The 72,089-nt window shown below is 42.9% G+C and overlaps 1 long non-coding RNA gene across 4 annotated transcripts; it reads left to right on the top strand.

Moving 5' to 3' along the window:
- The first annotated feature begins 47,087 nt into the window (after positions 1–47,087).
- LOC128790760 (uncharacterized) lies at positions 47,088–54,451 on the top strand. 4 transcript variants are annotated; one of them, XR_008431853.1, is made up of 5 exons: positions 47,088–47,554; positions 49,403–49,470; positions 53,078–53,297; positions 53,390–53,473; positions 54,378–54,451. It is a non-coding gene; the product is annotated as an uncharacterized LOC128790760 (long non-coding RNA). The 4 variants fall into 4 exon arrangements; XR_008431851.1 differs by lacking the exon at positions 54,378–54,451 and adding an exon at positions 49,875–50,000 and having other exon boundaries at positions 53,390–53,729; XR_008431852.1 differs by lacking the exon at positions 54,378–54,451 and adding an exon at positions 48,190–48,623 and having other exon boundaries at positions 53,390–53,729.
- Positions 54,452–72,089: the final 17,638 nt, after the last annotated feature.

Raw genomic sequence — 72,089 nt, 5'->3', positions numbered from 1 at the left:
ATGACCTTCCAGTTTCTTATGGCTCCTTGTATTGCCATCCATTGCTCCCTCACTATCACTGAGGAAGCACTTGAGCAGAACTTTACCAGAACTGCCAACCAGAAAAGATACTTAAGGGTTCCTATATGACACTCAAGGTTCAAAGGTTTCCTTCAGCCTAGGTTTGGTCCCAGTCAAATGGGAGGTTTTTTTTGGTTGATTTCTTTGGAGTTTTTTTCAGGGTCCAAAGACCAAGACTTCTTCACCCCCCATCAAATAAAAAAGCACAATAACAGTCTGGCCCACCTCTTTTATGGGATCCTGGGGTAATTACCTACTCACTTCAGCTGCTACAGCCCTGCACCTGGAGACCCCAGAATACACCAGTGGTTTCACTGCTGCTCAGGATTAACTCCTTGTTTCCCAACTCCCTTCACTGCCAGCTGGTTTGTACATGGTGTATATATGAATATTGGGGGAGTTTCTAGTCCTACTTTAATACTGAACACAAGTTGTCCTGTAGAATGCAAAGAAATTCTCCCCTGAGCACTCTGTTTCCTCTGTCTTGATTCAAAGTTGAAACTAGATTGAACAAAAATTAAAAGAAACCAAGCACCAACTACTTACTGGCCAAATAATGGACAAAGAACTCAGGCATCCTGAGAACCAATAGAGGTGGAAGAGAAGGCTGATAGACACAAACTGTCTGACATAATGGTCTAAAGAAATATTATAGATCAACAGGGAAGAGAACATTTTTCTTCTATGAATCAGCATGGAAACTTTTCTGTAGATGTTAATGCAACATGTGCTTTGCCTAAATACCCCACAGACTTCTTTAATTTCTAATTTCTGTGATCCAGAGGTGTAAACTGGGTTGTTCTTCTCTGTTTGATCTGAGATATCCAGCCCTTCCCTGCAATATCTGATTGTCTGATTCTGTCTCTAGTTTAAATGGCTACAATAATCCTAAACAGAGTTCTCTACATTTCAGCAGACACAGATCATGCAGTTGTGACATTTTTGACAATGGTTCGTAGTTTGTTATGCTAAGAATCAGGGGATGTCAAGGGATTTCCCACCTGAGATTTACCCACCTTCACCAAAATTATTTTGCATGGAAAGGAGCAGCAACATCCAATATAATATAAAGCACATTTTTGGCTAACATCTGAAATGCCTTCAGATATCATCTAAAGTTACACACACATGTCCCCAGTGAAGCCTGAAACAAAGCTCTCAGAGAAGACAGGATTGATTCGAGGTCAGAAGGGCTTTGCTTTCTGTCATAACATTGCCATGATGTAGTACCAAACTCATTACTTACCATGACATAAAGCTAAGAGACTAAGGAATGGTTTAGAGTGTGTTAGCTTATACTCCCCTTCCACTGCAATATCTTCTCTTGAGGATGGCAGCAAACAATCTAAACAAGAACTTGTGTGTATGGAACAACTTAGTCCCCATGCAAACAATATGGGGACATCAGGGATTTCTGTGTGATGTTATGTTTTTGTTGTATCCAAATTGCCTACAGATTTTTCTGTGTCAGTCTCATCTTAGAGGGGGCTGTGTTCTTTAATTAAACTAAGTCGATTAGACAGTTGCAAAGACGGGAAGCTAGTTCACAATATGTCATCTGACCTTTTCTGTCATTTTCCTCAGCTCTGATCAAATCTGAACTTTTCAAAACAATTTGTTCTTCAATTTGGAATAATGACAGTAAATAGTTCTTTAAATAGCCTCATTTGTCAGCTGTCCACTGGGATTAGTTAACATTAAAGACCTGATCTCCTTTAACTGGATACTTTAGCTGTCTACTGCTGACCTTCCATATGATCCCAGGTAGGTGTTGTTCTTTGAGAGTCTTTGGTTCGCCAGTTATACAGTTGGAAGGGACAACTCTAATCATTTGGTTCTGAAACACTGAGAGCTGAGAATTTCCCTGAATTCAACACCTCATATTCAGCAAAATACCCCCTGTGCTGGAGGTTGTACCATCAACTAAAATTTGGTTGCTTCAAGGATAAGTCATACTTTTGCCTGAACATTTGCCCCTTCTTTTGGGCCTGGCTGTATGTTTCTTCAACCTCTGCAAACAAGCTTTTGTTATCTATGAATTCTCTGGCTACTTTTTCCTGTCTATATAAATAAAAGTTTAGAATCAAAGTTATGCTTGTGAACTGTGTCTGAACAAGCACACTCTGCTGACAATAGCAGATTAAAAAAAAAAAAGACTACCAGATTCCAGTTATTTTGAGTATAATGCTCATGCATAATATCTCCCCAGAAACTGCTGGACTTCTGTTATTGTCACCCTCACAGAATTTACCCTGAACTTCTTACACACTGTCTGATTAATCTAAGCATACACTGCAGATGCTTCTGATATTTATGGAGCTACATCAGCATGTGTGGAGCAATGGGGATCCAAAAAAAGATATCAAAATCCACCTATAGTGGAAGTCCAGATGAGAAAAGGGAATGTAGCTAGGAAAAAACCCTATTATAGCAACTGTATAGCAGCTATCTTGTATAGCACTTATCTTCTGCCCATGTCATGGGCCCTCTACAAAGCTGGATGTCTTGAACAATGCCTCAGTATACTAGATACAAGCTCTGCTCTCTCCCTGCTTCAGCTATCCTTGATTGCACACTTCCAGGTGCTGCTTTCCAGATTAAGAGAGTCTTTATTTCAGACTTTTCACACGCTGTCAACATGGTGTTTGATTACATCAATAGAGGCAAAATATTGGTGCTTAGTGGAAATAAAGAGATTTTTTAAGCAGGGAGATCTATTTTTGTCACTTCCTCCTGCGGGGCAGGTTATCAAGATGACCTGCAAACAGCATTGTGGCAAAGAACAGCTCACTGTTTCGGGAGGTGAGGGGAGACGGTATTTATGGTATGTCATAAACAGTGAAGGACTCTTTGGACAATATCCTAATAAATACTCTAAAAAGAAACTGCCAGACTCTCATAACTCAACATACAGACTGACATCCTTTCCATCCTGCTCTGTGATCTAGTTAAGATTTGCCTTTTAGCATTGCCACAATGAACTCAGCTATAAGGACGAATTTTGGAGTCACTACCATGGGACTGATAGGAGATCCTGAAGGACTGTTTACGGGCAGGATCCATGCAGAAATCAACATAAGGAGTGTGCTTGTCTTCAGTCTGGGATGCCTTACAAGGCCTGCACTTGGCCCTCAGAGGTATTTTTCCAATTCTCCAAGATCATGAACCCAGCAGGTCCCGTGGGCCCTACCTTAGCCTGGTACAGTGTGAAAAAGCAGAATATGACCATAATTGTAGGACTGATGACCTCCCACAGAGAGAGGTGGACTCTAGTTGTGCCATGCTTGGCTCCAGGTTCAGAGTTCTCTCAGGCTTTTACCTCTGTGTGATGGATGCAGAAGTAAGACTATTTGGAGGACATTCCCCAGGAGAAAGCCCCCAGTCATCTCTCAGCAGATCTGTAAGGGAGGGAGGGAGATGAAAGGCAGTTAGTGCCAACATCTGGAAGACAACCCATGTGTTGTCCTGAAGAAATGGTTCCTTTCTTCAGTACTGGGGGCTCATACTCTCCTCTTCAATTCCGGTTGAAGCTTGCTGGTCCTGCTTCTGGATTAACAAAATCCGCTCTTTGTTATCCCCTAAGTCCCTCAGAGGGAAAGAGTATCATAACTTTCTTGACACAGTGGTCACCTTCCTCCCAGACCCAATTAGCTCCAGGAATGGAGCCTTGAGACTGCCTTCCTACTTGGACTTTCTCCAGGGAGACCACTAGGCCAGACAGCCACTGCTGCCATGAGCAGGGTGTTTCTACTGGGAGTGCTGACAGCCTGTTTTCATCAGCTCCGAATGGAAAAATTGTTTGGAAAAAGGCCTGAAATGTTTATCAAAGAACCACAGCATTTAGTGTAAATGATGAAATGACAGCAAATTAATCTAAAACCCACCATCGCCACTATCAGGAATCATGGGCTGGAATAGCTGTGGTATGGTCAGTGGGAGTTTCACCCCCAGGCCTGTGTGTAGTGATTCCATAGGCAACTCTTGTCTTTCAGCTGAAATGCAGCTGCTTCTGGGGTGGATCACAAGCTCTGCAGGGTGTTCAAAGGTGACCATTGCATTGATCATGGCTACTTTGTGCTGCTGCATCTGCCCATGGCTTTTGGAAGCCTTTTGCCTTACACTGTCAAGTTTCTCATGACAGAGACCAGCCTGTTGTTTTATGCTGTGATGAGGATTAATAATCCTCATCATGGTTGATGATGTAAATATGAGACTGTTGGAGTTGTAAGGGCTAAAGGCCACAAGGAGAATGGCTCTTTGAATGTCTTGTGGTAACCCCAGGGAAATCTTTCCTTTCCTTAGCAGTCAGGAGTTCAGGCTGTTCCTCTAACAAAAACTACCCCTCAGGTCTTTCTGACTCATTTGCAGAGTAATAATTAGGAAAGAAGTGTTTCTTCCACTCACTTGGCATCACCATTGCTTGCGAAGCCCTTCTGGTAATGAGTGTTACTTCTGTGCATGGAAAAAAGGTTTTAATCTTGCATGGGCTATAGCAATCCCATGTAAAACATACAAAAACACCATTTTTTAAAGTTACGCTTCTAGCTCTTATGGGCCAAGACCTATCTTCTAAACTGGGAACTGAGTGTAATGTTGTGGTGGGATATTTCTCTTCAGAGTGCAGGCAGCCTGCAGCTGTCAGTCACAGGGCTACACTTTGCACTCACCTTTGAATGTTAGTGTGGCGGCAGGTCTACACACCCTGGAGACACCACTGACCATTTTCAAGGGCAGAGTTGATGGAAATAAAAAAATCATGCAGCAGACAAAGGAAGAAGAAAGGAAGATTCACCAAGCCTTTCTTGTATCTGTGATCAGTGTAACCTCAACAGATGCCTAATAGGAATGTGACATCCAAATTCATGTGCTGGGGCTGAGCAGGGAGTCCAGTCTTTTTTTCCTCAATGGTTAAAGCAGAGAGATCTCAATATTTTGCTTGGAGATTTCCCCAATGCCTAGAGCTGACCAACACTGTCTCACCATGCCTAGAGAGGAGTGATGTGCAAGTGGAGAATATGGCATAGAGGCACCTCACCTCCCCTGCTCAGCCTGTTGCTCTTCACCTCTTAATAAATCACTCCAGACCTATTAAGCCCAGAGTTCATTAGGATTCACTTCTGCTTTGGCCTTGCTGTTAAGCACTTGCCCAGAGCTGAAGATCCTGAGAGGTCCTGGGTATGAGATCAGAGCGAGGGCTGGAGGGAAAGCTATTGTTGCTCTTATCACACTGTGAGGTTTGTTGCATTCCAAGGAAATAATCTGGCACTTGGCTTTCCCCACTTCCCTGGCCACCATGAGGTTTTAGGACAATCCCTAATCTGTTCCCTTGTGAACACTGAGGGCCTTTCTTGTGGGAAACAAGTTTGCAAGTTCAGTTGTTTCTATCAAAGATGAGAGAACATCCAAGCAGCGCCAGACAGTACAAGCTTCCCCCACAGGCACTCTGGCTCTGGCATCCCACACTGATCTATCACCACCAAGACCCACAGCACAAGCCAGCATCTCTGTCCCGAGCAGCCACCTCCTCCGCCTCCGCTCATAGCCTGCGTTCCTGCTGCCTACCTCGCCTCCTCTCTGGCAGAGTTGCCAGAGAAAGGAGACACAGTGCAAAGCCTGGGAAAGGCTGACACTGACTTTTCTCTCCCTTGCAACTGTCTGTGCGCAAAAGAGCACCTGCAGGCACACAAACCCTTGTGCTTGAACATGTGGCTGGGACCCATGTCCCACTTGATGGGATGGCTGCAATGTCTGAAATCTGCGGGGTTCTGGCTGTCAATGGGAGTGGAGCAGGGATGTGTCTTGTTGGGGTAGGGCAAGAAAGGTGGCAGTGAGGATTGGGGTCCCAATTCTCTCCCCACTGTCTTCCCCCCTCTTCTCCTTCTGCTCCTCACCAAACCTGCCCTTCATCTCCTTATCACACAGTGCTTTTCACTCCCTCCTTGCTACAGGGAAACAGCCACCCAAGAAGCAAGGAAGAGTGTCTCACGCTTGATGCTGTCAAAATCATTACTGTATTGCTTCTGAAGACTTGGCTTTGGGTATTAAAGAGCCCAATTGACCAGCCCTGCCTCCCCACAGACCACTTCTGCCCCCACCCAAGCCTTCATCACTCTTGCAAGAGATGCTGGTGACAAAATTAAAATCCAAATATTTGGGACACCTCCCATGCCTTGCCTATCTTTTCTTCACAGCTTGGTCATGACTTTGCATCTCAGGCCCCTGTCAGAGGTCAAGGGAGAAATTTGCTTCCACCCACCTTCAGGATAAGTCTTACTCTTTCCTCGTCCCTTTCCACCTGCTGAGCAAACCTAGCCCACTCACTCCACTTGTGTCAGGGGAATCAAAGGATCCCCCTGAGTTCTCTCCTCCAAGTCCTGCTGCAACAACAGATGCACATGTAGTTGTGGTTTCCCTTGGGAAGGCTCCAGATAGTGCCTGTGTTACCAGCCCACTTACTTCAGCCAGCTGCCTCTCTGCCTGTGCCTACTCCCTGCCTCCCTGCCCACCCCTGGCCACTGGTGCTCCTTTCCTCTGCCACCTTCACACACCACAGTCTCCTGGCCAGAGAGGGACAGAGGAGGGATGAAATATTGTGGGATCAGGAGGTAATGAGAAAACTTGTTTTTTCCTCTTGTCTCCCATCTAAGGCTTTCATTGGAAGAGCTGAGGACATGGGACAGAGCTCCAAACTGAATCACCCCTTGAAGATGTCCACCACACCAAGGGATAGAGGGGTCTGGCTGGAAGGGAAAGCTCCTTTTACATCCCCTGATTCTCCTCAGTCTGGATCTGAGCAGGCTTTGCCATGAAGACATCAGCAAACCTTCATGAAGTTGTACAGGGGAAAAAAAATGCATGAGAAGTCCCTAAAGTGGTGCCAGTTGCCAGTGGTGGAAATGGAAAATAAAGCAAACCATCAGGAGTGCTTGTCAAAAACACAAGGCTTGGGAGACTGGGTAGGAGTTGCTTATTTGCTGGGAAATTGTAATGGGCTTCATGGAGAAGCACCTAGGGCAGCCTCGAAATCCACCCATTAGCTCAGTGGGATTTAATGTCTTCCAGTGAGTAAATACCATCTCATTTTGTTAGCACAAAGTGGTCCTCATCAAAGTATTGGCAAGATTACAACATTTTTTCGTAAATCCAGCAAATTGCAGTCTGCCTACAGTCATCCACTGGAGTCTTTCTTGTCTTACTTTAATTGAATTTTGTGTGGGGGAGGGAAAGGGGATTACATTTTTTATTGCTGGGTGTGTTTTATGGGAGATCTGTCAGCTGGAAGTGACAGTGCCAGTTAGGGTTGCATGTTCTTGTGTGAGTTACAGAGTCTAGAAAGCAGAAGAAAAAAGGGGGTGAAGGCAAGCCACGCTATTTACAGTGATAGATCTGGGGAAGAGCAAGATGGGAGATACCTTGGTTGCTACCTGCAGCTGTGAGACTTGCCCTCCTGCCAGAACACACACACACATTCCCCAAGCTGTGCCTAGGGAAGATCGGAGGTTTATTTACCACTGCCCTAATCACACCTTTCCCCAGCCACCCAAGTAAGGCTAGTGTCTGCACACAGGTTATTTAGTGGTCTTCTCCTACCTGTTTCCATAGGTGTAAAGCAAACACCTTCTGAAGGGAACTCCTTAGGTCTCCCTTGGGTCACTCTCTGTGATGCAGGTAATCTCAAAACAGTGTTTTGGGAAGGAAAGGCACAAAAGTCTGAAACACTCCAGGCTCTGTGATGTCTTAAAATAAAGTGGTTCTAATTCATCTAGCAAAGGACAGTGAGTACAATAAGTGCTTGATTTGCAAGTGTCTCCTCACAGTAGTGAAGGGACAAGGGAAGGAGAAGGAAGGGGAGATACTGTATTTCCAGGTAATCTTAACCCTTTAATTTACTCTCTTGAGCTAAGTATCTTAATGCAAATGCAGCAGCAACCTTGTAAATTCAGAGCCAAAGCTTCACTTTCCAATCCCTGAGCATCCTGGGTGCTCACTGAGAATGCTGACAATCTCTCCCTTCTTTGCTGTGTCTCTACAGCCAGCAGCTCTGCTTCTGCACAAAAAGACCCTCCGTGCATGAGGCCTATCAGCCAGCTTCATGGGCTAAATGGCAAATTCAGCAATCTGGGCAGAGGGGCAGGTGGTGTGGAGGGTCACAATATGCTTTGAAATCCAGGCTGCTCCCCTTTGTGGAAGGGATGGGTGCTCAGGATTTATGCTGCTGTACATGAAAAATAAACATTTGGTCTCCACATGCTTTGCTAGTCAGTGTGTGCTACCCAGCTGATTCAAACACCCATCCATCAACCCTCCCTTGACTCATCACCACAACACTGAAGTACACGGGGGAGTGAGCACTCCCACATGTGGATGAGAGAAGGCTCTGTTTGCCATGAGATGTTGAAATACCCCTCCGAGCCAGCTCCTAATAGAGGCAGTTGGATACAGCATTGCCTAGCTGCTGTAAACCATCACTTCCAACTCGGACTAAAAGTCCATTTTTTATCTTTCCCTGTGACACAGCGTATCTCCTTTGGTAGGCTCAGGGCCCTGTGGGCCAGTGCAGGAGTTTGCCCTTGTGGGCCAGATGAGATGTTCTCTGTGGCTGGATTTCAGAGCTGATGGCCATCATGGGTGGCAGAGGAGAAGTCCCTTTTGGCAAAGTGGGGATGATGCTGTCTCACCCATCACCCTTCCCTTGGCTGCTTCTCTGGGTTTCCACTGGAGCTCTCTATTAATATCCTTGTTTCCAAACAACAATGTCACTAATCATAATTTATTGGAACTTTAAGGACACATTAGACAATGACACTGACTGCTGGTGTTTGAGCACCAAACAGGAATTTTAATGAGAGAAGGAGTAAAATGAATAATGCATTAAAAGGGAGATGGGTTTTACCAAGCTTGTGTTTAAACAAGATGATGAAGTGTGTGACGAAAGTTTATCTGCATGGTAAGATAGATGAACGAGTTGATTCTGGTGAAGGCCAGGTGGCCCAAAGTATTAATTCTTTTTTTCCTGGGACTGGACAGCTCTGAACCTGTGCCTTTGGGAAAGCAGTGAAATATGAAACACAGACAGTGGGACTGAGCACAGACTCAACAGGTTTTCTGATGACACCAAGCTGTTTTGGGGGGTTGACACACTGGAGGGAGGGAATGCTATCCATATGGACCTTGACAGGCTTCTGAACCTTATGGAGTTCAGCAAGGCCAAGTGCAAAGTCCTGCACCTGGCTCTGGGCAATCCTGAGTAGAAACACAGTCTGAGCAGAGAACGGATTGAGAGCAGTCCTGAGGAGAAGGAGTTGGTATTGTTCAACAAGCTCAACATGACCTGTCAATGTGCACTCACAACCCAGAAAGCCAGCTGTAATGTGGGCTGTGTGACCAGCAGGCCGAGGGAGGAGATTCTGCTTCTCTACTCCACTGTAGTGAGACCCCACCTGAAGCCCACCACTCATACGGCTCTGGAGCCCCAACCGTAGAAGGACGTGGACCTGTTGGAGCGAGTCCAGAGTAGGCCATGGAGATGCTCCGAGGGCTGGAGCAACTCTCATATGAACACAGGCTTGGAGAACTGGGATTGCTCAGCCTGGAGAAGGCTCCGTGGAGACCTTACAGCACCTTTCAGTATCTAGGGGAGGCCTGTGAGAGGGCTGGAGAGGGATGTTTTACAAGGGCATGTAGTGACAGGACAAGGGGAAATGGCTTTGAACTGAAAGGAGATACATTTAGATTGGTTGCTAAGAAGAAATTTTCTACTGTGAAGTTGGTAGGGCACTGGAACATGCTGCCCAGAGAAGCTATGGCTGCCCCATCCCTGAAAGTGTTCAAAGTTGGGCTCGTTGGGGCTCTGAGCAACCTGGTCTAGTGAAAGATGTCCCTGCCTGTGGCAGGCGGGTTGGAACAAGATGAGCTTTAAGGTCCTTTCCAAACCAGCCTTTCTGTGATTCTGTTGTATGACATGGGAAGGTGGTCTCCAACAAATTGCTCCTGTCTTTGGATGTGTGTTACTTCCCTGACACAGTGGCAACATTCGTGCATGGGTGCACAGCCCTGCCCTGGTCCTGTCTCCTCAAAGCTGCTCTGTGTGAACAGTTTTATGGGGACCCAACCTGACACACGACTTGGAATTAAGTGGATTCACAGACATCTCCAGTGGCACTCCTTGAAGCTGGTGGGGAGTAGGTGCTCCCAGTATTTTCTAGATGCAGGTGATGGTTGGCAAGTTGAATAACACTAGAAAGACCAGGGAATGACCAGAACATTGTGCTAGGAGCACCCTTCTTTTCCATGAAGCTGTGTCTAGTGGTGACAACACAGCACACACATGTGTGGGACTAGGCTGCCTAAATAAAAGCAGCAGTGTTATTTTGGGAGCAGTGAAATGGCCACCTAGCCCCTACTGGATATGTAGAATGAGGAGAGTGGGGTATAGGTCTTGCCCTGTATCTGGCAGGCCCATGAGGATGCTGAGACACCTAGAGGGTCTAAAATGGCTCAGGCAATTTGCTCCTGCCTAAGTTTCAAGTCAGTGTCTCCCTACTGACTATCTTGTTTCAGGTCCTGCTGGATAACAGAGAGAGGGCAAAAGCCAGAGAAGATATCTCTGTCCAGAAACTTAAAATACTCTGTGACAGAAGTATTAGAGTTCAGACAAGAACTTGCCAAGTTTCATATCAACCAGTATCTTGTCTCCAGTGATAATGGATGATTCAGGAAAGTGTGACCCTTCCTTTGCCCCTAATCATCTATTGGCACTATTTCCAGAACTTTTTTTCATTCCACAAAGCCTGTTCTGTATAAATACATTGAAGCAGATTCCCCAGAAACAGAGCTTAGAATTTCTCTACCCTCTATAACTATTCCCATCCAAATAAACATACTCGAAAAAAATTAAATGGTTACCCTGATTTAGCAAATAAATCAATCCAAACACATGACTCCAGAAGTGATCTTACAGCAACTTCTTTGCTGTTTTGTGGTGCAGTTTAAGAAATGCATTTCTTCTCCCCTCAGAATGCCAACACATAGATCCCCTAAGAAGCATAGAGCATCACCTCCTAAACGGCCTCTGGTAACATTTTTCTGGAAACATTCCAGGGGCAAAGTGCTTGCCATGTGTTTCATGTCCCATGCAACATGCAAGATGGAATTATTTGTTTGTTGCTGCTTTGTCTTTGTTTGTGCAAACTGACGCCGCAGGGACTTTTTTTGAGGGCATTTTTCAGCCAAGAAGATTATTCTATATAAATACAGTTAAATAAATAGATTTATCATCAGAATAGCTTCAGCCTGTTCCTTCCATCCATCTGTCTGTCTATCTATCTATCTATCTATCTATCTATCTATCTATCTATCTAATACTTGTCTGCCTTTGTAGATAAAATAATTAAATTCCTATCACAGCGTAAAAGAGACATGTTGGGTTTATCTTGTTTTGTGTCTACACTGAAACTGTGAGCAAGAACTGAACTAATTAAATAAGGCAGATTTATCAGCCTCAGGTACTCCTTGGAGTTACGACCCACAGTGGATCATTCTGTTCCTTTGCCAAAGGACATTGCTTTTTTAGCTGAGGGACAGAGAGTTGTCTGGGACCTGTAAGCCTTTCAGTAGCTAACCTTGATCTGAAGAGGAAAGTGGGTGAGAATCTGAGCTGCTAGCCCAGAGAGGAAACTCCCATCAGCTCTGAGGCACTCTTGGCTACTGTCACCTTTCCCAAGGATTTTGCAACACTGAATTCCCTTTATTTGTATGTTTTTTTCACCAGTTATCACAAATTATTTTGGAAGTGTGACATAGTTTTTGAGCTGTTGGGAAGCCAGCATAAAAGTCATCAGAGAAATGAAATGCTCTCAGTCCTGCTGTTGCTATAACGTCCATCAGAATCTGATGTAGATAAGGGTCCTGCTGGTGTGTGACCCTGAATAAGCCACTTAGAACAATGTCTGAAAACTCATCCATTAAAAGACAGTCCCAAAAGGACTGAGAATTAAACTACAAATAAATACCCTTCTCCCAGGCTTGCATGTACAGTCCCCTGCAAGCCAATAGGAGAAAAGGAGAAAGCCAAAATAGGAGAAAAAAAAAAAAAAAAAAAAGGCTGAACAAGAAGTTTTGCCTGACTTATAATGAGCTGTGATGAAAAGCAAAGTACTAAAACTACACAAGCAGACATATAAATTAGTTTTTTTCCTCCTGAATGATTACATGCCCCTCCCATTAAAAAGGTTTTTAAACTTTCATATGTCCTTAGGGAATGGAGTCATTGCCTGTCAGTTGATGCACCCGAAGGTGTTTGACCTGCTCTTCACCATGAGGTGAAAAGGGTTACCTTAAACCTCAGAGGAAGAGGGAGTAACTTGCTAAGCTGCCATAATTATGTATGGGTATCTGTGGGCTCCCAGTGTACTTGACAGCTTTGCTTTCATGGAAATCATTGGGATTTTTCCACTTGAGTAAATGTCAGGTACCTAATAAAGATCTGGACTTGGGGAGAGCCTTAATCTGTCTGACTGCTAGCAAACAAGTGTTTTCCCAGCCATACTGGGAAAATAAATAGAGGGAGAACTGTGAGACACTCAGAAAATTTGGCAATAAGTCTATATGAGTATCTCAGATGAAAGACAGTCCCTAGTTCTGTTTGGAAACAAGAACTATAGGAAGTTTCATGAGCATTTTGGGACCAATCAAGATTGAGGCTGTCATCTCCTAGCTTGAGAGCTAGGAAATATGGGACAACCCAAGCCTCTGGCTCCAAAACAATGAAATAATTTTCATGCCCTTTTCTTTGCTGTAAGAAGTGCAAGTGTAGAAAGAATTAGAAGAATGAGTGGCTGAATTACAGCTCATAAGAGGTGAAAAGGTGAAAAGGAGAGAAAGGATAGTGGCTGGTACAGGTCTCCTGGTTTTCCCCACTACGCCATGCATGCATATGGAGCTGTGTTTTAAGTCAGATGAATCACAGAAAATTGGAAAGTCTCAATTTTTGTTTGTACAAGTGCATGAATAAAATGAAAGATTAGGTTATTACAGACATCAGTCATGCTTTAAAAACCCACGAAATTGGCTGAAAATGAGACAGAGGCAATATGAATAGATACAGTGTTACTATAGTCTATTTCCCATCACTGTTGTTGCACTTATCAGACAAAGTCAAAACTGTTCCTTTGCCTTTCTTAGACAAATACATGACTGTGAAAAACTCTTTTCTTAAGGACTTTGTTTTGGAGATTTTTTTCATTTTTCCTCGATTGAATTGTCAAAATTAGTATGGAATAATTTCTTTAGATGGGAAAAAACCAAACAAAAATCCTCATCAATAAAATAGGTTTTTGAAAAGCTTTATTTACATTTTAACCTTTAAATGAAATTGATCTACAATTTACAGTTCAATATGAAAGTGCATCTTAAATGAAAAGAAAAAAACTTAGAGCATATACTTTTGGTAACTATGACTTTCAAAGCAAAATTTGGTAGCATTAACTTTATCAACAGGCTAATTTGAGATGCATTTTCCTATTGAAAAATGTAATACAACCCACTAAGCTATATTCTTATTTTACAATATCTTCAGTGATCTGTAGTCCAACCCCTGTGAAAATTATGATGTGAGGGGTAAGGAGACCCAGAAGATCCTTACTTCCTTGAGCTGACTATCAGGTGTGTTGTTTAGGCCAACTCCTCAGAGGGTACCTTAATCCTGTTTTTCTTAGATAGGACTGTGTCCTGCCCCTACTCCCTTCCATGAGTTTCAGGAGAAGGTATCTGGACACAAAGAGAAGACAGGTCTTGTAATATCCACCCCCATGGATCCCCTGCAGGTAGAACTGGGTTGGTGATCCCAGAGGAGATTAACTATTGCTGATGATGTTGAACTACAGGAGATGCACATGGCTTATCTTGGTCATTCAGTTTGTGTCTGAGATGAGGCACCAGATAAGGATGCAGAATTTGTGCAGACAAAGCTGAGCAACTGAATCATTAATAACTGGAGAGGAGGAGCTGACATTTATTTGCTCAAATATCCATAAACAAAGACTTTCAGAAAATGGTTGTTTTCAAATGAGTCATTGAACGGGCATGGTGGTTGGGTCTGCAGCAAATCCACTGTGAGACACCCGAGTTCTCAGTTAAGAACCTCTTTTTCAAGGGAGAAAGAGAAGTTTCAGATTCAACACAGTACTCCCCCATGTTGGCAAGGATTTTATTTCTCCCTGCTGTGATCAGTGACGCACTGTGGGTCAGGGCTAGAACTGTCTCCCTGTTCCTAAGATTCATGGTCTCTGTAATCTTTTTTGATTTAAAAATGGAAGTGTTTAAAAATTGAAATGTTGGGCAGTGCTATCTCCTGACACATTTCCTGTGGTGTTTACATGGCTGCATCAGTGGGCATTTGTCATTTAGACTATTCCAGGATTCCATGTAGACTTTGTCATCCTACTTGCAAGATAGACACAATCTGGTCTTTAAACCAATTCCTCTCCATTTGTTCTTGATTTAATTTCTTTCCAGCTGAACAGCAGCCCACAGGGAGAAACAACAGGTAGCTCTGTTAGAAAGGACTCTCTCTTGCTTTCTGTGTGATCCTTCCTCACATTCCCATTGCATTTGTAGTTCAACCTTCAAAACCAGTCAAACCATGAATAATGCACATGCAACCCTATGGCTTTTCATGGCTGTCCAGAGAGCACAGAAACAGATACTCAGAGACCTGGCCAAAAAAAAAAAAAAAAAAAAAAAGGCTTTGATTTACTCCTACTCTCTTTGTTCCAAGTTTCCCCTCTGAAAACAAAGAGAGGTATATATGGTCGCTTGGCTTTGTGCAAAATATAAAAGCATTTTCATTTCTGCAAAGCCTCTGTTGTAGAACTAAAGAAAGGATGCTTTGTGAGCAATTGGTTAGTGCATGTTCTTTAAAAAAACCTCAGCAAAAACTTGGCTTCCGTGAAATATAGGAGGACCAAGAGAGCTGATCTGTTCAGCACAGGTGAGAGGGAGTGATCTAATCAGGAGGGCTTTTTTATTCCTTTTGAGACATCAGTCTGGCTCTTAAATGTCCTCTGGCTGGCAAGCTTCAGCAGGATATGAAGTGCCTGGGTTTTTGAGAAGAAGGCCAGCTCAGAGGCCAGCTGTGATGCCTCAAGGGTTGTGCTGGCAACTCTGATGAAGACAATCTACCCTTTGTGGAACAGAGTAGATTGAACACCATCAAAATCTGTGGTTCTGCAGGGTCTGCTGGGTGGTAGAGCAAATACCTAGCCATATTTGGCAGCTGGTGACTATAACATGCAGTGCTGGTTATCTTGCTGGTTTATTAGATTGATCCTTCTCCTTTAGGTCCTTTCTCTGCTGCAGCTCCAGCTGTCTTAGGAGGTTAGGTCAGTTTATTAAAATCCCTTGGGAGTGAAGTCCATACTACTGACAGAGGTGTGACTCAGCTTGTGTAAATACACCTGCCTGGGGTTTGTACAACCTTGTTCAAGGCTTGTGGCATTATCTGGAGAAACAAACTCAGGAGTGGCTGTAGAGCTAAAAGGATTTAGGAAGAAACCTCAGGCAGTAAAATATATGGAATATCTTGCTTGAATTTTTATAATCTCCACAGTGCCAGGTGAGCTACTGTGAGATTTGCTGGGTCTGCCCAAGGAATTCATTGCCTCTCATTTGCCTGCCCTGTAACCCAGCATAAGCTTGTGTTTATAAAACACAGAGGACTTGAGTAAGTCAAGTCACAGTTAGAGGGTGAGCTGCTTTTGTAGACATGAAATGAACAACGGTTTTTTCTTCTTCTTCTTTTTTGAGAACTTGTCTTTAGATTTTAGGAGACTGGTGCTCAGATGATACCCAAACAGACAGCATCATGAATAAAAGTGTTTTGGAAACTTCCCAAGGAAATATATTTTCTCTCATAAAATAGAAATATATGGAAAGAGATAAACTCCAGAAACACACGTGGATTTTGCTCAATATCTATTTCAAGATAAGTTTTTGGTAAAGCTAACATTTTCGGGTTAGAAAATAATTTTTAGATGTCCAGTTTTTTTAAAATATAGCTTTTATTTTTATAATAAACATTACAAGATGAATAGTGAAAGTACAGAAAATAAGACCCATTTTTTCCCTAGAAATGGAATATTGTAACTGCCCTGAAAAGATACTTGAGACCCTTGCCTCAGAATTTGATGGTTAGGAAATCATCTTTTTTTTCTGATGCTGTCCTGATCCAAAACAAGGAAAAAAAAATATGGTGTTACAAGAATTCTTCTAGAGAAGAAACTTTCTGATGCCACTTCTTCCTTTAAAACACCAAAGATAAAAATGCCCTTTCTCAGTAGCCATGGAAACACCATTATTCAGTACTTAAATAACAAGCACTGATTCTCCCCTTACAGTAGAAGGAAGACATGTTCACTGGTCTAGGAGCTTATGGCTCTGTGGAACTCAAACTGGTTTATGAAATATGTGACTCCCGTCATTTAATAAACACACCAAATGTAGGAAGAGGTGTTTGTGATGCCAACCAAAGTGTCTCTGTACAGATCAGCTGTTTACAGAGGATGCAGAGTTTCTTTAAGAAAATTCAGAGTGTGAGGCAATGGATGCAAACTCTGCAAGAGAGGAAAGAGTTACTCGATGACACAGAATTGGACTGGGTCCAAGAGGATTATCAGCAAGAAAAAGGGGCTTTGGTATAGTTCTGCTATCTTTGTTCCAACTTTTGCTCTGTAAAAAAAAAAAAGGAAAATATACAGGCTCACGTCTATATGCAACGTATAAAAAAGCATTTTCACGTCTGCAAAGTCCTCACTGCAGAATTAAATAATGAAGGCTTTGTGAGCAGTTGATTGATACTTGTTCTTAAAAATATCTGCATCACAGACAAATCAGCTTTTGTTCAAAAACTGGGCAGGCCACGTGACCAGTTCAGCCAGGACAGGTGATGACAAGGACTGTGGCTCATTATTGTGTTGTGAAACTTCGTGTAATATTGCCACGCTCTGCACCAGGACCTCAGCAAGTTTCCAGCTAAGGAGAACCAGGTTTAGTCCGGTGTACTGGATATTTTTATTCCCAGGACAGGAAGAGAAAGACCAAATCACTGCTGGATTTGGGACTCATCCTTCCACAAAAAGCAGGTTCAAGGAATAAAGAGGTCTTCACTCCTTTCACATCAGCATTGTACCTTCCCTCTTGTTTATACCACAATATATTTTAACAACCTTATTGTCTTTTTTATAAGACATAGCAAAATGTATCTTATATGCCCTGTTTTGCCCATGTAGTTAATACATTAACAGTCATCTTAAATTCTACAAGACTACAATTTAGCTCAGAGAGGAAGGGAGAGTGTTAATTCGTGCTCATAGGAAGCAGGATTTAGGAGGCTCCTCTTCCCATTTTAACACTACACAGGTGCGCTGGAGATTCATGAGCATCTGTCTTGTGACCACATGAATCTGTTCACTGTTTGGTGGGTGAGGTGTTTTCTGGCATCTGTCCTCATAGTTACTGAGCAGAAAAGATGATGCTTAGACAAATACCTGTTTTCCAGAAGTGTCCAGGGGTAGTTCAATAAGAATGAGCACAATCAGCAGGGTCTACATGGGGTGTCTCCCTTTCAGTTCCTTCTGTTGAACTTGTAGCTACTGCTCTCACTTGATTCTTGGTGTTTGGCAGCAGTGAAGTCCGTGGCCACTAACCAGCCTGCTGCACAAACCAGGATTTATGTTTCTGCCTGATGTTTCTTCCTCCTTGGACACATGATTTATTTTGAGGAACTAACTGAATCCTGACTGATTGTGCAGTAATTCAAGGCTGAGATTTTGATTCTTAGTCAGAGACTCCTTTTTCCATGTTACACCTTTTATCCAGGCTCTAACAGTGGTTGGATTAGTAGCACGGATGGGTATAGGTGTATCCAAAAGAGTACATTAAGATTAGTGGCTGTGTAGACTATCAAGACCACAAGAAGAAAGTTAAGAATGACTGACCTAACACTTTTGTTGGATTTTGCCTGAGAGTGTGTTAGCAATTTAAAAATTTAATTCAGTAGAATTTAATTAATTAAAAATAGGAAATTCACCTTGTGCCTGACAGCTTCATTATTCTAGTGGAACATGACCCGGAAGCCGTTCCTAGATGAAGCATGAAGGTAGAGTATGAGAAATGTGCTTTCATTGATCTCTAAGTGCTGGCTGAGACTCTTCATTGTTTTGTCTTGGGTGATGGGCTCTGTGAGAGGGCCAGGCAGTTTCATCAGTCCTGGATCCTGGATCCAACTCTTGAGAAACTCCACAAGATGACACACCAGTCTTCACCTCCTCTGTGTATCAGACTCTGCAGGGTGGCAGGTCAGCCTGCCTGCAGAGCTCCTCTCTGACAGCTGGGCCTTTGCTCTGGGTGCCCACTCAGCTTTACAGGAGGATGAATGAGAACATTTGCAAATTTTTGTCTTGTACAATGTACAATCTCGTACAACCCGGCTTCCTTCCAGTCCTGATTTTGAAACTGGCATGTGACTGGCTCAGTTGAGTCTTCCCATGTCTTTCTAACATTCCTTTTCAATTTGGGCATATTGTTCTGCTTGGTGATAGTGGCCCTGATAATTGAATGAGTCAGCCATTTTGCGCAGTTTGGCAATATACTGGTCTATTGTTTTTTCAGCTCTTTGGACAATGTTCCTGTTTCTGTGGGTTGAAAAGCACTTCTAGGATTTTACAGTGTCTTTTCTGCTCTGGTCTTGTCCCCACCAAACACTGCAGATGCATATGGTGGGCCTTATCTCAGAGAACTGAAAACATGCCTGCTTGCACTTAATTTTTCTTCTGCTTTCACTATCAGCTGTTATAGTTCTATCTTGAAGGCAAAAGGGCACCCAGCTACTGACCACAGACTCTTTCACATTTCTGTCAGATATGAGACAGTGCTGTGCCCTTGACCTTGTCCTTTTCCCTTCTCTTTCTTTCTATGACAATGTTAGTTTCTTGTGCTTGCAAGTCCTTTTTCCTCTCTCCACCACCCTCCATGATGCAGCAGAAAAGGCGGCTCCCAACAGAGAGGTGAAAGTGTTGCTCATGAATGTCGGTGTCCTTAATTATCACAGAAGTGCTCCCTTGAACTGAGTGCTTCAGGGTTATTAATTCATGCTACTAAACTAGCTGTGAAGAAAGGATGGCTCACTGTTATTTTGCATTTGTTTGATTGGCACCTTGTTTGAAAGTAGGTTTTATCAAGTTTTATCTTGAGCTGACTGACACAGCTAATTATACTTGTTTTCAAAAGCACCAAGCTCCAGTCTGAAGTAGAGGGAGCATATAAACCACCAGTGTCATAATTCTTACAGATAATGTTTGGTTTTGCAAAATGTTTGGGCACACGGGTATGAAATGTGACTTCTGCTAGTAAAAATCACATCACATGAAGACTCTGTGAGCAGTCAACAAATTTTTGGTGCTTTTTGCCTTTTATAATCCAGGGAAGAAGTGTAAGAGGCAGATCCTCTGGGACATGTCCCAGCACAGAGGGAAGAGCTGAGCGATCATGGAATATTTTGCAGGAGATGCCATGTTCTTTTTCTTACTCCATGGAGCCTGGAGGACCTATGAGTCCAAGGTTATGTTGGCTGTTGGAAGTGAGATCTAAGGGGTCCAGATCAAACATATCCACAGAAGCTAAAATAATAATATAGATGACTCTATGCGGGAAGTTAAATTCTTCTTATACAGCCTGGTCAGGGGTCACCAAACAATCTGGGCTGGGAACTGTTTCTCTAGAAAATGACCCAGGTAAATATGCCTGCTCCATTAGACCACATCTACTACTAAAAGAATACATAAATCGACAGAAATAGCTTAACATCATAAAGAGCTACAATTTTTCTATGCCTCCATACCAGGTCATCTGGTGGCAGGTGCTAACCAGTAAGAAAGATAATTTTCAGTCAATGCATGGATGACTCATCAGCACAGCAGGTCAGAGAGCTAAGGGCTGTAGATGGGCTTCAAGAAGAGCTGAGATAATTTTATGACATGTGAAAGCATTTGCCTAGCTGTTCCTGTATAATCAGCAAGAGAAGGGTAATCAAAGCTCATTCCTTGGGGCACCAGATAATGATACTAATTAGCACATAGACAAGGTTTTGCTGAAAGCATTGCAGCCAGGCATGTGATAATTAATTAGCTGATTGTTTGGGGAAAGGTGTTGCCCCTTGCCTTTTCCTTCTCCTCCAAGATTGTGCAATGGGAAGAAAGGAGGATTTTATGCTTGCTCATAAAACAGATGCCACATCTAAAATAGATGTGGATTTAGTTCAGCATGGCAAATTTGGGCAGTTTCTCCAGGAATGTGAATTTGTGCTGAGGTTTAAAAAGATCCCTTGAACTGCTGCTCCAAGTTGGATGTCAGTGCATTGGGAGACAAAGGTAGGGCTATTAGATTTTTTGGTCTGTTTGTCCTCTTAAAAATGGACTGGTGCCAAAACCAGATATGTCCACCCCCTATGTACTCAGGCTATAGCCAGTGATACTCAGCCACAGTTCTGAGCTTCTGGGGACAGAGGTTTGCATGGAAACAGTTACTGCTCATTTCTATGGCACAAGAGCATTGCCACTCATAGCGAAACAGGCGGTGGTACAGGCTTTTGGCACCACCTCAGGAAACTTTGCAGATCAAAGATCACTCCCTCAGATGGGCTGTGGGGCTGGCTGCCTTTCCCAAGCAGAGCTCCCCGCAAGGAACCCAGATTTGATGAAATCCAATGCCCTGACATTACAGTGACCGCTTTGGCTCCATGGGGCTCAACTCAGACAGAGGTACTGGAGTCTGGCAGTGACCAAGTGTTTTCTCTTGTTGGCTTTCTATTTCTAGGAGACTGTTGGATAGGATCCCAAGTGATATATCTGGCTTCTTGTCCAGGCTGGTTTGTGTGTGTGCGTGTGAATGTGACTAGGCAGAAAATACCCCTCCATTGTTATATGGGAGAGCAGCAAAGAAACACCAGTTTAAAAGAGCAATGTGAGGCAGAGTAGAATATTCTTTTAGCTCTGTACAAACCTCTGCCTGGCTAGGCCTTCATAGTACTCAACATTCTGCCTACCCAAGTCACAGCCAAGTTTTGCAGCTGCATTCAGGGTTTCCCACTGCCTTCTGTCCCTTGTGCTAGCAGAGAAAAGAGAACCTCTGTTGTGTCTGGAAGCGTGTGACATACAGGTTGGCTAGCTCTGCGGGGGGCAGAGGAAAGAGAACAAACTGTTCCTTGTAATTTCAGAGGTCCTGCATACAAGGTACTGTGTGGGAAGAGTTTTTGATTATCAGACCTCTGGTCAGGTCTTGAGGAGCTGTGGGGTGGTCATCATTTCTGTGGAGGGTGGGTGGTGGGAAGTCCCCTTCTGTACTCCTACAGAAGAGTCATGGAAATGTTGACCTCTGGGCCAGGTCTTTTCAAATTAGACAAAGCCAGTGTTTTGTGAGCAGAGTTGGAAGCAAGGAAATAGCCTTGTGCCATCAGTTCCTTTAAGAGGGTGATTTTTCTGTCTCATGAGATATAAATGTGCCGTGAAGCAGGACTTCCTTTGATATGCTTTAGGCTTCTGTCCAGCCCACTTCCAGTGTGGCTTGCCTGCTTTTGGGTTTGACTTGGTACCCAAACCTGCCATTTCTGCTCCTTGGAGCAAGGTTTAGCCCATACATCTCTGAGCAGAACTGTGGTGATCTGTTCCAACATTGTCACACCAAGACAAAGCCAAACTGTCCAATGTCCAGTACTGGTTCCACAAATATGAGCTGCTCCTGCAGTCACCTGAGTCTGTGTAACCATATCCATCACAAGCAGTCCTAAACAGTGTCCACAAGGATATGTCAGTGCCCATAGGGCTGACTTTTACAGAGCTCAGATTATCACATGAGTTGTTCTCAAGGCCTGAGTAATTTGCTTAATGGGCCCTGTTTTTAAATGAAGGAGGCAGTGTTACTGGGAAGGAAGGTAACTACCACCTTTACTGTTTCATTGGGGGCATTAAGCAAGGTCTCTTCTTCCTAAGGTGGTACTCCATCCTCAAGCAGAGGAGAGTCCACTTTGCTTCTGCCATTGTAAGGACAGAGGAAAACACATGCACAGTGGAAGACTAAACATAAACCATTGCATTTTTTATTTGCAGAACTTGTAAAAAATCTGGTGATATGTCAAAAGCTGGAAGTTGAAATCTTCTCACATGTCTTCTCAAAGTGCTGAGTAACATATTTTAGAGTTGTGCATTTGGGCATGTGTGAATTATTGTGTGTGGCAGAAATAAACCACCTTACCTTCTCTTATTCATGTTGCATACAGACACAAATGTGTCATTCACATAAATCAAGCACAATTAGCCAGAGGGCTTAAATTTACAGTGTTTCTGATAAACCAGACACCTAAGAAATTCTGTGATGGGAAAAGGCTGCACTCTGCAAGAACACACCAGGTAACAGTAGCCTTGTGAACGATAGCCCAAAGCCTCAGCTTTTGCCCCGGTACCTGAACATCACACTGTCCTGAGGGAAACATCTGCGGAGCAATTATTATCTTGGAAAGAGCCATGGGAAAATAAAGCAGTCGGTAACACTTGAAAAGCGTCCCAGATTCCCACTGAAAGGCTTTGTCAGAGATGTGAACCTTCACTTTATTTAGCTGTATGCTTTTTTTTTTTTTTTTTTTTTTTCCTGGAGTGGGTAGTAAACCAAAAAAGGATCCTGTATATTGCTGCAGTGGGAAATCTCAGCCATGATAACATTCAACTAAAGGTTGTTATCTAGTGGATTGTAACATGTGGAATATGGGACTATTTCTCAAAGAAAAAGCAGGGTTTGTCACTTGGTGCTCTTTAGGAGCTTAACTGTGTCACAGCAGGCCCCAGCTGAATGAGCCATGTAACACTCAGAGGAACAATGGCTATGTCATACTGACCTGCAAAGGGGTCGGGTGTGTTCATCCCTTCTCTGCAGGACACAATCTTCTTGTCACAGACATTCTTCTTTTTTCCCGAGAAAAGGGAGTTTGGGACTTTCAGCCTGCACAAACCTCTCTGCTTCTGTCTCTGCTGAGATATGTAAATTACCATGGCAGGGCATTAAATACGTGCCTATCACAGCAGGAGAAATGACTGAACATGGTGTTTCCTAGCAGGACAAGCCGAATGGCACGGTCCCAAGTGCTGCTCCATGCTCTGGCAAGTGTCCTGCTCACAGGTCTCGTGCAGCAGGAACAGGTCATGTCTCTGACTGTGCTGGGCACAGCCAGTTGCAGTGGTGACACAGAGATGCCTCATGGGGTCTGCAGAGGTGCAGATCTGCAGGAGGAAAGGCGTGGGGCACACCTGCATCAAATCCCACATGGAAATGCCACATCAGGCTGGGCAATAGTGCTTGGCTCTTGCCTTCAGAGGCTACCAAAGGGCTTTGGGCAGGAGGTAGCATCACCCCCATTTTCACAGATGGCAAAATCGAAAACCAGGGCAGTGAAATAACTTAGTTAAGGTCACCCAAGGAAGCAGTGGAGGAGCTGGGAATAAAACGCAGGTTTCATGAATCACCAAACCACACGGCTTCCCCTTAGGGCTATGGATGTATTATAATAGAGCAAGATCCAGATGTGGTTTTTAACTGCCATTCAGTACTCTGTGTGATATTACTCTGCCTAAGAAAATATACAAATTTGGACTCCCTGGAGATCTGACTTGTTTGGGGAGCTTGATTAAGCCTGTTTGGCATGACATTTTTAGGCAGAACAGCACACAAAGGGATGGGGGGGCAATTCTCAAATACACTGGCATGGCCTGTGGATTGCTGAGTTCTTTGTGTAACCTGGAGGATGCATAAGAATTTGAGAAACACAATATCAAAAGATGAAGGAGGGAACAAAGTCAAAGTAAAGAAGCTGGACCACATCAGGAGGTAGGGAGAAAACAGATGCTTGGCAACAAATCTGTGATCAGATGTGCTGTTCAAGTGAAAGCCAATCCCCTTAGAAAGTTATTATTCTCCAGCTGTTCATCCTTGTTCCCTCCATTCCCTTCCCAACTCACCAACTCAACTGCTTGTTAACTGTTCCAGGTATCAACCTGGGCTATTCTAGGAGAGCTCTGCTTGCAGGCAACTGCAGAGCTGCCTACGTTGGCTTTTTGGCAGAAATATTCAGCAGTGGTGGTGAGGAGGAGACAAAATAAGGTCCAGGGATGGCCAACTCTCCACCCAATTCTGTCACATCTCAGCAGCTCTTTTAGCTGCAGTCAGAGGAAAAAGGCATTAGCTGGGTGAAAAAATATTGCTCTGCATATAAAACTCCTAATGCTTTGATATTAATAGTAGGAAGTGAGCAGGCCAAAATCCCAGAGCCTGAAGCCATGATTTAAATTGATCTCTGTTCACATTTCTACCTCCAGGTTTGGTCTTCATGGGGAGAATGGAAAAATTCATCCTTGCATCAAATTTCTACATTAAAATTAACACTCGCCATGCTCTGACAAATTGTTCCTGTTTTTTCCCAAAAAGGCCTGTTCTTGCAGTCAGATGATTGCATATCATCTCCGGCTTAGCTAAATAATGAGCTCCTAACTTTTGAAATTTTGCCTATAGAGTTAGAAAGTTATATTCATTATACTTAAAAACTTGAAGTCAAACACTATTCCTTTCATACTACTTGATGATAAATAATGGTTTGTGATTTAAATTATAATTACTGATTTCTGCAGCAGAACTCATGCTTCTGAACATTGGATCTTAGAAATGCAGATTTCATACTGGCTTAAACTGGAAGCAGCACTCTTGCTTTCCTTCCTGATAGGATTATGTGATAGTCCTGAGTGATGTTAAAAAAACATTATCCAATCTGTAATGGAGACACCTTTGGGCCCAGATGAACAGAATAATCCTCATCCAATCCAGAGACCAAGCAGGAAGTCTGTGTCAGAAACAAGAGTCTCATCCTGCTGTGGGGTGTTTTTACTAAGGTCCCAGAAGAAGTGATCCTGTGGATACTGCATTTTAGAAGCCTTAAAGCGCCTTTGACAATGAGGTGTGCAAGTCTCACTTTCTGATGACACTGTGTGCAAGACTCCTGGCTGTGTTGAGGGTCCAAAGTGGTGGAGAAAGGAAGCAGTACAAATTCATTGCTTGTAGTCTGCAAGACTCTGGTCCAGCCCCTGTAAACAAAGCAAGAGAGCAGCTGTCATGTGTGCTGATGGCAATTCATACTCATTAGATATAGGTGAACTGAACAATAGTTTGATAGGAATCATAGGTAGAAAACACTACTTTGATATTGGCGTTAAACCTTCCTAACAACCCAGTCATATCGGCCTCTCATTTTCAAAAATTAAAAACCCCCAAAGCTTTCTGAGCATTTATGCTTATTTAAAAAGGTTGTTAGGAAGCTACGGAAGAAAATTCACCTTTAGCTTCTCTGAAGACAAGGGCAGGAGTCATTTCACCATACTCTGATTACCTAAAAAGTGTGTGGTTTACATCAATTAAACAGGCCCTATAGCTGCTGGAGAGGTACTGACAACTCTGGGAGAGGATTTCTGCTGGTCTAAAGAAATAAAAATGACAAGGGAAGACATGCTTTCAGAGGGTTTCTTTTTCCATTAGCCATAAGAGTTTAGATCACCAGTTTAGTACAGGTGCCTGCAATTCAGTTTCAGTGAGCTGAAGCCACAAGTTGTCACAGAGAGGGAATCTGCCTGGCCAGGAGAAGAAAAACAGGGGCTGAAACAGGGAAGCAGAGAGTGGCCCCAGAGAAGGTAAAAAGAGACGGAAAGTTGAAAAGTTACAGACAAAAGACAGAACCTTTAAAACAAAGCCATTTCAGAGGTTGTAAGGCAATGTGTCCTTCAATATCAGGTTAGCTGTTCAGTGGCTGGCACTTTCACACCGTGTGAAAAGATCTCAGCTGAAGATCTGTGATAATCTGGCCAGCCGCAGTGTACTCGGGGGCACTACTCCCATATGCCCAGCAGGCAACTGCGGGGAGAGGGAGGCAGAGCTTTCCCACCACTGACAGACACCCTTGCTGCCTCCTGCTCTCACCCACAGTCATTACTGGAGTCTCTGGAGTCATTACTCCAGAGACACCACCCTGGGTGCTGGAGAAATCCACAAACCACTACAACGTGACATTATGGACAGGACGGAAGTGATGCCCTTCTTGAGGCTCATGGAGGGAAACTTTGCCAGGGTTAGGAATCAGGAGGTACTGTGAGTGTGAGATCAGGAGAACACGCTGAGGATGGGATACAGAAAAGACACTGGATCTGGATGATAGAGGTGGCATACTGCAGGAGGCAGGTCTTGATGTAGAGACTAAATTTGACAGCTTGCTGCATCTACCTGCAATAGCCAGCATTTGGCTGCACATCTCTTTACAATCAAAGTGAAGTGTTACATTACAATAAATGCAACCAGCCAGCCAGGTGTTTGCTTGCTCCTCAGCCACTGATCACTGGGGCAGTTAGTACAATATTGTATTGCCTAAAGCTTCTGCTCATAGCCACCTTTGTCTGCAGTGCCCTGTAAAATCAGTCTGGGCTCAGCTTCTGAGCTTGTGCCAGTTAGCCTGATTCCCCAGGAGACAGGTGGGGGGATGCCACATGAGTGTATTTACAGAGGGATGATATATTAAAACTTCACCCTGCTTGTAAATTAAATGCATGGTTAAAGCTCTGGTCAGATGCTTACCTGACCACGCTGCCATCTCTTTTGATTTATCTCTGCAGCAGATGCAGACCTACACTTCAGTGGTGAGCCCTGCCAGTAGCAAATCTATCATTCACACTCCTTTCTGCCCAGGAAAATAAAAAAGCCAAATATATGGACTCCTTTGGAAAGGAAGAGGGAGTGGCATGGTTTCATGGAGTGGTGGAAAGGCTTATCTTTGCTGAGCTCACACCTGACCTGCCAACATGAGGTTGAACAGGTTGTGAGGGAAGGCGGGCAGCCAGTGAGCAGCAAAGCCTCAAAAGCCCACAACCTGCTGAACAGGGAACCCTGTGTGGCTTCAGCTCTCGTGTTCCCCTGGTGTTGCCAGGTTGTAGGGTTTCATGTGGAAAGAAATCTGTTCCTCCAACCAACCTCCTCCCTCTCTTGTCTATGTGAATATCCGTGCACCCCCTTGCCAATGGGATGTGTCCACACTGTGCTAGTGGGTTAGACAGAGCCTTCAGGAAAGTCCTTCTCCTTTTTAAAAACTGGAAATGGGGCCTCTAGCTTTGTAAATGGGCTTCAACCTTGTCTGTTGCTCAAGTCCTAGCCATGCTGCAAGATGGCATTATATTGCCAAAGACCTTGTTGTGATCTTCAACATCCTCACGAGGGGAAGTGGAGGGGCCAGTACTGATCTCCTCACTCTCATGACCAGTGACAGGACTCAAAGAAATGGCATGAAGATGACCTGAGGGAGCCTTAGACTGGCTATCAGGAAAAAAAATTCACCCGGAGGGTGGCTGGACACTGGAACAAGCTCCCCAGAGAAGTGGTCACAGCACCAAGCCTCACAGAGTTCAAGAAGCTTAGGACAATGATCTTGGGCACATGGTGTGACTCATGGGGTGTGACTCATGGGCTGTCCTGTGCAGGGCAGGGACTTGGACTTGATGATCCTCATGGGTCCCTTTCAACCCAGCATATTCCATGATTCTAAGTCACTTGCTTTACTCTGTTTTTTCTCTTCTGTCTTCCTTTTTTTTTTTATGATACAGAAATGAGTAAGGAAGCAGATTTGCATGATGTGAGACATTAAGAGGATCCTTATGCCACGCTAGCATGGGTACTGTGACAGGGAGAAATGTGTATTGTCTGCGTGTTTGAGACCACTCGCACAGGACAGCAACCACAGGATCGTGGGGATAGAAAAGCCTGATGTCTTGAACACTGTAGGAATATTTAAATACAGCCAGCCTTGATCCTCATTCTGGGAAACAACAGCTGCTGCCAGGATAATTTTATCCTCTTGCTTACACAAGAGGGAAGATCTATTCTACAAACATCCCGTGATCTTCTGGACCATATATGCGGTTATTCCAGGTCAGAGTTGCATCACTGGAGTGGCAGATCCATATTCTGACCTGTTTTTTTTTTTTTCTCTAGTCCAGCAGACTCTTCCTGCCTTGAATGCTCTGAGCCTCAGAACCATATCTTTTCCTCTTGTGGTTGAATGAGTTATCACTGCATCCTCTTCCCAGATTGTCTCTGTGACTTAGGAGGACGTTGGGGAAGTTTTGCTCCATCATATTCAATGTAGTGACTCACTTAACATCAAAAACAAACTATTATGGAAGAGAAGAGCTGGTTTCCCTGTTTGCAGGATGCAAGGCCCTAAAGATAAGGTATACTAATGCCCTTATCAGTTCTCATGTTGAGATATTTGGCTTTTCCTGGCATTACACTTCCACTGTCTGAGTGCAAAAGCAAAGACACTAATTAATTAGAGACATTTCCCAGCTCACTGTCTTTCAATTGTGACTGACTGCTCTGCTGCACCTGTAATCTTTACAGGATCTCTGATTACCTCCCAGAAACACTTCCCACATGGAAGTTTCTCTAATGAAAAAAACATGGAGAGAGAGAAATCTCAAATTTTGTAAATTTTTTTGGGGGGAGGGGGTGGCAGGAGAAGAAGACCTGAAGTGTTTCATTTTATAATCAGGCACTTTGATATTTTCTTATTTCTTTGTTTGTTTTGAAATAACTTTCTGGCTCCATATTTCCTTTTGTAAACATTTAGAAGATAAAAAAAAATGCCCAAGCCTTTCATAGGAGCTAAAAATGAAAACTGTTGGCTTTTTCTGGAGAAGCAAATTTCCTTCAGAAGGGACAGAAAATAGCATAAAGTTGAACAAAACTTTGTATTTCAAGAAACTAGATTTCCTTGAAAATGACATTTCCTTTAGATTTGTTCAGCACCAAAGTTTCTCCTTTTTTATTTTTTTACTTTAAAATTTTAACTCTTTCCTTGAAATTGCTGATGAGTCCAATCACATATTTCTTTTCCCCTGAACTGTAATTACTGCATTGGAAGGGTTGTATAGCCCAGCAAAAAGCATGAGTCCTCCTGCTCATCCTCTGAGGCTGCCCAGGAGCATGAAGGGTGCCCTGGAGGGTGGCTCTCCAGACACATTTTTATTTTATTAGCAATGGTCACTTGGCATCTGTGCAATCAAAGTATTCCCATATTTAACACTGATATGCTAATGCTGACAGTCAGTGGGTTAATCATTATGGAAATTCTGACCAATTCTTGAGTCAAATATCAGGTGGTGCCAAAAAACAGAGCCCTGGGACAAAGGACAGAGAAGTTCATCTCTGACTAATACTGCAGATAAAACGGCTGTTATGCAAAAATGTGTCTTCCAACACAACACTTGGGCCACAGCAACATCTGAACCACAAAAATTCATTCTTCTTTCCCATGAAAAGCAAATGCCATGCATTGCTGAAGTTTGGGATTCTGAAAGCATTTAGTGGGGGACAACTTTCTGATAACAAACTGTCCAGGCTGCTGGAGGTTATTTATATAGAGCTTAGACAAAAAAGAAAAAAAAAAAAAAAAGAAAAAAATGAAGGAAAAAAAAAGTCTTCAGATATAGCCATGACTTAACTTAGGAACTAGAAATTAGAAAATAGTTTCTAAGCAGCAGAGGAGAGGAGGTCTGGAGCATGTCAGCTATGGGTAGAGCACTTGTCAAAACTGGTATCAGGTTTTAAGATGATCTCCATCAGTCAATGAATGACACAAATGGCTGTAAAAGGAGGCCAGGCCTCTTGATTTAGCTCTGCCTTTCTATAGTCCTGTTTATTGAGGGCTGAAGGACCAAAAATAGAGGCAATAGTCATAGCAGTCAGTGCTTTCAGTCCCTCCCCAAAGTATTTAAAATAACAACTTCCATCTTCTACAATCACTCAGGATTTGGAAGGTTTCCAGTTTTGAGAGCCCAGTGTAACAGAGAGCAAAAAGTGGGTGATTTCTCTCAACATCACTGAGCTGGATACATCAGTAGGCCCTTTAGAAAATCTTGGTTCACCCATCAACTTATGCCCACAGATGTTTGCCCTCAATCAGCCCTTTCTGGCTCACAGCAGCAGCAGAGGGTGGAACACACTCAGTAGCACTTTTTGGAGGATGGCAATTTACTGGGCAAAATAATTCCAAATCTTTCCCTAAGCTTAACATTGGTTGCAAATATATGAATGTTACAGGGTAGGGAGAACAATATGTGACATGTATTGTGGGCTGTGTTTCTGATCCTGTGAGTCTGTGTGTATGTATTGTTTACCAGTGTTAACAATGGGATTCATGTCATCTAATTTTGACTTTGCTTCTGGAGCAAATCAAGTCATTTTTTTCAAATCCCTGGCCATGGCAGGAGATGTGGCTGTTGCTTAAGGGACAATGTGTGAGGCACAGCTGGGATGGAGCATGGATGTGCTGCTACAGCATGTGGAAAGAAGCTGACAGCTCTGGATGGCAGTGCATGCTCTCTGTCACAGAGAGTGTTCTTGGAGAACAGACACATCTTGGAGAAGAGACACATCTTCTCCCCTTCAGCAGAGGGGAATCCTGAATAGCCAGCTAGGAGTAGATGCTGAATTTTTAAGTAGAGAAAGGACAGTGTGATGAATCCCATCTGAATAGAACATGGTCATTAACACATCATTAAAAATGCCTTGTGTCTTACAAATGCAAACAATAAAATCCTTCTGGGAGTGTCAGACTCCCCTTTCTCTTTAAAAGCAGCTGTACTTTTTAGTACATGGTGACCTTTCAAGACCTGCTACTCTTATTCTTCTTCACAGCTCTGCTGTTCCCCAGATGGGTAGGAGCAAGGTGTTTGCAGTGCCGTATCAATACCTCATCTTCCATAAGGCTTTACTACTCTGGACCCAGTGCAAAGCAAATCCTTCTTCATATTCTGACTCTTCTTTGGCATCTCAGAGAGGATTACAGCTTTTGGCCATATCACAAGGGATAATGCTGTCTGAGAGAAAGGTGGGTGCCTCACCAGAGAGTGCCACAAGCCAGGAGACACCTAAAGAGAAAGATGGAAACTATGATTTGGCCTCAGAATAGATCTCTGGAGAGCATGTGAAGCCCAAGAGTAGCAGGTTCATACTGTCTGCAGTGTTTGTAGAACTTGGTAGAGCTTGGTAGAGTAGAATGCTGTCATCCACTTCAAGTCAGGAGTCCAGGCAAACTATGGTAAGAAGTACCAGCCCAGGAATAAAGAAATGAATTGGTTTGTAACCTTGATTATCTATGCAAATTATTGAATCACAATGCAAAATAAAGAAGGACACAAATAAATTCCCTTTTATATATGGCCAGTTCTTTTACTAGAAAATGCTGTTACAGGGATGTTCCACTTCCCACCAACTCCCATATCCCCTTGCATCCAAATTCAACAGGGTAATATTTCCTTAGACAATAATTTCTGGACAGCTAATCCTGAAAGAAAGAGGAGGTGTAGAAGAAGGGTCCTGCAACAGCCTAGAGAAGAGCACATTCATATGGTAGATGACAGGAGGACCCCAGCTTGAGCTTGTTGAGTTTAATGAAATAAAAGCTGAAAAGGGTAGCATTGGCTGCCACAGATACATCAGGGGACAAATATTGGGGAGGAAATAGAGCTATTTAACTCAAGTACAATGTTGGCACAAGAACAGCTGGGTACAGGCTGCCCATGAATGCATTTAGACAATGGGAATAGACAGAAAAGAGCAATACAAAAGTGGGGAAAAAAAAAAAAAGAAAAAGCAAGTAATTTTCAGATTATAGAGTAATAGAAATGGCACTGAGGAAGGCCTCTGGAAAGCTGCTCATTTTGGGTTTTTTAACCTTTGGTAATATGACAATCATTCCTAAAAGAGAAAAGCCAGAGATCATTTTATCAGTGTGGCCACAACATTTTTAATTCACAGCTTACTAAAGCAAAGACTGTCCCTGGCATGTTCCTCTTAATATCTTCCCAATTTTGGCTGTATTTTTGCAAATGAGAACATGAAATATTGCAGTTAATAATTTGCAGTTATTTCACAGCCCTTCAATCTGACAGTGCTTAATTGGGCAAGAAATATTGCTCTACTGCAAACCTCTGCCCCAAAGCCCTGCCATGAGCAGCTAAAGCATCCCTCACTCTTGATGCACTTAATGAGAGGTTGTGATGTGGTTGTTGCTGACAGTAGGACTCAGGCTTCGTGATTTCTTCTAGCACCAGGCAAGGAGGGAGGCTTGAAGGAACATGAGGGAAATGCAGCCTCCACCTCCTCTCACCCCTGGGAAACAGAAGGAGTGCTAAGCTTGCCCCTGGCTCCCAGTCCCAGCTCTGCTGCTCTGTATCCCCATGCTGCTACCTTAGGACTGTGGCAACAACAGCCAATTTTCCCATGCTGCTAAGAGGCCTTGAGCCCTTGCTGGGATCTATGTGACCTTCCTTATGCCTCTTTCCTCCTTCCATCTGCTTGTCTTATTACCTGTTTAGCAGTCATCCTCTTCCCGAGCTGGGAAAAAGCAGTGGGTAACAGGAGGGCCCAATAACAACCAAGTCCTTCATCCACTTGGAGACTAGAGGTGCTACTTTCTACAAATAAATATCAGTAGGAGCTTATTTTGGCTTCGTCTGTGCCTCTGCACAGGAACCTGTGTCACCAGCAGCTCTCCAGACTGGGGTGAGATAAAGTGTCAAATCCTGCTATTTCAAATACCCATGTATGCATTCTTTCCACAGGCTGTGAAAATACCCCCAAAAAGCTCTTCTGGGGCTTAGAGCATTACTGTTCCAGTCTACACTGTCATTTAGTTCCCTGGGTATTAGAGAAAACAGGAGGGGAGAATGCCAGATCTGCCTTTATTTTGGCCATGCAAATGTATTACTGAGTAGTGAAAAGTCAGGGAAAAGCATAAATCTCACTGCTGCACTCCAGAGCACTGGGAGTTTTTCAAGTCCCTCTGGAATCCAGAGGCAGTTTTCAGTTTGTAAGTCTAAATGTACTTTATTGACAGGGCCAAATCCAGCTTTAACACAAGGCCACGGAAGTCAGGGGAGTTTCATCAGGAATGTGTCAGGAATTGCACCGCTGCTGTTCGCTGCTTTAGGGGCTATATTTTAGGAGAGTTGCTGAGCCAGTCTGCCTTTACAAAATGTCAGGAGTAATAAAGCACAAGCCTTGTACCAGTGTATTTTCACTTCTCACCCTGAGATTATCAGATCACCACAGGCACCAAATCACTCTTGCAAGACAACAGTAAAAATGCTTTGCTTTGCTCTGCTCTACTACGTTGTGCCTCAAAACTCCTGCAGATCACTTTCACCTCCTAATTAGCAAAGTGGCATTTTCTCAATTTCAGTAAACAGTGAACAGGGCAAAGAACTGAACTATATACAGTCCCGATGGTGCACCCCCAGAATCTTCTCACTTCTGCACAGTGTGAGGGTACAAATATCCCACAGAAAATGGAGCCGCGTTGCTGGCGGAGAGGTAGCAGCTCTCCTCACTGCAGTCCTCTTCCTCGTGCCAGTTGTGACAAGCTGCTGCCCCTGCAGAGGTCGAGACCCTGGAGAACTGTAGCAGAGACATCAAATACTCTTCAAGGCTCCTGCAAAGTTGTTGCATCTCAGACATCCCAACTATTTTAAATTTTAAACACAGCTTTGGAAGGCATGTCTCTCCTGCAACATTCTTCTCATTGCACTCATGTGCACAGGCTTGGCTTTCCAAACAACAGCTCTACTGAGGAGGTTGCTTTGTTAATAATAAGATGGCTGTGTTTATGTAGTTTAAGTGATGTTAAAATTAAAGTGAAGTTATGATTCAGCTGACTTCAAGTTTTCTCAGCGCCCTTCCTTTGCACACACAGTTTGCCCTGCACTTGTTTGCCTTGGCAGGGCCCAGGCTTTATAGTAACAATTTCATCTTCCATTTATAGGCATCTGCACGCCATGTTATTCTTATAAAGCAGAACTCTTCTCAGAGCTGAGCAAGGGGGACATGTAAAGCCATGCATGTGAAGGCAAAAAACTTTTTGAGATCTCAGCTTCTTCACATAAGGAATAGCTTTGTCTCTGTCCCTTTGGGAAAAAATTAGTACGAAGGGGAAAAAAGTCCAGTCTCTGACTCTGGATCTTGAAAAAGAAAGAAAAACAGTCACAAACCTGCAGTGTATTAAATTCAGTGTACGCTGTTGGGCAAACTTCCAGGGCAAATGTAGGAAAGCTGTAAACTGGTGGAGTTAGATATATCAGGTGAGCTGTTTTCTGCATGGAGAGAGGAATTAGTTTTTTTCTCAGATATTTAGACTTCAAGTGACTACTGTACCAGCAACTATTTCTTCTAAGAGGCTGGGCTTGGATTCCCACCCAGGTTTGGCTTGGGTTCCCATATAAACTTCCTAGTACCTGAGCACTGTGCAGCCCATGGACGATTGTCTCGTTCACCATTAGCCAGACCTTCTTGCAACTCTATCCTTTGAATCAGTGCTCATGCTGGAGCTTCTGGATGATTTATTTTTTAAATCTAATTAATTAAAAAAAATTAAAGTGGCCTCATAAACAGGGATTTGACATTTTGAAAACCAATACTCCAGGGGGATCTTTCCGTTTTGCCTTATATATCCACAGTAAAGAAAAGAAACATGAAGGAGAACCTGGCTGCAACAAGGGCAAGGGGAATGGCAGATGTGGCATGACCTGATGAGACCAGCCTGATGCTCATGAAAATGAGATTTGTCCTCTATTGGTGCTACTGAGTTCCTGTGAGGGAAGTACTTTTGCTTCAGCTAAAACCTGTTTGCCCTTGCACTGCAAGCATCCGTTGTTTTTGGCAAGCAACCTTCCTCACCAGCCTGTCCCTTACCCACAGGGCCCAAACCACTGCCAGCTCCTTGGCTTAGTGCTGGTTGAGATGAGGCTCCTGAGTCCCCAGCATGGCTTTGCTGAGAGCTCCTTGACTTCAGGAGCCCCTATGCAAGTCTTGCTCAGGCGGGACCCCTCTCGCAGGCCTGCACTGGGCAATGCTCAGCAAGGCTCAGCATGGGCAGTTTTCACTGTGAGGGTCAATCAGGGTGGCCATCACCTGACTGTTGCAGCAGGACCTCCAGTTCTGGACTCCAAGCTCATCCAGCAGTCCATCTGACTAGCTGAAACTGCAGATCCTCAGCAAAATGAGTGTAAGCTTATTATTTCTCTTTTCACCCAAGAACATGGGCCAGGGCTGCTTCTCTCAGCTCCTGCGTTGGACACTGATACCACAACAGCAAAATGGGAGAAATTACCAGATTTTGTAGCCATGGGGAGGACAGAGAAAATGTAATATTTTGGGTGTAATTGGATAGGGTCTGGATGTGCCGGCAGAGCTCATTGTAGAGTGCTCCATCTTTTCACTATTCTCTCCCAGTGGCGTGTCCCGCCTTGGTGTGCCTTTCTAGATGGTGCCATTTGACTCCTGTGCCTGTATGTGCATCTGTAGCGTGAGTCCTTGTTTGTGTCACATCCCTGTCCCAAGTCTGCTTCCCATTTGCCAGGAATCAGATTCCCTGCTGTTTCTGGGGGACTTTCCCTGAGCTGCTCAGCCATGACCAGAGCCTGAGGCGCATTGGATGGCAGCTTGTGAGTCTCACACTGCAACAACTGACCACAAACTGAAAACCTCCCAGCGGAAGGCTGCTCTTTGGGAGTGTGTAATGCTCCTTTCCCCAAATTACTGGTTACTCAGTCACTTGTGCATAAACAGGAACTTTGTCCCCTGCTCCTTTCCAAGTGCTGGAAGGCCAGCAGCTGGCATACAATCCTATCATCTTTGAAACAGCATCATCCCCCAAAACATCAAAAATTTATGGATGGTGTCCTGGCTTTCCAGTAACCAGATTCACTTGCACTTTCACTGATGTTACAGTCCATGGAGTCAAACCATCCACATTTTGCACAAAATTGGCAAGCTGGGGTTGCAGGTCTCCTTTGCTCAACCCCAGCAGATGACCCTCCTGGCTCCAACTAAATAAGCTTTGTGGGGCAGATGCAGTAAGAATTTTGCAGTGATGAAGTTACATAGGGCTTGTTTTAATTAGATATATTTCTTTTCCTTGCAGACTTTGCCTCTTCCTTACTGCTGAGGGACTGGCTGTTTGTGTCACTGTTTCAGGGACCCTCAGCAGAAAGTGCCCATCCCAGAGGTATTTGGGCCTTTCTGAGCAACCCTCAAGTGCTGTGGAAGTGGTTAAATAAATTTTCTCTCCTGTTTCTATGGGTCTGGAATAGAAATACTCCCAATGTCCCATTCATTTTGTCTCAGAAAGAGGCATTGGGGCAGTAGGTAGATGAGTTTATAATTCCTCATCCAGGTGCAGCTAGTGGGAAGATGCCCTTTTACCCTCCTGTGCCCACTCTGCCTTCTCTCCTCCTCTTCAACCAGTGCTTTCCATCTCAACGAATCCCCTGCTTCCATCATCTCTCACCTCGTCTGCCCTCACCCTCTCCTTTAAATATTCTGTTTCTCTCTTCTTCTACCCCCAATGCCTTTCTGCCTTCTAGCTTTGCCTCTGGTGAGCTCTCTGGGTGTGCCAAGCCACTGTCTCCTTGTTCAGCAGCAGCCTCTGCAGCTGCTCTGGCTTTCTTGGCTTTCTTGGCTCTCTTGGCTTTCATTTCTTTTGGCGTTCCCCTGAACACCCAGAGGTGGCAAACCTCAGAAAGACCCTCCAGCAGAGAGGTTTCTGACCCACTGTTCCCTCAGAGGGAGGAGTTCACTTTCTCTTAGGGAAGTTTGGGGATGCTTTGTCAGCAGAGGGGATGGGGAGACCCACAGCACTGCCTGGGGAAATCATTAACTCCCCATGTGAACTGAGCAAGGTGCTGTGAAGAAAGTGTATGAACACAATGCTTTTCATTAAATACTTTGCAGGGGATCATAGGACTTGTAGGGGGAAGAGAAATGGACTATAAAGGAGAAACAAACTCAGGAAGAGCTGAACATTCAGGAGAGGGATAAATAAACTCAATCAAAGAGGGGTAGTCCTGATGAGACCTGTCATGGAAAGGTTTGGAAGTCCAAATGAACAGCAAAGAAGCTCTGCAGCTCTGGTTACAATAGATCTGTGGTGAGTGGTAGTGAAGACTTTGAGGGGACAGAAGAACAGATGGGCAGGACCCCTTCATCTCTAAATTGTGGCAGGCTGCTCTATTTAGAAGGCATTAATAGCAAGCAAACAAGAGGATGGCTTTTTTGGTTCTTTGTTTGCTCGATTTTTTTTAATTTGAATTTTTGTGTGTGCGTGTGTGTTGTTTTGGTTAGGAGCTCAGTTTGGTGTGAATTAAATATTTTACCTGCCCTGCAAATTAGAAAAAAGGACTGCTCTTGTCTTTTGACAGTTGGACCCGAGGCATCAGAGGTGGATTTTGATTTTAAAAGCCGGACAGTGAGTCTGTGGGAGACCAGGTAACTGAACAACGTGGAGCTCAGAAACCCTCAACAGCCTCATAGGCCTCTGTGACTGGGAAAGACCTCTTTCCAACTGGTGTTTTGTTGTGAAAAAGCGGTAAGAAGTCAACTTGGTTTCAGGTCACTGCCCGGAAAAGAGAGACACAAAGTGGAGGCAATTCAGAGGAAGAATGACCAAAATGATGAGAAGTGGCTGAGCTAGCTTGGTTTCTGAACTGCAATTGAGAAAGTGAAGCCTGCCTGGCTTGGCCAAGTGACAGTGAAGAGCTCAGAGTGACAATCAAGTTGCCACAGCTTTGTGAAGAGCTGGTAAGTTGTTTGAGGCAGTGGCAAAGTCTTGATAAACCTCCAGATTGCTGAAGGGCGTAAATACCAAGGCTACAGAAAAAATGGTTTTTATCCCTGGATCAAGTCCTGGCTCAGGCTATGGCTCTCTTTTGACTTTACCACTGCAGGTGGCCATCCTGAAAATGAGCCCACTGCATGCCTGTAGCTGTAGCACAGGCTGAGCTTTACCTCGCCACCATTGGAGCCACAGGAAATATGAGAGCCCTTGTTCGGTGTAATTTCCTCTTCTTCGGATTCTGAGCTGTAATCAATGTGTGCTGGCATTGCCTGTGAGCTAGAAGCTTGAATGCAAGTCCTTGAAGGGAACAGCAAAAGGCTTTTTTTCCAGAATGCCATAGCAGCACTGGGATTGGATGTTGAGCAGTGAATGGATGGTCTTGGTACCCCACAGGACAGAGAAACAGGCTTACTCAGGTTGAATAGGTTTTTCTTCCTGATGTACCCTAGGGGATTAGCTGAGGGGCTAGGCTAAATCTTTCTGAATAAAAGCATCCAGTTCAATGCAAGCTCTCCATGAGTGATGCTGGTGTAACCTTGTAAGTGAGCCTTGGAGTTAAAATTGTCTTGATAAACTTGGAACAGATTGCTTTACATTAAACTTTTGTTTCTGGATGTGTGGAGACTCAGGCAGATGTCACACTGTTCATTATGCTTAAAATACGTTTTCAAGATCTCCTTCCAAATCTCAAGGGCAAGAAATGTCAAAAGCAATCACACCAAACTTCCAACACAAACACCTGACTCCAGGAAATGGAGCTCTAGACCTCATCTGATAACAAAAGGATTTGTAAATAGCAAATCTGCTATTTACATATGAATATTGCATATTCATTTTACAGCTGACCTAAATAACAGGGAAGATAATAGTGTCTGTTCTACAGAGAATATTTTATTCCTCCAACCTGAAATGAAGCAAGCTATTTTGATTTGGAGCTTGTTTGTTTGTTTAAGTTTTGTTAAAAATGCTGATTAGCAAAAAGACAGGGGAATTTCAAAATGAAATAAATCATTTGGGAATACAAAGCCAAAGTCATATGGGAGCACATTTTTTACACATTTTGTTTCCAAAATGTAAAAACAGAATCTTGGGATGGGGATGGCTAGGTGGAGGGGTGAAGGGCTGGTGGGGCATATTTTTTCCTCTGCTTCTCAAGATGAACTTAATTACTTCAGTGATTTCTACTCTTGAATCTCCAGCAAATTCCTTTCTGCAGGCTCATTGCATGATATTCCCAAAGGGAAGTCTAGATCCTTTTTGCTAAAATGTGACTGAGCTGGGAAAGATGATGCACATTATCTGTCACTAACTCGTCTCTCACTCAGAAATGTACAGGACTGTCTTTTCTCTCACTAGAAGATCTGTCCTTCTTCCTGGAATCTGGCACTGCTTTCTCATCCCATGCTGCCTTTCATCCATGCAGGAGTGTGGGGCAGAACAAGCCTTGTAAACAAGATGGTGATGCTCTACAGGAGGAGAAGGCTGACCTTAAAGTATTTGGATTTCTAAGGTGTCTGGTCTAATGAGCTGAGCTAGCTGAAGCCATGGGGCAGAGAGCAGTGTCACCATATTCTTGGAAGCAGCCTGCAGCCGGCCTTCTCAGGGGAGAGAGAAATCAGAAAACAGCCAAACAGCCACCACCACCACCACCAAGAGAAAAATAAGTGTCCTGCCTTGCATGAGTGAAATTTATGGGAATAATAGAATGATGCTGCTCCACAGATGGTAGGTCAATAAAGTGGGCCTTACCCAGCCTCAAATCTTTGGTATTTTAATGTATTTCCTGATTCTGTGAGTTACAGCTGCCCTGTTGCATATATATGCACATAGCCCTTAATGCTGTAGAGGACAGATGGAGTAGTATTTATCCCCTCATTCCCAATGTCCCCTTTATCTTTGTTTTAAAGGCTTGATTCAGCTTTGAGAAATCTGCCTTGCTGCAAATCAAAGTAAAAGCATGCCCTGAAAGAGGAAGACATTTGTATTTATTTTAGTTAATTGCTTGTTTGCATAATTACTCATTCCAAAATCCAACTTACAATAAAATCTTCCCTTCCATCAATACAGCCATTGTTACAGCCTCCAGCATGTCTGCCCCAGCAGTCATTTGCTGGAGCTGGGAAGGCTGCTTGGTAAAGGTGAGCTTTACAGTCTAGCTCTGACCCACAGAAACGAGGTCAGAGAGCTCCCCAGTCAGCTCAAGACCCACTTGTCTTCCAAGTCCTTCACCATAATTCACTGTAATAAAGAAAGGGTAAGGGGATGATGAGGAGGATTTGAGGTTGGTGAGTGTAAAGCAAGGATGACTTTTAGATTTAAGCATCTGTTTTTTGACTTTACCATCTCTACTGTAGATGTATGGGAATGTGTGTCCCTACATATTAAAAACAAACCAAATCAGAACACTGTTTGAATGCGGAAGAATAGTGACTTGAAAGTTGTTCTTTATGTTCTTTCTTTCTCTGTGTGTGTGGCTTTTTTGGTTTGTTTGTGAGTGTGTTTGTTGTTGTTGTTTGGGTTGGTTTCTTTTTTTGGGGTGTTTTTGTTTGGGCTTTTTAGTTGGTTTTGTTTTGTTTTTGTTGGGTCGGTTGTTTTTTTGGGGTTTTTTTTATTTGTTTTTTGGGGGGCTTTTGTGTGGTTTTTTGGGTGTGGGTTTTTTCTTTTGTTTGGTGTTTTTTGGTTGTTGTTGTTGGCTTTTTTTTTTTTTTTGTTTTTTTTGGGTTTTTTTGTAAATATGCTCAAACAGGAAAAGAACATTGTAAAAACCTTCTTGGACCTGTGGGGCTTTGGGAGCCCTTGGCAGCATGTACAGTGCACCAGAGTGCTTCAACACAGAGATTTTTCCCCAGTTCTGAAGAAACACATAGACTCTGTTTTGAATGTCCAGTCCAAGTCAATGATGAAATGGTGTGTCCTGTTAGGCAAAGATGACATCAGAGGGCAGGGAGTGCAGCCTACAAAATTAAAATTAAAGCAAACAAAAGGTTTTCTAAGCTTCTTTGAACATCACGTTAGCCTTTCAGCCATTCCCAGCTATGAGGTGTGACCCTGCCTGAATTGGCAGGGTCTGCCAAAGGATCAGGTTTTGACCGCGTTTATTTTGGCTGTGGCTATCGTAAACCCAGGGGCAGGGCTGGGAGCCTTCCCTCACCCCAAGCGCCCTTTGGGATACACCCTTCTTGACCAAGCTGAGCCAGACTGGCAGGAGACAGCATTTATGGATGTACATCTGAGACCTAGGTTCAGCCCAAGCTCTGCTTGTTTTCTAAACATGGCCAGAGGGTGTCTTAGAAAGCCAACAAGGTTCCCAAACTTGATGAGATGAAGGCTGGTGCAAGCAAGACAAGGTCAGGTCACTGGATCTGGCCTTCAGATGAGGAGGTGGATCATACTGAGGGATCTGAGATTTTACATTGGTGATAGCTGTAGCTGCTCTCATTTTGCGATCTATTCTGTTTTGCCCTGGGGCCTGTGCTTTTCCTCGCTGACAGTATGCAACACCCTCGTGGCCTCCCACTTCCCTTCTGTCAAAGATACCTGTCTGAGAGGAAAGTTGTAGGAGATGACAGCATAGTTTGCTTTGTGATGAGTTCCAGTGTACCTGAACTGGGAATTGGATATGGCAAATGCATTGTCCAAGCAGAAAAGGAAAGGACACTGTCTAGGTGTCTGGTTGGATGTCTCTCAGGATGTGCCTGGAATTTTACAGGATAAGCCCAGTGGTTGTCTCCTAACTGGCAGAAATGGCTGGCATCTCCTAGGGAGTTTCTGCCCCCATGTTTCCCAACATCTCTTCCAAACGTGTGTGTATCCCAAGGAGGAGCCAGTGCCTGCAGTAATGTGGGAGGGGGGAGGAGGGAGAGGAAAAGAAGCCCTGTGTCCTTGCAAGTGTAACAGTTTAGTCTTTGCTCTCAGGGACACAAGCTGGCAGTTGGCTTTGTAGTAACCCACATGACAACAGGAATAACATCAGGCATAATTAGACAAAATGATGGTATAAGTTCAACTCTTTTTCCCTGAAGCACCCAGCCCCCTCAACCCATTTTGAAACAATGCACCTTTTGTGTACTCCAAGTATCTTTTAAAAATACAATTGATTTCTTTCTTCCCCATCACAGAAAAGAGTTTGCTGCTAGGATAACAAAAGTTGAAATGTCTCAGGCAGGATGGAGACTGAAGCAGGGAGGGGAAAAGATACCTCATCCCTCCCAGCTTCTTCTGATGTCCTCTTCCAGACCCCCCTTACCTACCACCACCCACGAGATAATCATTGTTCTTTGTTACTACTACTTTAAATGCTCTCCCTTTCCACCCCTGCAACCCAAAACCCTATTGTTTTGGTGTTAGAAGTATACATGACGTAGTCATGATTCTGCCTTCTCTGAGGCCTTGTCAGGTTATGGATGATTGATCATGCTTCATCCACCCAATGAAGCCCATCAAAGAATAGTACAACATTTTCCTCTCTGTCTCCTTCCCCTAAGTGTGACTTGGCTGAGAGGACTACTGTGCTGGATTTGAATGGAAATTATCTAAGTGTGTGGCTCCAGCTCCCCCTGCTAGCTTCCCTCTCTTTAAAAAATGAGACTGAAATGTAATCAGATTTACTTTAATGAGAGGGGACTGAGAAAATGCATCCCATGAAAAAGAATTTTGTGGGCAACCCAAGTCCCACACCATAAACAAAATCAAGTCACTCTATATTAGTGTAGAGAAAGCCTCAACACAGGAGCAACCCTGTGTATACCCCCTCCTTATCACAGCTTTCCAGCCAGCCCATTAAACTGCTTTGTACCCACTCCTGTGCCACCTCCCCATGTAGATGCATGTGCACATGACTTCTGGGTAACAGGGTTGGACGTGTAAAATGGACCCTACTCTGAGTGCTTTGATTTCCGTTTTAGATGCTTTTGAGTCCTTTGCTGAAATATGAGTCATTTTAAAACTACTAAGCTAGGAATTGTGGGGGTTTTATTGGTTTGGCTGTCTGATTTTTGAGCATCTTTAAGACATTTAGACATGAAGTGTGATGCCAACCACTGCAGCATTATTAACATTTTAAGTGTTTGAAGACTGCGTGTGACTTTGTAATGCTATATCTATATATGTGGGTGCATGTAATGTCGATAAGTGAAATTGGTTTATAGCTCTAACTAGTTATATTCTTTTTAAGGTCCCAGTGAGATACCCAGGCAATCAATTTTGAAGACTTGCAGTGCAGTCATGCAAATAAAACTTGGGAATAGTGGAGTCTGACAAAGCAGTCCTGAGAATTATGGACATAAAATTTCTTCCAGAAGTGATCCAATAGCTGTATATGTACAAAAAAGAAAATCAAAAATTATATCCTCAGAATGGTTCTTTTTTTCAGTGCTCCTAATTTTGGTATATCCATCCATGTTCTTTCCTAGAGCAGGACAGTTATTACTTGTACAAAAAATACCTGCCCTGGCAAACTTTAATCCCAAACTGATGCATATGAACTTTCATACTGACTTAAAAATATTCAAACTTGAATATTATTTTTAAAATATTCTATGAGAAGCAGAATTTTTGGAAAGCTGTATTCTTCCTTTTGCTCATGTAGGTTTTGATTTTGCCACCCTAAAATTTCTGGCTAGTTTCAGGCTTACAAGTGATTGTTCCAGAGCTTTTAATGTTGTGGCAACAGGGGATTGTTCATAAACTCTTTTCCAAACATAACTGCTAGGTTAACTGTTGACCAGATAGTATCCAGAAAGTATATTTTATTGACTGTGAATTCATTAATAGTTAACTGGTGTGCAGACATTGAAACAATGTGCTGATTCTTCATATTGAATCCTATCTCAGACAAATACAATAAGATGCCACGGTCTGTTGCTTTCTCAGCTCAACATTGCTGAGTGTTGATGTCAGGGAAAAGTCTTAGTTAACAGCATTCCTAGAGCACTCTGTGGAACTGAGGGAGCTACAGAAAACTTAGAGGCTTCATTTAGATACACAAGCTGAACCTGCAAAACAGCATGACACAAAAACCCCAACAAAACAAAAACCCCAAAATAAACAGAAAAAAACCCAAACCAAACCAAACCAAACCAAGCAAAAAAACCCAAAAAAAACAAACAAAAAAAAAACCACCAAAAAACCCCACAAAACACCCACAAAAAAAAAAAAAAAAAAAAAAAAAAAAAAAAAAAAGAAAAAAAGCAAAAGGAAAAAGATTATTGGGCTCCAGAGCTAAAAAATGTCAGAGGGGTGCCCAGGGCAGTAACATGCACCTTGAGGAAAGACATACAGACAAAAGATCAAAGCTTCCTGCTCCAGCACAAAGCAAGGGTTTCCTGCTACAAAGTGTTACCTCTGCCAGAAAGGCAGAGAGAGAATGAATTCAGGTCTCTGAAAATTCAGGTCTCTGAAGAGATTTGGAAATGCTTGGTGTTGGATGTGACTGATACTCATAAAGGAGTTTGGCTTCTAAATGCTGGTGTACCCAGAAACACAGGAAAAAATGTTTGTTTTAGAGTCCTATTGAACTCCAGGAGGATAAACACTCTATATCTGTTGAAGGCCACGATCATTGCCATAAGATTAACTAGAAAGGAAAAACACATGGCAGCCAGCCAGGAAACAAAACTATCAGAAGGTAAACAGACATAATCAACCAGGGACTCCAGAAAGCTGCATTATTAACAGAATAAAACATATGACCCCATCTGAAGGCCTTCTTTCCTAGAAGGATGTATCTAAATAGAAGACAAATATTTTGGGTTAAGAAATAGTGTTAAGGCCATGGTTAAAGCCAAGAAATAGGGCTAGCCCTTGTTGTGGTGGTACAATGAGGATGGTGCTTTTGAAAGACCAGAGAGTGCATTTCTGCTCATGCCAGCCCCTGAGGAGAGACATATTGACCATACCTGTCCTCCTCTGGAAAAACTAATTGTTGGGGTTTTAGTTTAGTTTTGTTTGTTTGTTTGTTTTGTTTTGGGGTGTTTTTTTTTTTTTTGGGTGTTTTGTTTTGTTTTGTTTTTTCTTCTGGGCAAATGATATATGATAAGTGAGGACAGTAGGATTTTCCATCATTGCTTCTGAGATTGTCCGTGTTGGTCATGCTCTGTTTCTGTGCCAGTCATACCCCACTGGTTAGATTACTATGGCAGAAATGGTATCTATTTGTTTCTGATAGATTTTTGGCCTAATGTTCATCAAATTGATTTATATACATACATACCTGTTGGCACCCCCAATGTTTGCAACTGAAAATACTTTACACCATTTTCTTGTGCAGTGTATAATTATCTCTTATCCATTTTGAGCCTGCCATCTGCAAACAGCCAGGAAGTGTCTCCAGTTCATGGAACTCTGTTTTACCTCCTCAGCCGTGGTCACAGAGTTGCACTTAATCATGCATGGGTTTTTTGGTGTAACCTTGAAAATGAAACAGGAGTATAAAAGACAGGGACAAACCACTTTTTGCCTACCAAAAAGTAAACTTCTTCCTTGCTTTAATGCAGTTGCTCTTTCTCTAAAAGATCAAATGCAGTTGAGAGACTGACAGTCTCTCAAATTTTCACTTGCAAAAAAAGGAAGGATTTGTAAAAATTCTGTACCTTGATGAAGCTGTTTTGCTCTTCCAAAGAAGTCTGTCTCTGGCTTATTTGCAGAGCAGTTAGTCTTGTATTCCTCTTTACTCTTCTTTGTAACAGTAATAGGTAGACTGACTAATGTACCAGTAGACCTTCTTCAGCACACTGCTTGTGTGGCTGTGTTGTACTGAAAGGCTGTGGTCTAATTCTGTGAATGTTCATATGGCGTGGGACTGGCTATTACATTTACAATCCAATACTGTAGATGTAATTATGAACAATTGCACCTCATGTTGGCTGCATTATTGAAAATAATAACCTGGATCAATCACACTATATAGATGACATGAAATTATTAAGAAGTCATATTAATTAAGTCACTGTGCTTTTCAGATTTTCTGGTTATGAGAGAAAAGCAAAGCATTTTTCTTTATCTACAGTTATAAAATCATCATTATAGTATCCATATCCTGGTGTAATACTGTGGGTTGGAGCAAACTATGCCTTCTACATCAGATGCTTTGGGCTGTTTGAAATGTTGGTTTTTTTTTTTTTTTAGTACTTACTTTGATATTTCCTGGCCATATTGAGACCTAAGTGCAATATGGATGATGTTTTATGATGCAAGACCATGCGACTGTATTATATTTGCATTCTATGTATAAAGGCCAACCAATGTGACTAACATATTGGAATCTGTTTGTGTGACTCAAGGTTTTGCACATCTAGTTCTGGAAATCAGACCAGTGGCACAGGCCTGGGAACAGCTGCAGCTCTATAATGCATTGTTCTGCCTACCTAGCTCCAGATCAGCAGTCTGAATTTCTTTTTGCTGTGGAGTCTGCCCAAACATCCTTTTGAAAATGACACATCCTGATGCTGGAAGACCTTCCCAGGAAAGTTTCAGCAGGGAGGAAATGGGAGAATATAACATCTCATAAACTCCCTATGACTCCAGAGCAAGGCCCAAAGGCTATCATTACTGAGATGCATATTGTTAACGTCAGTTCCAAAAGAGGATCTCAATTTATTGTGTGTTGGGAGTTTCTAGAGTCAGCTCCATCCTGCTATGTGGTATAACAATGTGTCAGTTGCACAATAGGAGTAACCTCACAGTATTCATATGTCACTTCAACAAGAGAGAGAAAAAAAATACTTGTGTAGTTACAGGGTGGTTTGGTTTTTCTGACATTTAATTCTTACATGGCAGGCATCAGTGCTTTAATGGGTGAGATTTTTGGACTGAAAACAAAATCATTAATAGAAAACAGTTACAAGTCTGTACTTCCTATCCTTGACAAACTTCCCTATTTTTTTTTTCCCTTTTATTGTCATGTCATGTCAGAGCTGATTATAAAAGACAGGCTTTATAGCATTACATGGGTGGGCTTTGGACTATTGAGCTTCTGTTCTGGAGATCACAGACCTCAGTTTCACTGTCTTTGCTCTCTCCCTAACAAAGTAAAAACACTGAAGTGACATCCCAGAGGTAAATTTTTTAGCCTTGAATCTAAGTTCATGGATTCTGAGACAGAAGGAAAAAGTAGTATTTCACAGTCACAGACCAATCACAAAGCAGTTTCTATTGTGATGGAAAATTAAGTAGCAAATGTGACTCTTGCCTCTCAATTACCCAGTATGTCATAGTGGCTGATGTCTAAAGATAGGCTAGGTCGTGTCCAGGCACCATCTGATACAGAACAAGACCACCCACAGAGGACACCCAGCAGGCAGATCTGCCAGGCTGCTGCTGTCCTGCTGCAGAGATACTGAAAGCAGAAATGGTGACAAACAGGCAGTGACATTAGCAGCACAACAGGAAATGCTCAGAGATGAAGAGAGAGAGGCTGGAAGATAGGAATGAGACAAGGGCTTACATAATCATATTTAGGCAACCATAAACCCATATTAACACCTTCCCCTATGTCCCACTAAATTTTTAATTCCAGAGGTGCCTGGAAGCACTATGTAAAGTGAAATCAAACCACATCAATGTAACATGTGGCATGTGGCATGAGCAGACAGGACAGTTAAGTCCTACTGCTAACACCGTAATAGCTTTCAGACTAAGGAGTGTGTTTCTCACCCTTGCTCTCCTACCTTCTACATGGAGCAAGAAGTACCATTACAGGAGGTGAGTGTTGTATTTGGACCCTGACTGCCTTCTCTGCCATGTATTGTGGCATAGAAACAGGCTTGAAACAACTGCATGATGGACAGATCTGCTTTCTGGGAAGAGCCTGATGTAAAATCTGATTCGCAATGAACAGAGCTGGATGCATTTTTTCCCTTGTTTTTTGTTGCATTCTTAAGATGTGATGTCAGAGACCTTCTTGGTGCATATAGATATGTTCTGGTTTGTCCAGGCCTGGGAGGATTTATTAGAACAAGGGAAGTAAAAGGCTAAGATTTATCTTAGAGTAGCAGTTCAACCTTAGTCTGTAAAACTGCCTCATAAATCTCTGGAAATCATTAGCTGTTAATCCATTGCTCAGCTGATCATTGTGAATAGTATACAGGCCTTTAATTGTCATTCTGCAGGAAAGGCCATCTTCTGCTGCTGAGAGAATGGCTCTCAAGTTCATCTAACAACATGTGATAGGAGCAGGGTGGTGATAGATTGAAACAGACTAGAAAGATTGGAGCAAGCTAGTGATTTACCTTCTCCATAAATTGGAACCACTGCTGGGGGATGCAGGATGCCAGAAGGGGATGGTGGAACTGATTACTCAAAATCAAGTAAAAATCTAAATTTCCTCCTCTATTCAGGCCTTCCCCACACCAAACAGAAGATACATGAGCAGATATCCTCTCTACTTCACAGGAGCTGCCAATAGAAATTCCTTAGCTCTGTGAGGAATATAGTCTGAGGCCTTGTGAATTATGAGGTCACCTGAAATAGAACAATCACGCCAGGCATTTCCAAATCCTCCTGGTCACAAGGAGTGAACTTAATAAAACACTTGTTTAACTAACAGCAACTGAGGTGTCATGAGCAAGTGAATTCCCCATCACTTCCTCTTGTCACCTGTGATCGATCAACCTCAGGAGGTTCAGAAGTTCATTCATAACCTGCAGAAGAGCAGGACTGTAGGCCCAGACACATGTGGTGTCTCTGAGCCCTTTCTCTGCATCCTTGGCCAGTGGGGCTTCATATTCAGACAAAGGTCTCCGAGGAGTGACAAGGCAAGGATGTGGCCCAGGTTAGTGCCACACTGAGCCACTTGCCTTGGCACAGATCTGGCTTACCTGGGGGTCTTCTCTGATCTCTGACCTGAGGCAGGAGAGGGGTGTGCTGGCTGTGTGAGGCATTGTGCCCACTGCAACTCATTCAAGCTACATTTTGTCCAGAAATGACACTATGGCCCATGCTCTTCCAGACAATTGCAACAAGAAAGCCCTGCCCATCATCTCTCACTCTATTTCTCCTTCCTTTCCTCTCCCTGGATTGGGCACCACTGCCCGAGAGCAGTGGGAACATGCTCATGTGGATATCCTGTCAGGACAGCTCATGTTATGCCCCAAGGTCACAGGAAGACATCAGCCACTAAACAAACTTTTGCACCACTGGGGGAGTCCCTGAGGGTCAGGCAGGGTCAGAGCACAGGTGGGGCTCCTATCCCATTCCTGTTCAAACACCCAGCGGGTGACTCTTAGTTTTCAGTTTTGGTCTTTTGGCTGTTCCGTCGCTGTGTGTTTAAGTATGTGTTGTGTGTGTAGGGAGGGAGTAATACTGATGTTTTTCAGAACCACTCATTTTCTTGCCTTGTTTTTTCCCCTTTTCATAGCATTATTACTCCATTAATATTCCTGAAAGCCAAGCTCTAGCCCAATGGGTTCTCATGATTAAAGACTAAATGCTGCAGAGGAGATGACAGTCCTCACATGTGCCAATGAGTCAGTGAATTCCTTTGTGAAGCCTAAGTCCATCCAGATGTTGACCTCAGCTCTGATGCTATGTTCTTTCCTTATTTTCCTCTAGCATTGCTGGGTCTATTTAAGATGGGTATGACGTGAACATCAATGAAGAAAGACAGGCTCTCTAAGAGGGTAAAATGCTTTCCTTCTTTCTACAATAGGATTGTGAAGCTCTTTCCACTGCCGTAATTCTTGGCTGTTGCCTTAAAAATGCTTGTGTTACAAATATTATTGCTCATTTGGTGCTATGTGCATTACGCAGGCCTAAATGCCTAAAGGCAATCTAAGTATCTTTCTTTGGGTCTAATTTGGATTTTCAGGCTTTTTCTACAAATAGCTACATGGGACTACACTGGTAAGCAGAGAGTACAAAAAAGCAAAGATCTATCTGCATGTGGCTTCTAGAAATGTTCTGCTTTCACAGTCTAAAACCAGTATTTTCATTAAATACAAAGAGAGAGAACAGTATTCTGCCTACCGAGATTTCCCCAGCAATTTTGCTGTTTCTTTACTTTTCTTTGTAATCAATTTCTTAGAAACTGGACTCCGAATTGCACTTTTGAGCAGTTGCTGGTCTAGGTATTTCCTTGTTATGGATCAGGGCAGCTCCATCATCTTCACCTGCAGGCTGTGTTGCAGCAGGCCAGGAAGTGCTCCTGAAGGTTGGTTGTGGCAGGACTAGAGGCAGCATAGAGCACTGACTGCTGCACAGGTTTTAGCGGGGCTCCAACAGCGGAAATGAGGGTAGTGCCAAATGAATCATGTTCAAGGCTTTTCCTTTCCTTTCCTTTCCTTTCCTTTCCTTTCCTTTCCTTTCCTTTCCTTTCCTTTCCTTTCCTTTCCTTTCCTTTCCTTTCCTTTCCTTTCCTTTCCTTTCCTTTCCTTTCCTTTCCTTTCCTTTCCTTTCCTTTCCTTTCCTTTCCTTTCCTTTCCTTTCCTTTCCTTTCCTTTCCTTTCCTTTCCTTTCCTTTCCTTTCCTTTCCTTTCCTTTCCTTTCCTTTCCTTTCCTTTCCTTTCCTTTCCTTTCCTTTCCTTTCCTTTCCTTTCCTTTCCTTTCCTTTCCTTTCCTTTCCTTTCCTTTCCTTTCCTTTCCTTTCCTTTCCTTTCCTTTCCTTTCCTTTCCTTTCCTTTCCTTTCCTTTCCTTTCCTTTCCTTTCCTTTCCTTTCCTTTCCTTTCCTTTCCTTTCCTTTCCTTTCCTTTCCTTTCCTTTCCCACCCCTCTGGGTGACACAAACCGCTCTTTCATGATGCACAGCAGCAGAACTGGATATTTTTTCTAGGACTTTAAACAGATTTCTGGAGTCTGATCTTTAGAAACATTTACTTTGCCAAGTCCCCTCCCAGTTTTGGGACATTTTCTTAAGTGGTACTTTGCTTTCCTGTTGTGGGATTCAGCCTGGAGATGCAGGGACTATAAAAGGGGATTTCCTAATCTCAGCCTGTCCAGTTATGTCCAGCAAAATGGAACTTTCAGGAAGTTCCTCTCCAGCTGTCATAACATACCCTCACCATACTGACCTGCCACAGTGTTGTTTCCTGTTGAGATATAACTGGTCAGCTGATGAGGGGGGCTTTAGAATGGGAGCAGAATGAGCAGAGCAGCGCACCTCTGGCACTGTTTAGTCTGGATACCCTTATTCCTTTGGTACTGGGATTGGCCTGGTTTTGGTTAGGCCTTTAGTTACAGATCCTTCACACCTGATTGCCATGCACACTTGAATCCTAGGCCTGCTGCTCAGCTCCTGACCTCTTTTCCAGGTTCCAGTGACTTTCATTCCCTGTTCCAAGCCTTTGAATTTCTGTGCTTACACAGGCATTGCTTCCCTGAGCTGCAGCATCAGAGGCACAGCCTCTTCTGCATGTGCAGCTTTCTGGTCTTGGAGGAAGCTTTGGCCCCTTCCCCAAATTTCCCCAAATACTGCCCTTTGAGTAGAGGTAAGGTAGGAAAAATGCCAAGGGCAGTGACAGCTGCAAAATGGCAATTCTGACCAGATGCAAAACCAGGATTCAACTCTCTGGAGCCTCTGTGCCAAGCTCCTTCCACCTGATTGTGCTGAATATGCCTGAAGGCAGCTGTCAATGGGCTGGAGTACCAGTGACTTGATGTCTATGATACAGTTAACACAAACTGGCATCTCCCTGTTTAGTTTCCTCTATAAAACTCTTATTTCTACTCTCTACTTTTCTCTCCCTCTTGCTCTTTCTTTTTGTTTATTTGTTTCATGATCTCTGCCAAAATTACATTGATTTACTTGTAACAACTCATGCCAGGATCAGAACAGCCATATCTGAATTTATGGGCCAATTTTCAAACAGAGTAATTTCCTGCTATTTTCCTGCCTCCTGAGTCAGAACAGTATCTTTCTGCATACTGCCAGGCATGGACAATTCTTACTTAGAGATGAAGCCATTCCCAAACAGAGCCAGTATGCCTTTCAAAGGCCAAGTCTTTCAGCTCTTATTCAGGATTTTTATTGTAATGATCCAGACATGTGTTTTCTCACATGTACATTACATTACAGCTCTCATGGCATTTCAGAGATGCAGAAAGAGTGATGGAGGTTACTTTGCAGTGCTTTTCAGAGGTGGTGTTGGGATGAGTTTGAGTTATTTGTTTATGAGATTAATTTATACAGTGCTGCTGCAGAGCTGGTAACAATTTTCATTATGTGCTAGCTGGCTGTACTGCATCTTCAAAAGGGATCTGCTCTATCTCATGGCAGAAAGCAGCACAGGTATGAAAGGAACTCCAAATACTTAAAAAGGCAGCACACAAATAGACTTTGTCCTCCTTCTCAACAACCCACCTTGACAGCACTGGTTTGATAATCAGCAGCTTCTGTGCATTAAGCCAGCCCCATCTGGCTTAGTGACTCAGGGATGTAAGGCAGGAGGGAGGGCTTCTTCCAGTCAACAATTTGACTGCTTATTTTCAGTCTCAGAGACCCATATCACATCTGGAATTTTCCCAGTCATGGGTTTTGGTTTTGGATTCATATTGTGAGAGCCTAGGGAGGGTTATTTTGCCATCCAGAATTTCCAGTAGTGGACTGTGGCATTCAAAATTAAAATAAAACAAACAAACAAAAACAACTGTCATCCTTCCTGCAAAGCATCATCTGCTCTTAGGGGTACAAGGAACCACAAAAACCACCACCGACAAAAAAAGGTCATCATTAACTTCATAAAATTCCCAAGGAACAGGTAATACAGCAGCCAGAGGTTCTAGGTGAGGATGAAGTAAATGTAGCCTTGAAGACATATATGTTAAGATGCTGAGTTCCTCATTCAGTGAAAGCCCTGAAATCCTCCCAGACAGTAAGCCCCAATTTCCTCATTAGAAGAAAACACAAAAAGGGACACTCACAATTTAATGTGCTCAGTTCTGACACAGATGAAGCTGTGGTACTCTGTGTAATCCTTGATGAAAGGCAAAGCAAAGAGCTACCTGGAGGACCACCAAGGCACTGGATATGAGACATCCTCTCAAACAAAGTTCAGTTAAGGGAAGGCTCCAGATCCATGTCAGATGATAAGATAGGAAATAAGGAATTAGCTTGCTCAAGAGGTCCTTCTAAAGGAAGGGATGGTGTAGGATGAGGAAGAAACTCAGCCTGTCTATACTCTTTCCTCAATTAGAGCAAGAAGTGGCTATCCCACAATCTTTTATTTTACTTATGGTGTTCAGTGAAGGCTTCCAGGTGTTTCTATATCTCTTTCCTTGCTGTTTCCTTTCCAGGAGTGGTGATCTGCAGTTCTCTGGGAAGACTTAGCACCCTATTGGTCATCAGTGCCTGACAACAGGCTGGCTGTGGGCCTTTGGATTTTCCCACTGACCTCATTTTTCAAGGTTGCATTTTCCACCTCTGATGGTTTCAGGTTTGATCTTAAAATAACTCTACCTTGCAGTGATTCACCCACATCTAAGGGTTGGGTTTCCTGGCCTCTTCTGAGCCTGGGTATGTTTTGGTTGCTCCTCACTGATCACTACTCAGTTTGCCCCCAGGAGGGCCTTTTGACCATGCTCTGATCATTTTTTTTTGTGCTCTAGTCGTATTGAAATGTATTTCACACCCAATATCTGTCAACAACGGGAGAGAGCTGAAGATATCATGACAAGCTTTGACTTGGAAAGGTATAGTATTAGGTGCTTATGTATTTTCCAAAAACAGGTACAACTCTGCATTGCCATGGTGACATAGCCCTTCTTAATTCTCCTAAGCAATGGAAATTAGGGGACTTACTGGCCAGAGAATGAAAGTATGGACCCAGGGGCCTGGGGGATGACACATACTTGTTCATGAGTTTGGAAGCCCACTTAGTCCAGGGAGAGAAAGCATAATTCAAAAATTGCTAGCTACTGATATCCAAGAATAGGATTTAGATCCATCAAAAAAGAAACAAAAAAAAAGTAAAAAAGAAAAAAATAAAAGAAAGTTTTATTCAATACAAAAAACACAAATCTTCTGCATGTGGTTGAATTTTTTTGTCTGTGTGGTTATTTCCCATCTATATTCTGCTTTATAAGCAAGAAAGGAAGACCTGCTTCTTTTTTACCAACTATATATGTACAGGACAAGATTAAGACTCAATAATCAGTGAATTTTAAAGCTGACCCCCCCCCCCCAAAAAAAAAAAAAATCCACCTCCCTTGCAGGCAGAGTAGAGGATAAGCCTATTTCATTTTTTTTTACATCCTGACATTGACTGGCTTCAAACACCTTGTACAGTATTGCAGTTACAGGATGTAATGTTACCACATATCCTGAATTTAGGTTTTGGTGGGAAACAAAGGCTCTCTGTCATTCTATTGGGGAATCCACCAGTATTCCTGCCAGCTCATCATCTTCCTAATGTTGCCAAGTAGTATGTGATTAATTGCTGTGAGACAGACGAGGAAAAAAACCACAAGATACAACAGAAAAAGAAACATTTTGGAAATTAACTTATACAAGATATATTTGCTCGCACTTTGTTATTTGAATCCTTTTTGTTCACGTCATCAGGCTTTTGACAAAAGTTCTGATGTTTGTGTGCAGAGACTATCCGATAAGAGTGAGGAGTTCAGCAACTGAGGATTTAAGGAAAACAGCAGCTATCACAGGAATTGACAACCTGCATGTCCTTTAAAACAGAAATGCCTAAACTGTGAGTCATGGCTGGTGTCTAAGCCCAACTCACCTGATTCATGTTTTCAGCTGAGATTGACTTAGGAAGATATGAAAAATCATAGGAACTGATATCAGCTAGTGGTCCCAAATCACTTATTGATACCAAGCTGGGAGCTGCGTATGGGACTAAAGGGATCATTACCATGACTTTGGCATCATCCATCCTTTCCTCCGATGACACAGCCTGAGTACATTGTCAGACTAAAGCTGAGGAAAGCTACAGGGAATGTGCATGGGCAGGAGGGTTTGCTTGGCCCCACATAATTCTGTTAGCTCCTTCTTAAAAATATGCCTCAGAAGCAGATTTATCTGCCAAGTTTTAGCATGGCATGAAATATGTACAGCCACATAACCCTCCACCTCATTCCAAAAATGGAGAGGGACTAAGAAAAGACCAACTCAGGTTTAGCTATCGCAACAAAGAGGTCCTGAACGTCAGTCAACCAGGGGCAGACTGTGATTTTACCATAAAGTTTGAGCTGCAGAGATCCCTCTCGTGCTGAGAACTGGGAAGGAGGTATGTGGGAAGGGAAAAGAAGGGAGAACAGCTAATGTGGAGGGCAAAGGGGGTGACAGCATGGGAACAGAAGGATGCTAGAGAAGGATGGAGAGAAGTGAAGCCTTTCAACCCCTCACCAGCAGTGGCACCTGTCCCAGTCTTGGACTCACTTGTGTTTCAGTGGCTTGTCTGACTGCTATGGCTTTGGGAAAAAGAGCCTGTTTACAGGAAACTAGCTTGCTGTGCTTCCCACAGCTTTGCCGGGCTGGGGTGGAGGCAGAAGCTGGCTCTTTTTGCTGCTGAGAAAGCTTCAGCTTTCTCCAGTGTGTGAATGCTGCAACTCACTTCTTCCCAACCCTACCTCCTTCCTTCAGCACTGACACTTTGCCACTCTAGCCTCAGCCACATGGGTGTTTTGCAGGGTTTGTTGTTCCCAAAAGGGCTGAAAGATCCCTGGAAGCTGCTGGGCCCATGTTGTAGCTCAATCCGTGAGGACAGACCCCTGACTGGCATTACCATCCCTTGCACCCTTAGGCTTTGCTGAAGATGTTTAATGAACAGATTTCCTGTAATAGATGGCAGCAATAACAAGAAAAATAAGATGTTGCACCACATCTTGGCAGGATTGACTCAGAAGGACAATTCAGGCAGCTGTCTGTCCTCTCCCAGCCCTCTGCCTCTGTTCCCATGCACACTTGCTTACGGGTCATGCTGAGGGCTGAAGAAAAAGCTGTGCACTGTCTTCTTTAGTATCAGGCACAGAGGTTATCATTCCAGCCTTGAAAACCGAGGCTGCAAACAGGGAAAGGGGGAGGTGACATATTTTGGTAGAAATGAGTATTTAAAATACATCATATTGGTTCTATTGGCCTCTTCCCTACCTCCCTCACAGCTTGTAAAACTCCTGCTGTCTCCCTTCCTTTTCAGGCAAATGCTTGGCTTGTTTCTCCCAGCACACTGCATTCCCGTCACCCTGTCCCTGCGGCTACTAACCCACCTCCTAAAGCTTAAAGAGGAGCTTGTGGGCCAGCTTCTGTCCCAGTCCTCACTGCGGCTGTTGCTCGACTTGCACACAGCAGTGTGTGTTGGATGGAGCTCCTGCTCCTGATGGACAGAGGGTGCCAAACCGCATGAATCTGGGGTTTGGCAAAGTCCGGCTGCTTTCAGCCGGAGAGGCAGGGAACGCCGGGGGCAGCAGCCCCAGCACAGTGGGTTCGTCACTGGCGAGGAGGGGCTGGTCCTGGAAAATGGGAGATGTCCTCGTTAGTCATCACCCACCCGCTGGTAGCTGGGAGGCTCTCTTGTAGCATCTGCTGCTCAGCAAGGCACAGACAGGGTCAGCAGTGCTAGGGCTGATCCCTGAAGAGCGAAGGGCCGCTGCTCCAATCCAGCTACACATTCTCCACTCCCCACAAACCATGGGGCTGCTGCCAAGAGTCAGCAGTCACAAGCCTAATGTTCCATTGATACTTATTCAGTGCACATTTAAAGACAATCCATACCTGCTTTTTGCAAGGCTTGCCATAACTCCACATTCCAGGTATTTCCAAGAGTTTCAGTTTTAATAACAAACAAAAGACATTGAAAGCACATTGGATTTACTTAAAAATACACAAAATGTATGTATACACATAAAGGGATCAGAAAGCTTCTCAGGTTATTACACAAGTATATTCAACATGCAAGAAGTACATGAGTAGGATGTTGTTTTTCACAAGCTGTTGTTGCGTTCCTCACTTGTATCTCCCAAAAACACTTTGGAAACCTCTTTCTGAGGAAATGTAGTATTGAGAAAGCTTTGGGTAAGATTTCATAGATACAAAGCAAATGTATTATATAGGAATTTACCTTCCATAAGGACTGATGGAAACTAACTTAGGAAAGCAGCCTCCCACCCAGCCTGTCTGGGATTTCTGGGACATTCCTACTTCAGCTATCCCTACATAAGGTATCCAGAACAGAGATATCTCTGTGATAACTCCAACAATACTAATAACATCCAAAAATTAGCTAATTGGAAATTCAAGTGACAGCCTGGAGAATAGCTATACAAGTTTTGATCTCATGTCACACGTTTACCCCTCATGGGAAAAAAGTGGAAAGCAAAAATCATGAGACTAAAGGAGTGTGGACCTCATCACCAGAACCCGGCACTTGCAGCTTGTTTGGGGATTACACTTGGGCATTGAACTCTACAGGTTGTAGATGCCTGCCAATGTCTGTCTCTGCTTCCCCTTCACCTCCATTTCACTAAAGAAGGTCTACAGTACTTTCTTTTATTTGAAGACTTTTAAAAATCACACAGAATATTCCATGGCTGCAGACCTCAGCCATTCTTCCCTTGGGAAACTGCTAGGTAGGTTGTATCTAACCCTGGCAAGACACATTGTCCTACAGTCTCCTAACTTTGACCCTTTCATATATCCTTTTATTGCCCACAAGAAAAACAGACTCATAAAATGCAACTCATTAAATGCCCACGCAGTGTGAGACACTACTACTAAGCCTCTGCTGTTAAGGCTTTCAGATTTCACATGGTATTAAAAAGTTTACAGGACGCTTGGTCCTCTTTAATATTGCAAAACAACCTTTTGGGTCATTTGTGCCATAAACTAGCAGTGCAAGTGAACCAAAGAAACCCAGATTTTATTGTAATCCATGTTACTAGGAGTTGTGCTTTAACACTTCAAGACTTGGCCTGAAGGTAAAGAAGCAGTAGCTTTTACAGACTTTTTTCCAGCAGAGAGAGAGAGGTTGGCAAGGTACAGAATGAAATAATCCAAAGAATGCCACCCCAAATGCACTGAATCTCATGGATAATTTGATGCAGATTGCTTAGAAATCTCATGTCATTTTTTTCTGCCAAAGTGCAGATCAGGCAAAGTGAGGGAAAGGTCCTTCTAATTTAGTCCTAAGGATCCCATTTTGAGGCAGTTTACCAGTATCAAAAGAGAGAGCATTTTCCTTTACTGTTCTAAAAAAGTGGAGGCAGGCACTACAAATTTCCTTTCCACACAACAAAATGCATCTTGGGTATCAAGATTTATCTGCTTCTCACGCAATCCAGGGTTTTTCTGCAAAGACTCTTCAGAAGCTTTATTTGTATCATCATGGACATGTAATGTTGTCATAGCTGAGAAAAAAACTTCAAAACAGATACAATCTAGCAATGTAATCAGAAAACCTGTGGGTTTTTTTTTATTTCAGCAGTTGGTTTCAATGCCTTTCCAGCTTGATTTTATGTGGGCAAGCAAATGGTGAAAACAGTTCCAAGACATTTGTGAGGGACTTGGCTCATGTAAGCGTGAGATTTGAAAAATTTCTCGAAAGCCACCATTAGAAACCTTTAGGCAAGAAGATAATTCCTACCCTCTAGGTCTTCCATATGGAGTTTTGTGATCATAGGAAGAGTTGTTCAAGACATGTAACCAGAAACATTGATTGGACATGGGGCAAAAAGGAGTGTTGCTGCCCCCATGTCCATAGAGCTCAGGGCTGCTAAATTGACTAGGTTGCTGAGTTTTATTAGTATTAGTTAAGCATGTGTAATATGATCCAAAAGACACAATGCAGCTCTTGACCTCAGATTCCATTAAAAAAATTGGACAGCAAAGGACAACGAGCTCAGAGAAGATCAGAAGAAGTAAAGTCTGCTTTAGGAGTGGGAGGATTTATGCTGTAGCCTGGCATTTTATTGTCTGTATTGGGCTCTACTGAGAGTTTGTCATTGGCTTGTGCCAATGCCACAGAGCCTGTGCTAGTCCCAGAAGGATTTTGATAGGGAAATATATGGGAACTTGACACTCTAAGACAAGGAGGTTGATCTTTGGCTGTAGAGTAGGAAAAGATCAAGGAATTGGAAAGAAAAAAGTAAAGTGGTAAGTGGGAAATCTTTGCTTAGGGTTGCAGCAATTCCCAAACTTGAAACAAATGACGGCAGTTTTTCCCTAATTTCCACTGGCAGCACCTCAGAAGGGTTTTGTTTTTTTGGCATGAGGGATAGTCTCAAGTAGAGTCTTTATTTCATAGCCCACTTCATCTGCTCACTGCTATCACAGACCTCCAGACAAACTTTAAGAATGTGTTTTCTTCCTAGAGCACCCAGTGGTTTTAACATCTGGAACAGCTGGATGTTTGGACTGTATTTAAGAAATACTTGTGAGACATACTGGCAGGTGATGTAAAGAAGACTGATGGTCTGGGTTAAATCAGTGTACCTGTAGGTATTGCCATTTTTTTATAGATAGAGGGAAAATGTAATGTAATATCTCAAAGACTGGAAGTCAGGTGTAAGGCAAAAATCAGTACCTTAAAATCTTTACTCCCAGTGCTGCTTTTTAAGCACAAAACTGTCCTTCAGAAAAGGTACTAAAGATCAATGCTTTGGTTATCCTTTTGAAGTACTTGCATGTTGGCACCCTCTCTTTGTGCTTCAGGTATGATTAATAACTTCAGGGATGATGAATACCCCTATGCTGTATCACAGTCTCAGACCTATGTGCCAAGCATCCCTGCCCCTCAGAAGATGATGGCTCACACTCACACATTTAGTGTCCTTCTCCTCGTACTGTAAAAAAATACAAAAGCACCCAGAACAAATGCACTAAAAACCAGAGTCGTGGTTCAATGGAATTATTCAGCAACAGCATAGAGAAAAGATAATTTCAGGTGACACCTGTGCAGAACAGGTTCTCAAACTTGAAAGTACAGGCTTACTCAGGGCTGAGCCCAAAAAAAACCATAGGGGATACAATATGGAAGCAGCTATTCTGCAAGAAAGTGTGAGAACCTTTCCCTGAGGAACCCTTACCCCAGATCCACATGAGCACAAAGGAGAAAATTTAGGCCTGGAGGTGTTGCCAGAAGAGTAACATACCTTATGTAAAGCACATTACAAAAGCAAATGCTGAGCTAGCAAGAATCTCTCTCTAGTAGCAGTGGGAACCCCCTCCTGCTTTATTTTGTGAAGTATCTTTCATATCTTCTGCCAAAGACTTTAGGCGACATCAAGTTTTGCAAGGAGGCAAGTAATAATAGAGCCAAAACTTGGTTCAGACTGCCAATAAGGAGTCACTGCAGCCTGGAACAGTGAAAGGTCATCCACAAATACATGAACACACATTTTTTTGCCCCAGATTCTGGACCAAGTGTTCTGAGGAAGAAGCAAACGGTTGGACTGGGTCCAAAGCATGGGGAGAACTTGTAATTAATCTTTTTGTAATTCTTTTCCCACCCTAAATCTTCTACATTTCCTGCCTCACTTAACTCTTTCCAAAGTATCCTCCTGCAATGTCAGAGTTGCTGAGGCTTGATGCAGACCAGATACAGGCCAGATGGCCCCTGAATGCCACCCTTAGGCATCTCTTATGGGTGACTGGTTTTTGGTGTCACAATTGCCACTTTCCAAGAGTGCTTTAAAGCTTGGTCTGAAAAATTCATCTTGCCCTTGAGCTTCAATAACTGCCTGACAGTCTTTTCTTTTCACCTTTACTGGGCAGTTGAATATCAAATTCTTACACAGCTGCACATTTTTAGGAACAGGTTCAACAAGATGGTACAATAAAGTTCACCAGTGTGCAGCCAGTGTACACATAAACCTCTCTCCAGGAGTACCCAGCAGGCACTCTGTGAATCACAGTGTGTTTTGAACTAAAAGAAGTGTAAACATATTTCCAATTTCAGAGTTTAATTTCATTTGCTTTCCTTTGCAGCAATGAAGTTAGAATTTCAGTTCATTTTCTCACCTTCTCTTTGCCTCTCTCTTTTCCCAGCTCTAGCTGGGACATTAGCAAAGATACAATGTTGTAACAATACAACACAGCATCCCCCACACTGCAGCATGGTTGGCTGCCTCATGCTTCTCAGGTTAGGAGTTCTACTAGTACTTTAAAGGGAAAAGAAAGAAGGACAAAAAGAAAAAGAAAGAAAAAAGAAAAAAGAAAGAAAGAAAGAAAGAAAGAAAGAAAGAAAGAAAGAAAGAAAGAAAGAAAGAAAGAAAGAAAGAAAGAAAGAAAGAAAGAAAGAAAGAAAGAAAGAAAGAAAGAAAGAAAGAAAGAAAGAGAAAGAAAGAAAGAAAGAAAGAAAGAAAGAAAGAAAGAAAGAAAGAAAGAAAGAAAGAAAGAAAGAAAGAAAGAAAGAAAGAAAGAAAGAAAGAAAGAAAGAAAGAAAGAAAGAAAGAAAGAAAGAAAGAAGAAAGAAAGAAAGAAAGAAAGAAAGAAAGAAAGAAAGAAAGAAAGAAAGAAAGAAAGAAAGAGAAAGAGAGAAAGAGCCTGTTTTAGTTTGAGCTGTAACCACACCTGTGGCTCCCCAAAGGCAGCAATCTAAACAGCCAGGGGCGCAGCAGGCTCATCTCTTCAAAGTTTGTCCCTTTCTGTGGTTTTGGGCATTTTAAATCTTTTTCAAATCCACAGGCACTTGCAGTGCTGGAACTGGAAAACTCAGAAGATGTGGAGTGAGGCACACCATGGCTGTGCTTGTCAAGCTCATGACCAGCTGCCTTTATATCTCCACAGAGCTGAGCTCTTTATATCTAGGAATGGGGAGAAGTGACCAGTTCTTGCTGTCCAGGAGTGACAGTCACCTGATGCCTCCACATCAGTGGTGTAAAGAGGGGCAGTACTACTCCCAAGATAATTTCCCTTCTCTCTATCCCATGGCTCTTTGAGAGCAAACAAGCTATAAGCAGTCAACATCACTTTTTTTTTTTTTTTAATGTATTTATGTCAGTTTCTACAGCATTTGTCTCTACCCTGTATCCATTTAGATTAACATCTGTACTAAAAACCTAGGTGCAAGAGGTCAAGAATTTCTCAAATAATCCTTCTATTGTGCAAGGTGAGGCTGTTTGTTTAGAGCAGGTGCTGTCTCTGCTCTGAAGGAGATAAAATTGGTTTGTTGCAGTTGGATGGTTTCTGGGGTGCACTTCAGAGGTTCTTTGGCAAGGCAGATGCATGCTTTAAGCATGCTGGAGGAAGGATTGAAGACCCCCAGGCTACTGCAGGAGTGCATTCCACTGAAACAGAAGAGGAATTGATAGGCAAAAACCCTCTAGGTTTTCCAGAGGGGTTTTTATTTATTTATTTATTTATTTTTAAAAGAAGTGTTCTTCTCTGGAGTAAAAATGGTAATAGCAAAAAGTAAAATTTTATTCTGGTAAATAAACCAGAGAGAAGAAGTAACCAGTGGAATGAGGTTGTTGGAAGCACCTTGTAAAGCTGCCTGTAGTATCCAGCCTTTACAATGCAGGTCAATGGCTTGATCTTTTTTACTACCTGTGCTTCTATTTGCCAAATCTCATCTTAGTGACAGGTTTTTAAAGTGAGAGAAGGATCTAAAGTGACAGATGAAACTCCTATCACCTCCAAAAGGCCAGGGAAAGGTTTCAGGGAGGAAAGTATGGCAGTTTCTTTCAGAAGAGTGCTAAGAATTCAGTTTTCAAATTTCTATCCACTCCTTCAGAGCAATTTAGCCTTCTTTTTGTTGTTGCCTGCTGTTGATTTTTGTTGTTTCTTTGGTTTGGGTTTTTTTCTGTTCACATCCAGTGAAGTATTTTCAGTGAACTTGATGCACAGGTAAAGTTGTGTAGTCAAGTGATGAGTGTCTTTCCTGAAGACACCACCAGAAAAGAACCTTTTCTCTGCTTCTCAGCTATCCTGTGCCAGCTTTGTAAGGAGCAGCTCAGGCTCATATGTGTGTTCATTGTGGATTTGGTATCTTGCTTCACATACCTACAACCAGAACCTGCTATCCTGGATCTCACACTGCTCCTCTGCTGTAGTGAAATAGTACTTGCAGTGTCCCACAAAACAAGATTGAAATTGTTCTAGGAACTGTAATGAGACTAGAACAACATGTTTGGCCTCTCTTCATGACAAATTCAAAATAATCCAAGGCCTTTGGGAAAGCTCAGTTTCAAGTCAAAGACTGATACAAATTCTTCCATTGCTCTGTTGGACAAATCCACGTAGTTCAGAGATGCTCAAGAAAGGAAGTAACTTAGTTTTTGGAAGCTAAATAAAGGTATGATTTCTCAATAGTCAAGAGGTATGAGCCATAGAGGTGATGCTGCAGAATTCTCTTCCTCATAATTTGGCAAATAGGTTTGTAGAGGACTGAACAGTTAGACTAGCCTGTTGCCAGGCCCAGTAAAATCCTTTCTTGTAAGGATAGCACATTCCATAATGAATAGCTAAGATGATCTGCTCAATGAGCCGTTTATAAAGTGCAGACTCTCTTTAGAGTAAGAGCTGTTACAGGGCTTGTTTCTATCATAACTGTTCTGAGCTATAAATACACAGTAAATTATCAGTCAGGTGTTTTCTACTTGGCTGCACAGTATTTCTAACTTTGCACATAGGCATATTGTTTAACCCTTTCTTTTCTGCTCTCTGGCAATTCATAAGGCAGAAGGGAGGACCCACCATATTAGTCGAATTCTTCAGTTAGCAGTGCTGGAATACTGAGGGGTGGCCCAAAATAGGATGTGGAAAAGACTACACTAAAAGAACCTTCTTCTATCTGTTGATAGGCACGCTTGATACATATCACCATGATGCAGAAGCTTGTGATAGTGAGTTTGAGTGACTTCGCTTCACCATTTTGACATCTCTCCATGAATAACAGTGGTCCCACATGTAATATCTGATCTGATTCTTCTCTCTCTCTATGAGAAATGATGGAGTAGTGCTCTCTGCACAGGGCTTGTCTCTGTGATGGGTCTGAGCAAAACTGCACCAGGGAAAGCAGAAGGAATACCACTGACAAGGGAAAAAGAAAAGTCTCCAGAATTACAAATTGGTTTCTGGAGTTCTGAAGTTGGAGAATTTCCATGTGACTCTGGAAGATAATTTTTAACTGAAAAAAAAAAAGGGGGGGGGGAGTTATTCTTCTTTTTAAAAACTATTGATAAAAAGCTTACAGATGCACCATCCCACATTGACATTTAATTCTGAAGAAACAGAATGAAGATTTACTGGGTTGTACCTAGGGCTCCAAAGACGAACAATTTTGCAATATAAGATGGTGCATCTGGTTGCAAAAATTTGATCTTGTTGCTTTAAATTTTAATTTCTGCAGCCTTCAGGCATTCAGCAAGGAAGATTTTCTGAACATTTCAAAAGGTGTATTTTGAGGATTGGTCACCAAAATCCAGAACTTAACACTGAAATAAAACTTGCTGACCCTTTCTAGCAATATTTATTAGAAGGATTGCCACTTTCCAAACAAAACCTGATGCTCCCAGGTGGGTGTTATTGTCCTTTTCCCATCTTCACTGTTGACTGACAATTACCAGAAAGTAGGAATTGTTCTGGGAGGTGCTGCATTAGCTGTATTTCACCTCTAAGAAAACCCTTCTGCATAGAAAACCCCTCTCATTGCTTTGTTAAGGTGATTTGCAATGGAGTGTTAAAAAGAGCCATTCAGAGGGTCATGAATTTCACTCAAAGATCCTACACGTGACACAGATCTGACAGAAAGCTGACAGAATGCACAGACTTGTACAAGAGCTGTGCAAACCCAGACTACAAAAACTCCAACATTTTTAAGAACCTCCAATAACATTTCACTTCAAGGAACCCATATGCCCCTCAAAGCATGGCACCCTAATCTCAGTTTGGCTATCAAATGATAGCCATTTTACTGTCAGAATTGTTTAGAGCAAGGAGGATACAACAACTAGGTCAGAAGGATTTTATTTCTCAACTTCAGATTAAATTAGAGCTGCTCCAAAACCACATTGCTTTAGAAGCAACAGATACATTTGCTCCTGTGAAAAGCCCAGTGTGAGTCTTGGCAGACAGGAAGGGCTTTTGCTATGTCCATGAAAACATCTGCAGAGGTTCCCTGGACCCTGGATGTGCAAGCAGTGGGGACCCAGCTGGTACTGAGAGCAGGGCGGGGCGAGGGAAAATGAACATCCTCCTGGGATGGAATGCAAATTGGGTTGCATGGCTCACACCAGCTTCACACTGACAAACAGCACTAGCTGGAGTTCCAGAGTCACCAGAGAGATTGTTTTTCACAAGGTCGTGCAAGGTTCACTCACATCCTTGCCTGTTGATCCTGAAACTCCGTTAGCCCTGTGCCTCTGTCGCTGTGCCTGTGCACACTTTCAATTGTTTAATAAGCATCTGTCAGTACTGAAGTGGAGCTGTTTTCACAGCTAGAAAAGTATTTTCTGCTTGGTTTGTTCTCTTTTGGGTATGCCTAATGCTGCTTATGTTGTTTTTCTAGATGGAAGCTATCCACAGCAGCTTCTTCAGGCTCTATCACAAATTTTGTATCAGAAGGCTTCTTCACACATGAAATAAAATTCACACTTTGCAAATGACAGTATTAGTTTCCAGTATGCACATCTAACAGTGTGTTCTTCTCCAAAAAGTCTTTCTTTTAGGTTAAGAAAGGAGATTTGTTTTCTGTCACCGCAAAAGATACCTGGACTCTGACCTTTTGGGTTGCTTTGGCTGGACTACTGAGAGAACTTGTCAAGCTTTTGTAAGATATGGTAATGCCTATGGGCTGATGGGATGATGCTAGAGTCAATAAATCAAATTACTGTGATCCTAAGGTGCTGGTGACCATTCTCACTTCTGTCTTTTCTTGGCCATAGTTGTGGGGGTTTACATAAACAGAGAAATTTTATTAAGAAGCCAGAGGAAGGAACAGGGATACCTTGTGGACCAGAATTAGACACATTCTGGATGAAGTGTTGTTCGACATTCCTTTGGAGCCAAAAAATAGTGACTTGAACAATGCAAATGGGACCTTGTGAGGCTGTATAAAACCTGTCACTCACAGAATCCTAAATAACCACAGCACAGCTTTATCTTCAGTGTTACTTGGAATTGTTTCAAGAAGGCTTTTTTTCCTCCCTCTTTTCTTTCTTTCATTCCATTTTTTTTAAAAACCTCAAGGTCAAACAAAACATATGCTTAAAAATAAAGCTTTATCAAGAGAGATGGAGGACTAAAGGGTTTCCTATTTTTAGTAAGGGCAATCTAATCTAGGCAGAAGTTGTTCTGGGCCTCTCTCTGTTTTCCATGAAAGGTAGGTGCTCCTGGGATGGTTCCCAGGGCTTTCTGTGGCTTCTGTTTTCAGATGCAACCCAAGCCACTGAGTTTTATTGAGCAAGTATCCTGGAAAGTGAGCAAAATGAGAGACAGCTGATAGTCCTAGAATACCGGTACTTTTAGTAAGGTCCTGCAGCTGTATCTCTGGGTTGTGAATTCTCATAGGCTTTGAGCCAAGCTCTTTTCCCCAGTCCTCCCCCAGCTACTGATATGGTCCTTGACAGGGGAAAGCATCTGTCCAACTGAAAGCACAGAAAGTGATTAAGTGCTTTCTTAATCAGGGCCTTGTAACTCTTATATTTGACTCTTGGCTTAGTCAAAGCCAGCTATTTCAGTAAATTTAATGTAGAATTGGATGGAAATGGTAATGAGACAGAACTTTTCACTTCTAGGTCATCAATGAACAATTTTTCAGGAAGAAAAACCCTATAAAATTATTGCTTGAAGGCAGTCAAGAGTGCATTTGAAATGCTGAAGCACAAATATCTTGGCTGGTCTGACTGCTTTGTATTGCCAGCATTATGGGAATTTGTTTGTGAGTTTACTATGCTGAGACAAGAAAATTACTTTTGAAACACCCAACAGGCAGCTGATATAAAGCCCTAAGGTGGAAAAAAAAAAAATTAACCACAGTTCTTCCTTTGTAACCAGGAGAAAAAGAAATTCCTCTCCCATTAGCCTGAGATTTTAAGCTATATCCCATATAGAATGAAAAATTGCAGAAGAGATCACTAAGAAATCTGTCTGGTTGGTTCTGACCTGTAATTCCTGGACCTGTGAGGTCTGTGCATTGCCTCTTTTAGGAGGCTGAAGAAAAGAAGGGAAATCATCTGATTGCTGGGAGGATTGAAAGTACTTTAGAGAAAAAAAATGCTTTAGTGAGCAACAAAATTATCACCAGTGTGCTCAAACTTATATATAAAAAAAAGGAAATAAAGCCAGATTTCTGTGTAACCTGATGACTTTATGCTTGGGAAGGAACAATCATTAAGCAGAATGAGATATCTGGGAGTGGGGAAGTAACAGAGAGCCAAGGCTGCAAACCACCCTTTTTTTATTCTAATGTGAGACTCAATCTCATCGAAGTTTGCAGGAAAATTTGCCATGCCTAGGTCATGTGGAAATCTGAAGCAGGCTGCCCTCCTTTCCATCTCTTCAATGCTAAGCAATGATCTGCATCCCCTGAAGTTTGGAGAGGAAATATACATAAAGCCTGTAAGTATTTATGAGAGCTATAAAAAAGAGCTTTGCAGTAGTTGACATGGGAAGTGATTAAAGTACCTTATAGGCAAAGATTGCAGAAAAGAGGGAGAAGTGATGCCAGAAGAGAATCTGGCAACAATCCCGAGGTAACGATAAGTGACTTTAAGAAGTAGGAGTTGTGGGAGGAAAAGCAAAAAAAAAATTAAATTGAAGCAGATTGCAAGACTTTTGGCCTTGGGGACTGAGCTGCAGAGACTGTTGATTGCTGGAATTGCAGTCACAAAAGGAAGGTGATGTCTCACCCTGCTTGTGACTCAGAATTTACTGGTCAAAGCCCACAAAACAGCAGTTCATCAAGATTAACTTGAATTTGAAAGGACTCAATTTCCCAGGCATCTCAGCTTTCTCCATCTGTGTTTACACAATTGGGTCTTGGGTCTCTCCAGGGCTTAGCAAAAAGCTGCTCTACATAGAAACACACGCATGGGCCGTGTTGCCAAGGGGGATCTCTTTGAGTGACTTGTTTTCCCAGGCTGATCTTTTTTTTCCTTTTTTAAAATTTTGTTTTCCTATTTAACAGGTGGAGCATGTGTTCAGACCTGTCCTTGGACATGACACGAGCATTTGCAGATGAAATGATACATCAGAGGACCACACAGTTATGATGATCAATAATGAGTATAAAAGTCTACCTTGGGAAGTCTAAGTTTTGGACTCTTCACATCCCAAATAGTGCAGAAATGTCTTCTGATGAGATGCCCTTGCAAAAGGGGAGGAGGAAATGTACAGGCAGGGAGAATGTACAGGCAGGGAGAAGGCAGAAAGGGAGAGCAAGAGAAACATATAGACAAATTTCAAAATTATTCAGGAAATAGTTGTGAGTAAAGGGTACCTTTACCTGCTACAGGAAAACAAGGGCTGAATTCATCAGGACATACTGAACAAATGCTTTAGACACTAAGAATTGGCCTATGTCCTCCCCAAAACTCAACAGTCTGCTACTTAGCTTTTATCATGGTTTGCTTATGGTATTTTAGCTTAGGTATTTCAAATGTACCAGTGTGCAGTCTGTCTTCTGTTGCATTGCTGTGTTACAAAGATGAAGTACAATGACATGGAGCGAACTCATTGATCTGTGAATACAGAGCACATATGTCTTGATAGGCAATTATATTTCTTGATCTTTGGCACTTTTGAGTTTTTTCGGGTCACACAAATGTCAGGAAGAACTTCAGATGCTGAAGCACACTGAGAATCAGTGTGTAGCTGTAGGTTCATGTTTGAATTCAAGTATCAACCAGCTGGGTTCAGATCATCATCATATTGCAGAAACACATTTGGTAAACTTCTGCAGTTATATTCTTTGAACCTGATACTATTCATGATTTTTATTATTTACCTAGATTGAATGAAAAGAGAATATGCTATTAAAAGTAGCAGGTAACATAAATTTGAAAAGATAACATGAGGACAGTCCTGTACTTCAGAATTATCAAATGTAAGTGGAAGAATAATCCAGGGGTTTGTGAAGGGGCAAGCTGAAGTTCAATAAAGAGAAATGCAAGATATGCAGTTCTATACTGTGTATAGTATAGGCAAGAACAATCAGATGTACAAATAAGGGATGTGAAGTAGCCAGTAGAGAAAGATCTGGAGCAATTGTGAATCGCAAGCTGAAGAGAAGTCAGAATTAAGATTGCCATGAGGAAAGCAAACACCACACTGGGATATATAAACCAGAGTACCATCTGCATGACATGGGACGTGATTTTTCTGCTGTATTCTCCTCTCCAATTTTGGTCACTGTTGTTCAAGGATGGAACTAACTGGTTGAACAATGTCCAGAAGAGACCAACAAGAATGATTAGAAGTCCAGAGAATGTGACTAAGGAGGAGAGATTGAAATATGGGGGTTATTTAGTCTAGAGAAGATCAGCCTGGGAAGGGAGATGACAACAGTCTTTAAATACATGAAGAGGAAGAGAACAATTTGTTCTTTATGTCCAGGGTGCAGAGGAGAAGGGTTAAAGTATAACAAGGGACATGTAGGTTAGATTTCATGAAAAAAACTTTCCTAATAGGAAAGATAATTGAAACCCTGAAATAGCCTGAGATTTGGACTTAATGGGAGTTTTTTAGAGACAGGTTGGACGTAGCATGTCTCAGGAATGACAGAGGGAGGACAGGTTTTGTCTGTAGGCAGGCAGACAGAGTTGATGGTACTGAAGAAAGCCACTTGCAGTTCTATTTTGTGCACTGTCTACAAGCAACTGTGACAAGTTCTTGCTGAAATAATCATGGTCATATGGAATTTCATAGGAGTGATGGGTAATTCAGGCTCTTGTTTTTGCCCTTCTGTACCATCAAATGTCATAGTCACAACAACAAACTTAAGCATCTCCTCAGGTCTCCAAACTTAGTGCACACACAAATTCATATACAAGTGGCCAAAATGCTTCCTTCTACCCTTGGATAAATGAGACATTCAGCAAAGCAGTTAGTATCTGGACCATAACCCAAATGCCTCAACACAACCTGGATTTCTATTGATATTTTAAAAACCTGTACTACATTTTCGTGATACTGTGTTCTAGTAAGAATAAGAGCACAAACTTAAATAGTGCAAAACACCCATCTCTTTGTGGACAGAAAACTGTATTTCCTGAGTCATGGGAGAGACCAGAGACCATCTTCATAGGTTCCTATCTTACGCTTGCTAACACTGGAAGTTAGCAAATCACCAGGCTATGGATAGGATCCTGAAAGGTGCACAGGTTGTCATCATTGCCCATGGTAGTTGTAGCCTGCATTTACCTTTGGGGTAAATATTACGGGTTGGAGAGGAACTACTAAAATCTTCATCTAGGCTCCCTGTCTGGGCATTTATTTGATTTATTCTGTGAAAGTAATCTCTGTTGCTATACTGCATTTAATGATATATGCTGTATTAGAACCATTTGAATGCATGCTGGAGACCTTTCAGGGTTGAGACTTGGAGGCCAGTCCTTGCTGAGAGGTGTGGGTTTAGTTACTGCATCGTTTCTAAGTGGTGGGAAGCTCTAGGTCTGCAAGCATGTTCTTTGACCCCATTTGATTCTGGTGCTTGTTCCCATCGATACCCAAAAAACTCTGGAGGTGGGGGGGGCGGGGGGCAGCTTACTCCTGTGATTTACAGAGACTTTTTGTTTCCCTGGCAGCCACAGAAGACCCAGCTATGTCCTACCTTTGCCCACAGGAACATAGCAGCCCCACAGCCTGTGTGCCACAGGCTGCAGTGGCCAGCTGTCACCCAATCCCTACCACAGACAGTGGAGGAGGGCAGACCTCCTGCCATCCCAGCAAGACTCAGGGAGGAGAAATCTCTCCCTGCCACTCCAAATAGAAATAAGCTAAATTATGCTTCAGGTGAAGAGAGGAAGAAGGATGATTCAAGGCCTCTGAAGAAGTGAGGTAGTCCACAGGATAAGTTCAGTTTTAATTTGCTCTGTGGGCAGGGGGCAGCTGTGATGCACCATTTTGTCACATGAGTCCAGAAAAGTAGTTTTGCCACTGTCAGTAATGAACGTCAATTCTGTTACTACAGCCCCAGAAGGAGAAAAAACAGAATTGCTGTGCACAGAGGGCCAAAAATTTCCATAATTTTTCCTTTTCCCCCTTCTCTGTGCACCATCCTCCCTTGTGCTGCCAAAGAAAAGAGCCCCTCAGAGGTTACCCTCCGCCTTTCTTGAATTCACATGACTTTGCTGCTTCGGATCCTTCACCCCCTGTGTTTAACCGAGGTTATGAAAACCAAGCTGCTTGCTCTTTGTTTGTTTTCAGTGATCTTCTCTGTGTGCTGCCAGCAGCCAGAGCCATGGCCTTTCCCAATACAGGGCATCACAGTGAGCTCCGAGTGCACCCAGGGTTGACAGGAGAGGTGCAGGAGACAGCAGCCAAGCTGTGCTTATGTAAAAAAATTAAGGTCAAGGCCTCACCAAGATTTACAGTGCTTTGTGTTCAAGGTACTGGTGGTTGAGCTTAGGTCATGTTTTTCCTGCTGCTCTGAGGCAGAGACCAGCTGCAGGGTACAGTGCAGGGACACAGTGGCTCTCAAAGAGCATGACCAGTCAACTCTGCAGCTGCACTAGTCTGAACCCTGGATGCAAGAACCAGCAGCAGCTGGGATTTCCACTGGAGCAATTTCCATAATCCTTGGGCATACTACAGGTATGAAATTATTTGTGGAAGAATCCTGGTGGGCCAGCACTTGGGAAATGAATTGAGCAGTTGCTTACAATGATGGCAAATCCCCACAGCATTGGGAAGTAGCATTTCCAAATTGTATTTAGGTGACTTAGAAACTTACACCCCATCTTCAGGCCTGGCAGGCTCATATCTGTGAAGCATTTCTGTTGGGAAATAGGATTCTAAAACTTTTGACACTCAGCACTAAGTTAGCTTAAATCCCACTGATTTTGGCATTATTGGAACATAATTCCTTCTACAGCGGCTTTAAAAGAAGTCCTAGTGAGAAGGAACAGCGGGTGAAAAAGTCAGAACAAAAATTAGAAGGGCAATAGTTTATAGATGCATTGCAGGGTAAGATTAGAAATGTATCTATTTATCTCTGCTGTTTCACTGGCTTCTCTTTTGGTTTTGACTTTTGTGGAATATATTTAATCACTCTCAAATGTCAGAGCATGAATGTGGGTGATGCTGTCCCAGATGGCTAGCACAGAGCATGGGCTTCTCACACAAAGCAGGGGGACATGTGTGAACGCCCGGAGGACTTTCTGTGCTGATCCTATTTCGTGACTTCCTTTGAGACCA

This window comes from Vidua chalybeata, chromosome 7, assembly GCF_026979565.1.
Source record: "Vidua chalybeata isolate OUT-0048 chromosome 7, bVidCha1 merged haplotype, whole genome shotgun sequence".
NCBI lineage: Eukaryota > Metazoa > Chordata > Aves > Passeriformes > Viduidae > Vidua > Vidua chalybeata.
The sequence above is the reverse complement of the archived record's forward strand: the minus strand, read 5'-3'. Positions and strand labels throughout refer to the sequence as shown.